Source organism: Hypanus sabinus, chromosome 21, assembly GCF_030144855.1.
Source record: "Hypanus sabinus isolate sHypSab1 chromosome 21, sHypSab1.hap1, whole genome shotgun sequence".
Taxonomy (NCBI): Eukaryota; Metazoa; Chordata; class Chondrichthyes; order Myliobatiformes; family Dasyatidae; genus Hypanus; species Hypanus sabinus.
Window position 1 is genome coordinate 15,622,534 of NC_082726.1, and position 71,609 is coordinate 15,694,142.

The 71,609-nt window shown below is 48.2% G+C and overlaps 1 protein-coding gene and 1 long non-coding RNA gene across 10 annotated transcripts; one reads left to right on the plus strand and one right to left on the minus strand.

Annotated features, from left to right (window-relative positions):
* The first annotated feature begins 4,352 nt into the window (after positions 1-4,352).
* Positions 4,353-46,384, plus strand: LOC132378817 (uncharacterized). 8 transcript variants are annotated; one of them, XR_009507198.1, is made up of 6 exons: positions 4,353-5,344; positions 11,706-11,817; positions 29,421-29,537; positions 30,805-36,860; positions 39,809-39,924; positions 45,011-46,384. It is a non-coding gene; the product is annotated as an uncharacterized LOC132378817 (long non-coding RNA). The 8 variants fall into 8 exon arrangements; XR_009507194.1 differs by lacking the exon at positions 45,011-46,384 and adding an exon at positions 11,104-11,242 and having other exon boundaries at positions 11,703-11,817; positions 39,809-41,343; XR_009507191.1 differs by lacking the exon at positions 45,011-46,384 and adding an exon at positions 11,104-11,242 and having other exon boundaries at positions 39,809-41,343.
* LOC132378816 (hydroxylysine kinase-like) lies at positions 17,423-29,217 on the minus strand. Of its 2 annotated transcripts, none has more exons than XM_059946040.1 (5): positions 28,946-29,217; positions 21,802-22,138; positions 21,487-21,626; positions 19,931-20,111; positions 17,423-19,006 (listed from the first exon to the last, which is right to left on the minus strand). In XM_059946040.1, exons 2-5 carry the CDS (start codon positions 22,136-22,138, stop codon positions 18,534-18,536), a joined length of 1,131 nt encoding a protein of 376 aa, XP_059802023.1. In that variant the 5' UTR covers positions 28,946-29,217; the 3' UTR covers positions 17,423-18,533. The 2 variants fall into 2 exon arrangements, with proteins under 2 accessions (XP_059802023.1, XP_059802024.1); XM_059946041.1 differs by lacking the exon at positions 28,946-29,217 and adding an exon at positions 28,485-28,864.
* Positions 46,385-71,609: the final 25,225 nt, after the last annotated feature.

The following is a 71,609-nucleotide window of genomic DNA, read 5'->3' on the forward strand; positions in this document are numbered from 1 at the left end:
GTCTGGATCAGGAGAGTCGGGATTTGAAGCAACGTAGCAGGATGTTGCTGAGCTCAGACCTGGGGGGCCACGCGCAGCCTCGATCTCCTCACCCACAGAAGCTTAGTCATTGGCTGCAGACATTGTACTGGGCTAGATGGAAAGGGCAGTGAAACATCAATAACCTGCTGTCTGAATAATTGGAAATCCTGAAGGTCTGGCATTTGACGTTTGCAGCTCTCCCTTCCCACTCACCCAGGGTATATAAAACAGAGAGGGGGCCAGTTAGGTAGATGGTCAGGGTCTGTTTCTCAGGGTGAAAATGTCAAATACGAGAGGATATAAGGTGTAAGGTCAATCATGGAAAACCCTGAACAGCACCATCCAGAGACGGAGAAGCAGCTTCAGCGGCAGGTTGCTGTCAATGCAATGCTCCTCAGACAGGATGAAGAGATCATTACTCCCCAACGCCATTCGGCTCTTCAATTCAACCACCAGGGGCAAGACATGTTAAAGTGCCGGGGTTAGGACTGAGCTTAAGTTACCACTCAATGCACTTTAGTAAACTATTTAAGAACTTTTTAAAAGCTATTTATTAATGCTTTTTGGGAGGGTGATTTTAGATGCATATCATATTTATACTGAGTTAAATACTGTATGTAATTAGTTTTGCTACAATAAGTGTATGGGACACTGGAAAAATGTTGAATTTCCCCTTGGGGATGAATAAAATATCTATCTATCTAAAGTGAGGGAGGCGAGTTCAAAATTATTATTAGTAATAATATTGGTTAATTATTGTCACATGTAGAAAGATACAGAGAAAAGCTTGTCCTGCGTACTGTTCCAACAGATCAAATCATTACACAGTGCATTGGGTTAGAGCAAGGTGAAACAATAACAATGCAGAATAAAGTGTAAAAGCATCCAAGAGTGCAGTGCAGATAAACAGTAAAGTGCAAGATTATAACACTGTGATTCAAGCATCTACAGGGAAACAGATGAGATTAGCTTTATTTGCCACATGTACAATGAAACAAGCGTTGAAACGTGTCATTTGCATCAACAGCCAACATGGTCCGAGGATGTGCCCACAAACGTTGCCGTGCTTCTGGTACCAACATAGCGTGCTTACAAACTCCGATCGAATGTCTTTGGAATATGGAAGGAAGCTGGAGAACCCAGAGGCAACTCACAGATCGTATACATTTCTCTGACGTTAAATGTAACTAGTGAAGCCCATGGAAACATAGTCATGGGAGAGCATGCAAACTCCTCACAGACAGCGGTGGGATTTGAACCCCAATGGCCTGTGCTGTAATAACTACTCGACCAGAAAACTATTCGGAAACAGACAAAGACTGAATAACTTCCAATGTGCAGAAGGAGAGAAACTGCAAGTGAACTTAATGCTGATTAGAAGTTCTCAATATTAAAGTAGGCTTATTTATTTATTGAGATGCAGTTTCAAGAGGCCCCTCCTGAGAGAGAATGGGCCACACAGCTCAGCAACCCATAATTTACCCCTAGCCTGATGGTGGGGCAATTTACAATGACCTGGTACATCTTTGGACTGTGGGAGGAAACCAGTGCACCCAGAGGAAACTCACGTTGTCATGGAGAGAACGTACAAACTCCTTACAGACAGCGGTGGGACTTGAACCTGTAAAGCATTGTGCTTACCACTACACTACCATGCAGTTGTTTCATAATGTGCCTGGAACATGCTGACTTGGAAGCAGATAGAATAACTTTGGCAGACAGATGAACAGGTAGGGAATAGAGGGATTTGGACTGTGTGCAGTTGAGGCTGGCATAATAGTTGATACAGACATAACTGGCTGAAGGGCCTAATCCCGTGCTACACTCTTCTGTCTTCACCGGGGACTCAGTTCCTACATTCCATTCCACCCATGTGGGTTGCAGTTCACACGCTCCCCTTAAATTTACCCAGTTCATGTGGAACATTGAAAGAACATGTAAGTGTAATGACATAATAATAGAAGTAAAATCCAATCTTCCAGCAAATCTAAACCCTGAGAGAGAGGGGTAGGGAGGGGAAGGAAGGAAGGAAGGGAGGAAGGGAAGGAGGGAGGAAGGAAGGGAGGGAGGAAGGAAGGGAGGGAGGGAGGAAGGGTAGGGAGGAAGGAAGGAAGGAAGGGAGGGAGGGAGGGAGGAAGGAAGGGAGGGAGGGAGGGAGGAAGGAAGGAAGGAAGGAAGGGAGGGAGGGAGGGAGGGAGGAAGAAAGGGAGGGAGGGAGGGAGGAAGGAAGGGAGGGAGGGAGGGAGGAAGGAAGGAAGGGAGGGAGGGAGGGAGGAAGGAAGGAAGGAAGGGAGGGAGGAAGGAAGGGAGGGAGGGAAGAAGGGAGGGAGGGAGCGAGGAAGGGAGGGAGGGAGGAAGGAAGGAAGGAAGGGAGGGAGGGAGGAAGGAAGGGAGGGAGGGAGGAAGAAAGGGAGGGAGGGAGGAAGAAAGGGAGGGAGGAAGGAAGGGAGGGAGGGAGGAAGGAAGGAAGGGAGGGAGGGAGGGAGGAAGGGACCCTTCAGGCCTGATGAGCTGCTCCACTCAGCAATGCACATATTTAACCTTTGCCTCATCACAGGACATTTTACAATGAGCAATTAACCTCCTAACTGGTACATCTCTAAACTGTGTGAGGAAAGCAGAGCACCTGGACACAGGGTGAACATGCGGACGGCGGTGGGAATTGAACTAGTGCTGTAAAGTGTTACAGTAACTAAGTGGCCAGCTCTTTCTCCCCTCTTCCTCTTACTGCTTTATTCTGGCTATCTCCCCTCTGTCATCCAGCCCAGGATCTTGATGTAAAATGGTGACTGTCCATTTCCCTCCATTGATGCAGCCTGACTCATTAAGTTCCTTCACAATCTTCTTTATATCTCAAAGCACTTTACATCCAATATTGTACCTGTGAGGTGTAGTTATGTACGTAGTATCGAGAAATATTTGTTGGGGAGGATGCACTACATTACGGTCGTAAAATGATAAGCTATATTGAAGGACAAAGACATTACAGCTACTGCGTATTTAATATTTCAGTAACATTTGAGAAATATTCTAAATATATTGTTGATTAATCAATCTTTGTTGTTTGAATAATTCTTCATGGACTATATGTAAAAGTAAGTGAATGGCATACGTCATCACGCCACCATATCATGTGCACATCTCATGAGAAGTAAATGCAATGCCCTGGATGAGATTTCTATTGCTCTGCTGTAGGTATTTCATTTTATCAGTTTTCTGCAAAAGCAATGTGTCCTGCAAGTAGAGTGTTTTGATTTGGGCTCAAGGTAAGAAGCTCTGCTGTTCAACTTAGGAAGGTGGTGTCAGCCAATCAGGATGGAGGGTTTGGAGAAAGTTCTAGAGGTAGCAGGGAAGGAGGGAGTTTGGTGATGGACTGTAGTCCCTTTTGGGGTCTTACGGCGGGACCTACTGAACAAGACAGAAGATGCCTTCGAATACCATGGGAAGGAGAGTCTCAGTCGCACAAAGTGCTTTGTGTAAATGAATGGATCCAAGGAGGAAGAGGAAGAGGAAGGGGAAGGGGAAGGGGAAGGGGAGGGGGGAGAGGGAGAGGGAGAGATTGCACAAGGTGGTCTGAGGGGAGTTTGAAAATGTGGTGGGTGTTTTCACATGTATGAGTAAGAGACACAGCCCGGATACTCGAGCATGAATTCCACAGGTTATGTGTGCATTGGATTGGTTTAACTGTAATGGGCCCTTTTCTCACACTGTAGTTTGATCCCAATGTTTGGGATCACGCACCCTCATGGAGCACGACAGCAACAGCCAAGGTTTGTGCTCACTGTCTGGAGAGTGGCCTGCGGTCTCGACCCTCTGACCTAGAGGTGAGAATTCTGAGCTCCAGCCCAGAGATTCATCATCACATCAGGCATAGCTGTCTCTAGCGATCAGACACCACACTGCCTCAGGGCTTTGGAAGTAACAAGTAGCTCTCTCAGTTGGATAACATCTTGCTTCATTTGTTCAATGGATTCCAGCAAGTGTTTTGAACCCTGATAGTCTGCCAGCAATGAATTCTCAGAATGGGAACTCAAACTGTTAAGTGTACAGCAATATAAAATCATTTAACTGTTAAAAAAAAATCAGTCATTGAGGTTTATGAGCATCGATGAGTTTATAATGTTTAACAGCGATGGATTTTCAGGTATTCTTCACTGAGATGAGAATTAACAGCATGATGGGACATATTCCCTAACGTGTCAGGCTGAAAGAAAGTTCAGATTTCAGCTTCCAATCAGAAGAACCCTTTATAAAGATCTTCTATCCCGATGTGCAAAGGACAGAGATTGAAGCCGTTCTCTCTTCTTGCGTCCACACAAGTACTCTATATTTTGTAGTGTCCACATTTTTCATAAAACTGAATCTATTCCCTCCTGACCTGCTGAGCTTCTCCAGCATTTTGTGTGTGTTGCATCTGCAGAACTGCTTGTGCCCCTGTCCTCACCTGGTTGGTTCAACATCATACCAGGAGCCTGGAACCAACCATCTCAGACTTCCCAGCAACACCCACATCCTGTGACTAAAAACAAACGAAGTTGCTCTTTGAATCTCAATGAGTAGATAGCAAAGTCCGTAAGAATTAGCAGACTGGGTTGGCACACATTTGATATGCACTGGATTTTCATTAATCTCGACTGTAATCAATAAGTGAAAGATGTGAAAAGTTTAGAGGTAATTTTAAACTAACTCACCCATCAGGAAAGGGATCGGAGCAAAGCACAAACAGCTGAAGGAACTCAGTGGTTGGGCTGCATCTGTGGAGTAAAATGGCCAGTCACCATTTTGGAAGTGGACTGGAAACTTGAGGGGAGATAGGCTGGAAAGTGGTAAGGGAAGAGCTGGGGCAGGAACTAGTGGGTGAGAGGTGGATGCAGGTGAGGGGTGATAGGCTGAAAAGAGGGAAAGGAAGGGGTGGGGCAAGAGCTAGTGGGTATTCGGTGGATCCAGGTGAATAGTGATAGGCTAGAAAGAGGAACAAGAAGGGGTGAGGGGTAGGACCTGCACAGATACAACAGGAGCGTTCTCGCACAGGTCTGCAGAGGTTGAAAAAGCAGCAAGTTTGTTGACTGGGTCGTTGATTGTGGAAACACATCCGGGGTGTTCCCGTGTAGGTCCGACGAGCAGCTTGAAAAAGCAGTAAGTTTGTTGATTGGAGTACTCTGCAGATGCAACGGGGCATTCCCGTGCAGGTCTGGCAAAGATTTTCGACAGGAAACCCGGTCTCTGTAAAAAAGAGGTGCCACCTGGCCGAGTGGTGATGGTGTCCGAGTCAGAGTAGGAAGGCTTTGGCTCATCGAGGCTTTGGCAAGAACAGGTGAACTCGGTAAGTTCATTCCTTATTTCTTATTCAACTTTAGACAGAATAGGGAGTATGTCGACAGAGCCAGTGTACTGCTCTGGGTGACAGATGTGCGATTTCCAGGAGACTCCCAGCCTCCCCGATTAGTCTGTGAGCCAGGACCCCAAATTTGGGCCATCGGTACTATCTGGGGGGAATAATTCTTACAGTGATTTTTGGCAAGGTATACACCCCAGTGCTAGAAAACATGTGATAGCATTGCAGCAGTGGTAGTTTCTTCAAATCATTCTCAGACCACGTGAACGACGTGGCCAGTGACTTGAACCAACAGATGTTGAATCTGCTGCAAAGTTCACTCTGAGCTGAGCTGATAATCCTGTGGACAGACTTTCTGGAACACTTCCGTCACAACAATGGAGAGTTATCCTCATTCTGGATACCATACAGTGACATGGTAGAGAACGTAGAACTTGGGCTTCTGCACGCCTCTTGTGAGGGGGAGTGGGAATTGCACCCCCATGCTATGAGAACCACGATCCCATGCTGCTTTGCCTATGATAAGATGAATTACACCAGGTACCTGTCCCCTTATTTTGCTCAGATGATGAACCTCCCAGGGAAGAATTCTTCTGTGTACGAGGCCTTCAAGACAGGCCAATTCTCAGTGCAGCTGTCAAGTAACAACCCCTTTGTGCAGATCCCTGTGGACCAGGCTACTGAAACCTGAATGCTGGAGTTATCGAGCATTACTACATAACAGCCGAGCACCGCAGTGCATTCCTGGGACAGTTAAGGGAGATGGTGTAAGGCAACAAATCGGAGTTTTGTCATGTGGAGCTACAGTGGCTAAGAATCCAGAAAGACAAGGAAGCAGTTTAGCAGTGGTTAACCTCATACGTGAATGGGTCAACCCATTTGCAGAGAAGCGGGACCTCATTAGCATCTCTACGGCAAAAGCAGCCCCCAAGGACATTGCCTCCGACCTGATGAAGGCATATGAGATTGGTGAGCAATGCAAAGCGACCTTCAAGGATGAGAGACTAGAGGAAGACCCACCAGCAAAGAACTTCCATGACCCAACGAAAACCAACAAGCTGAAAACATTCAGTGATATGTGTAAGAAGAGAGAAGTGAAATCAAATGGGAGGGCGATCATCTTGAAAGCAGACAGGTCTTTGTTTGGACGCATCATAGTGATGGCATAAGGGCGCAGTCTACGTATGGAGGATATCCTTTCTCATCCCCTTGGACCATTGCCCTGTCCACAACAGAAGGATTGCTGAGAAAGACAAGTAAAGCTACTTTAGCCACAACCTTGCAGAAAAATGTAGCAGTAGAAGAGCAACTCCCAGGAAACTCTGCTACAGTGGCTGATGGAAAGAACATGGCCCAAGAGTGAAAGGTGATCAAGTTACTTTCAGAGATGTTGCCACAATTCTGGGTATGGCTCTGAAGGAAGGCAGTCAGAGTAGCAGAACAGATGTTGTGTTCGACACAGACAAGGAGAACTATCAAGAACAGTGAAAGACCTCTACGGGGTGAAGAGACTGGTCACAAGTTGCAAGGTATCACAGGCACACAGATGGTGAGACAGTGGCGGAGCTTCCTGACCAAAGTCAGTACCAAAAATAGTCTCATTAGCTTCATAGTCCATGAATGGAGGAAGGCAGAGTACAGGGCAAAGCTCCAGGAGAAGATTCGATTCTGTATGCAACTGTGAATGACAAATGTTACAGAATCACATCTCAAGACAGTGAGGAGGTGTCAGCTCTTTAGTGTCAACAAGAAGCAGATGGTCACCTACTTCTCCATGCTGCCCATACCACAAGAGAGGGATACCAATCGGCTCAGTAGACACAGATGTCTGTATCATGTCTTTAGCATTTTGTGACAATTCTGAGCCCCCATTGTTCCAGAAGTGTGGCACCAGAACCCGTACAAGGCTTGTAGACACCAGGAAGGTTGCTGCCACCGTTGGCATAGAGGTTTGTAGGGCTCTCATTGGGTTGCATGCATATACAGGATGTGACACTGTAAGCGCTTTTGCAGGCAAAGGGAAGACAAGGGCCCCTAAAACTTCTGACCAGCAACAGGGAGACTCAGGACACATTCTTAGAGTTGGGTCAGGAACAGGACTCCCCAGAACTGATGGACAAACTGGAGGCATTTACATGTCCCCTGTATGTCCCAAAAACATCAACCACCAAGGTCAATGAGCTCAGGTATCAGCTTTTCTGTGCCCAAAAAGTGAAATCGAAAATCATCAACTCCCACCATGCAGGGACTGCTTAACGAAATATGCACAGCAAGCCAACTACCAGGCGGGTATGTGGAGAAGATGTTTGGAGAAGGACCCACAGGTGCCAAACCCTGTTGGCAGAGGATGGAAGATGGAAAGAGAAGAGGGAGCGGAACAGTTGGTGTTGCATTGGATGCAAGGCCAGCCAGCACCCGATTCCATCCTGGATCTACTGGCCTGTTTGTGTGTCGCAAATGGCCTCAGGTGTACTGACATGTATAGACTGGCAGACCATGAGAAAGACCTCAGAGAGTGTGGAAAGTTCAGATGAAGAAGTTATGAAAGTATGGAAAACAAAGTATGGAAAGCAGTCTTTGATTAAATCTATTCACTTTGCAACCAAATGGGGCCTAGATTATGGCCGTGTGAATTATTTTACTGTGATTCTATATGCTATGACAAAAGCTTAAGATTTTTTTTGATTTGATACAACAACATGGAAGATATCATGACATTGATAAAACTCCAGAAATCTCTCCAAATGAGGTTTTCTTTTACCTTTTTTTGGGGGGGGGGGGTAACATTTTCAGCTGTACTGATGTTAATATGGAATATATATAAAAAGTGATTACTTATTTGAATTCCTGAATAAATTCTCTACAAATCCATGTGATTATATGTGTCCTAGGGTTTTTATTGACTTTTCCAAAATAAACAACAGACAAAATATTTTTTCTAAAAATGAAGTGATTCTCTCTGCTGAAATTGGGCGCTGTACTGCGAGTGCCACCATTGACATAGTTTTCAATGTAGAATTTTATAACAACATTTGATGAAAAGTGCTTGAACTGAGCTATTAATGTGACAAATTTGAATGTGGAGGGATCACTGATGACAAAGTACCACTAGGTTGAATATATATGTTGTACTTTATATTGGCCACTTTTCAGAAAGGCTTATTTTAGGTGGTGCAATGCTATCACATATTTTCCAACTCTAGAGATGTACACTTTGCCAAAAATCACCATGAGCATTATTCCCCTCAGATGGTACCGACCAACCCGTCTGGCTCACGGATTAGTTGGCCACGTCTGCGCCAGGTGCATTGAGCTGCAGCTCCCTAGGAACCATGTTAGGGAACTGCATCTGCAGTTCAATGACCTTCGGCTTGTTAGAGAAAGTGAGGCAGCGATAGACAGGAGCTACAGGGAGGTAGTCACCCCAAGGCTCCAGGAGACGAATAAATGGGTGACTGTCAGGAAAGGGAAGGGGGAATGTCAGATAGTGGAGAGTACCCTCATGGCCATCCCCCACAACTCCATTTTGAGTACTGTTGAGGGGACAACCTAGCTGGGGAATCAACAGCAGCCATGCCTGTGGCCCTGTGGCTCAGAAGGGCAGCAAAATGAAGAGAATGGCAGCAGTAATAGGGGACTCAATAGTAATGGGGACAGATAGGCGATTCTGTGGGTGCAAAAAGGAAACACAGGTGGTAGCTTGCCAGGGTCCAAAATATTTCTGGACATCTCCATAATATCCTGAAAAGGGAGGGTGAGCAGCCATTAGTTGACAAAGGGAGGAGATCCTGAAAAAAGAATAGGGAGTTAGGAAGGAAGCTGAGAAGCAGGACTTCAGCTTCGGGATTGCTGTCTGTGCCGTGAGACCATGAGAATAGGAATAGAATGAGGTAGCAGATGAATGATTGGCTGAAGAATTGGAGGAGAGGGCAGGGATTCAGATTTCTGGATAATTGGTACCTCTTCTGGGGTGGGTGAGACCTGTACTAAAGGAGCAGGTTGCGCGTGAATCTGAGGGGGATCAATATTCCGGTGGGCAGCTTTACTGGAGCTGTTGGGAGTGGTTTAAACTCATATAGCAGGGGGATGGGAATCAGAATGATAGAGCTGACGTTGAGCCAGCAGGTTATAAGTAGACGATGGGTGTAACATAAATGTAAGGAAGGAAGGATTGGATACAAATGCAGACAGAGCAGAGAGTTAAATAGTTAAATTCAAAAGGATGAAGAATGAAGGACTGAAGGTCCTCTATTTAAATGCATGTAGCATTCTGAATAAAGTGAATGAACTTGTGGCCCAATTAGAGATTGGTCGGTATGACATCACTGAGTTGTGGCTGAAAGAAGACCATAGTTGGGAGCTAAACACCAAAGGATATACTTTGTATCGTAAGAACAAGCAGGAAGGCATGTAATAAGGCAATGGCACAATTGTAATGGGGGACTTCAATATGCAAGGGGATTGGGAAGGTCAGGTTGGTATCGGATCACAAGAGAGGGTATTTGTTGAATGCCTATGAGACGGCTTTTTAGAGCAGCTTGCGCTTGAGCCTACTCAGGGGAAGGTCATCTTAGATTGGGTGTTGTGTAATAACATAGATTTTATTAGGGAGCTTAATGTAAAGGAACAGTTAGGAAGCAGTGATCATATATGATTGCATTCGTACTGCAGTTTGAGAGGGAGAAGCACACGTCACATGTATCAGTATCGCAAGGAATAAAGGGAATTATAGAGACATGAGAGAGGAGCTTTCCCAGGTGGATTGGAGGAGGATACTGGCAGGGATGAAGGCAGAGCAAAGATGGTTGAAGTTTCTGGGAATAGTTCACGAGGCGCAATATAGATATGTCCCACAGAGGAAGTCGTTTTCAAATAGTAAATGTCAGCAAATGTGGCTGACAAAGTAAGTTCAGGACTGTGTAAGAACCAAGGAAAGGGCATATAAGGTAGCTAAAGTGAGTGGGAAGTTGGATGATTAGGAAGCTTTTAAAATCCAACAAAAGAAAACTGAGAAAGCTATAAGAAGGGAAAAGATGAAATATTAGGGCAAACTAGCCAACAATATAAAGAAGGATATTAGAAGTTTTTTTTCAGTTACTTAAAGAATAAGAGTTGATGTTGGACCACTGGAAAATGATTCATTCTGGTGAGGTAGTAATCAGGGACAAAGAAATTGTAGATGAACTTAACGGGTATTTTGCATCTGTCTTCACTGTGGAAGACACTAGCAGTGTGCCAGAGGTCTGTGAGTGTCAGGGAGCAGGAGTGAGTGACATAACTATTAGAAAGGAAAAAGTGCAAGGAAAACTCAAAGGTCTTAAGGTGGATAAGTCACCTGGACCAGATATATGTGGATCAACACCAGAAAATTGGACTAGCTCAGTTAGGCAACTTGGTGGGCATGGACAAGTTGGATAGAAGGACCTGTTTTCTGTGCCCTATAAATCTGTGACCTTATTGAACATGGAATAAGAACCATTACAGACGTTTACTACATTGTTCTGTCACTGACTCAATGGTAACTTTCTAAATGAACTGATACAGACTTTACAAAGAGAGAATTACAATGGAGAAAACAAAGGGGAACAGAATGATTTAGATCATTCTGTCCAAAAGCTGGTGTGGACATTCAGATCAAACAGCTTTGCAAAGGGTTCTATGCACCAACATTTAAACCATCCAACACGGATCAAAGCAACTTAAACAAAATCTCTTTATAATGAAAGAATTATTTTGAATTTATTTAGATCCTTGTATGATGTATGTGCCTTAAAGAAATGCCAAGCCCCTGAGAAACTTCTGAAGGGTGGCCATTGTTATAACAGTGAAAATCTGGCAGACAGAAACACCGCACAAACAGTAGTGAGATAGAAGACTCGACTGAAGGTAATGTTAGCAACTTTCAGACTGTACACCTTCCCTGAAGTATGACATCAGAATGTTTGAATGCTGTCACGTCAGGAGAATAGATGAGCAGGAGGGATGAAAGATTCAGTCAGCTCATTCACACTCTGGCAACGTTCTCTCACCTGATAAGGACTGATAAAGTATACATGGAAATATGTGAGGTGCCAGGTCAATCTGAGGGCCTGATGGGAACACAAACTTTGGAGGGTGGCGGTGTCCCAATCTTCGTTGAGCTTTAGCCTGAGTTACAGAGGCAAGGAGATATCAGATGTAACACCCTGGGAAAGGGTTCACTGCTAATGTTCTGATCTTTCTGTAGAAGCAATGTTTGGTATTTGGTTAGAGATAACGTGTGTCCTGGAATGCAAGCCACCCAATGAAGGGAGTGTGTTTTCATGCTGTGTGCCTGACACAGAGGTGATCTGGGTCTTTTGTTCAGCAGGAGACTGAAGGAGAAGATGCAGGAGAGGAGAGATCATAGAAGTGGACTTGGAGTGGGGCTGGGAGTTGACAAAGCCCAAGGAATTCAGTGGAGGATCAGCGGAGGAGAAACTGTGAGTTCCAACTTGTACACATTAGAGAGTTTCATTAAAATGGGCCTTTTTCTTTTTGCTTTTCCTTTACTAACCCTTTCGTCAAATTAAGAATTATAAAGCTAAATCATTTAATTGTATATGGTGTACTGTCTAGTATTTCATGGTACTGATTTGTAACAAATCACGCAGCATCCACCCAAACTAGGGGTCTCGGGTGAGATTATACCTCAATCTCACACATTTGGTAGGGAAAGAGATTGCCTTCCCTAGACTTATGCAGCCGACGGAACCTGAGGGCTACAATTATGGGGGCTCACCCGGGATTGATGATTGCCCTGAGCATTGAACAAGAGAGTTGTGTGTTTAAGTTTGTGCTAAACTATCATCTGGTAAAGTGATTATGGTACATGGTTATGGATGCTGCTGGGGTTGAGCAGTACTGCGAATCCCTGGGGTTATTGGTAGCGAATGCGTTCGTGTTGAATGGGGTAGATTTTCGAACTCCTGATGAATCATTAATTCAACTTTTAAGTACTGTTAAAGCTATAGGGAAAGTTACGATTGTGGGGTGGAGGTTTGATAAAATGGCAGTCACAGAGTTTGATTTAGTTCAGACTAGTGCTGATGTAACATCAGTGGAACTGTCTGATACTACTGGGGCCCCAAAAGAGGGAGAGCCGAGGACTGTCCATACTTTCCAGGAAAGGGAGAGTGTAGGGGAGCGGGCCAAATCGCAAGTTGAGTCTCCCGTAGCTGGGGGCAGAAACTTCAAGGACAGGGTTCTCTTGTTTCTGCTGAGGGGAAGGAGTGGTCTGATTTGGAATGGCTCATGAATCCCCATCCCCTCAGAGTTCTGAGTTAGTATCAGCCTTTACCTCTCCGGCGAATAAATAGTCCAGCGCACAGGTAGAGGGTCCTAGCTGAGAATGTTCTCTGGAGAGAAGCCCACCCCCGGAGGGGAAGAGGGGTATGAAGCTTGGGTGGAGCAGACCTCTCGGTTGTTAGAGGAGTGGCAGTGCTCTGATAACGTTAAGAGACAGCGAGTGGTTGAGAGCTGGAGGGGGCTGGTTGTTGACGTTGTGAGAGCCGTAGAGGTCACGGTACCCCCTTGCCACTTCCATGGGAGCACTGGAAAATGCGTTTGGCATGGCAGGAAGCCCAATGGAGCTTATTACAGGGTTTCTGAACATGCATCAGGAGAAGGCGGTGAAGCTTCCTGCATACATCTTTAGGCTAAAGAGGCAGCTAAATTGCTGGCGGCGCAGAGGGGCCTTTCAGGCAGCCGAGGCGAACCAGTTAAGAATGGACCAAATAGCCAAGTCCCAGGACCCAAACGCTGATGGTCTCCAACTGTCTCGTAAGATGCCCCCCCCCCCCCCCACCATTTGTTGAGCTGATCAGAGAAGTATGGGAGGTAGAGAAAGGGCTCTATCAGCAGGGTACAGGTTTTGGTAGTAGCTCCTTGTGTTGAAGTGATCACAGATAGCCCCACCCGGGGAGTGGCAGAGTTGAGAACTGAGATGTCCTGGCTGTTATCAGCAGGTGTGGCCCCTCCATGTAATGGAGCTGATAAGGAGAACAGACTATACAGAGGGCTGCTGGCTGCCAGTGTCATGCAAGAAGGGGAGTGGCCGGTATTGTGTGTTGTAACTGTAGTAAAGAGAGACACCTCAGGCGGAAGTGTGAACGACAGGAAACCCCTTGGAGAGTGTGCCCCCGGGTACTTAAGCCGAGACATCAGGAAACTTGGAGACTCAGTGATGGAACGGCCTGGTATCTTGGGGGGAGCACAATCCCAGCAATATCGCAAGGAACACTCGAAAGCAAAGAAACCCTATTGCCAAGGGTTCAGTGGGGCCAAGCTCCACGGATCTCTCCGGATGGAGGGTATTTATGCTAGAGCCATACTCGACACGGTGTCGCAGGTCACTTTGCCATACTGTTCGTTTCACAATCGGTATCTGACGTATTTACTTACCATTGATGCCATAATGCACAAAAGATCTGGGGTCTCAGTGTGGGTGATTACCTGCACGATGGTTATTTGTCACTGAAGATGGAGTTTTCGTAGGCAGATGTGGGAGTGGCTGAGGTCCTTGATACGTGAGTGCTTGTTTGTCCGGACCCTGTTGAGAAGGGCAGCGTTTCAATTCTTGTGGGGACCAACTCTCCTATTGTGAGGAGGCTCATGGGGGGCTGCAGGGAGAAAGCTGGGGAGAGCTTCCTGAGAATATTGTCTGTTCACCCGATGTTTCAAGTTGCTGTTGAGGAAGTCGTGGCTGCATTGGGCCGGATAACGAGTTTAGACGATGGACTGACTGGTTCACCCAGTCCAAGCAATCGTGTTATGGCCCGGGGAAGTGGAAGGAGTAATGGGACACCCCAAATTTCCCGGAGTGCCCGAGGGCAAGGCCCTCTTGGTGGACGCTCCAGAAGACCATGAAGAGGAGTCAGGCTTACCTGCTGGGGTACCGGTGAGGCCCGGGCTGCAGAAGCCCTCGGTTGTACAGGTGAACAGGATGACAGTGACTGTCAGGAAACTACGAAGAGGGAAGTCACGTTCAAGCGGGGATGCCTTGGCGCATCTCTCCCAGGTGACAGTACTGTCCAGCGTCCCTGTGAGACAAGCCGGGAAGAAACTACCTGCAAAGGGGGGAAAGTTGATCGCAGAGTCATTCAATTTTCGGGACCCCCCGGTACCTGTGGGTTGAAAGACGACGTTGATAGAGAAGATGTTGAAACTGGAAAGTGTCTTTTCCACTGACGAGTTTGATGTGGGTTGTTCCAAGAGGGTTGTCACACTATCCAGGTGACCAAGGTCACCCTGTTCAGACCAAATGTCGCGGCGACTGGCCCCTGCAAGGGTGCAGAGTGCAGAGTTTGACTGTTTCTCCTGTTTCATTGTTATTGGTTTATTATTGTCACATGGGCATTGAGAAACTTTGTTTGGCCTACCATTCCGGCAGTACAAGGTGAAACAGTAACAGAATGTACATATAATAAAGGATAACAGTTACAGAGGAAGCACAGTGCGGGCAGACTATCAGGTACAAAGCCACAACGAGGTAGATCATGTGGTCAGGAGTCCATCTTGTCACACTACGGGGCCACTCAGTAGTTTCATTTCTAGTTTCTAGACAACAAGCTGAACTGGAAGGGCAGTCGGCAGGTGGACCTAGTGGCCCTGTGTCCCAGTTTGACAGCAAGTTCAAATGAAATTGGGTAATTTGATACAACCAAAGCTTGCGGCTTTTTTGGTAACTCACTTCATCCTCAACTACATTGTGATTAGAGTGAACAGTTTTTAAAATAGTGTCAGTTTGTGTGTGTTTCTGCTCAAAAAGCAGTGATTTTTGACACTGATAGTTGGTGAGAAATAGGCAGTGAGAATTTGCTCACTGTGGTCTTAAGTATTCAGGCTTGGAGATACGACTCGGAGAGAAGATGAAATGATTTCACTTCTTCAACAAATGAGGACCTACGAAGAATTTGAAGATATTGTCAATCACCCTGAATGTTACAGTGAAATTTAAAATTTGGAGGATACTATCATCAAAAATATTATCTGAAGGCAGTCCATTATCTGCACTAATTTTGTTCATTTAAATTCAATCAAAAGAACACGACAGCATACACTGGATGAATTCTTCCATCGATGACCATGAGGAACTAATACACGTACATAGTACTGTCATATTATTGGCAGTGTTCTATTTATTCTGTATTCTATTTAAATACATAATGTGTTACTCAATTAGAATTAATTTGTCTTTTTTGTATCGCTATCTACTTCCATGAAACTTCTGCTTTGAGACAGCCGCTTAATTTGGACAAATGTACAGGTCCTGATGTGTCCCAACTAACCAGAATCCACTGTACTTCATTTAAAAGCATAATCCAAATTAAGGAAGGCCAACTCTAAGGAGGAACAGCCTGTGCCTGATTTGAAATTTATTATTCACCTGTGTTCTCTGTCTGTCTCTGGGCAAATATTCACCAGAGTGCATATGGGACAGCTTAAATCATCTGGATTCTAACTGCACATTAATGAGCCTGTCACATTTTACAAAGTTTTATGTCTATATACACTTTGGGTTTTAGTCAAGATACTGGGCCAGGGCTGATTGATATTCCATGATTCTGGCTGCAAGTCTGATGGAAATAGTTCTGTCCCTGCTCTATGTAGGTGAATTACTGGATTGGTCTGATTCATGTTTAAACTACAAAGCTGATTTGACTGAGCACTTTCAGAAAATTTCCTCAGGGAAGTTGTAATTAAGAACAACAAGCCATAATTTTTTAATGCGCAGCAAGATGGGGAGGCATATTTTTATGTCATTGGTAGATGGGATGTGGAAATTTATTTATGGGGGGGGTGGGATTACATTTTATGATCAGCGGCTTCTGAGAATCCAAACTGAAGAAGTTGGAAATCTGAATGCAAGGGAAAATGCTGGAAAGACTCAGCAGGAGGGGCAGCATCTGAAGGGAGAGAAGCGGAGTTAATGTTGCAGGTTACAGACTCGAAACCAGGTTTATTGCCACTGACATCGGCTGAGAAATTCGTTGTTTTGTGGCAGCAGTACAGTGCAGGCATAACACTTTTTTATAAGATACAATAAATAGTGCAAAAGATAAAAAGCGAGGTGGTGTTCATGGACCATTCAGAAATCTGTTAGCAGGGGGAAGACACACTGCCTATTGAAGATGTCCTATGGGGAGGCTTGTGCCTGTGACGGACTCTTCACCATTAGCAGTGAATCTTCACTGGGTAAGGAATTCAAGGGATATGAGGAAAGGCAAGCAAACAAGGGTGAAATGCAGGCCAGCCATAATTTAATGGCAGCCTCCTCCCCTCCTCCATATTTCACTGATTGTTCAGCTGAATCCCAAATCCATTAGCTGGTGGGGTAATGTATTGCAGTAAAACTTGGATAATGCGCTGTCTGATGATTTGGGAATCCTAGTGGTTTGGTATCTAGCTCTCCTGACGTTTGCAATTCCCACTCACTGGCCTGGTGTTCCCATCGTTCACCGGGAGCTCAGATCTTGTACCCTCTTTAATCTCATCTCTGTCTGCTACTGCATTCCCTTGAAATTTGCCGGGTTTACTGAAATGTAGATGTGCAACATCTTTAAAATGAAAAAATAAATCTGAATTAAAATGATGCACAGTAAGAGTATTAAAAACATACTGTCTCATTGTTTGGAAAACCAGATTTTAAAATTCTATCAGTTCTAGTGATTTGATACGAAAGATCGGATTGAGAAGAGAGTACGTTCTCTGGTTGTCATCTCCTCTTTGATTACAGAATCACAGAGTGGTTACTGAATGAGAACAGGGCATTCAGACCAGATGTCTCCACCAGCTCTATGGAACAGCAATTCACCCACCACACACCCTCCGTTGTTCCACATATCCACATGTTCCACAAATCTTCCCTTTCTCATTTTGCCTCCATTACAATCATTCCCTAGTAATACAATCACTCCATTTTTGTGCCTCTTCTGACAGTAACTGGGGCACGTTAGGGCAACTTTGAATAACAAGCACTTTCTTGGAATTCTTCCTTGCAGCAGCCACCATGTCCTAATCTCAAATGAAAGAAAAGACGACGTCCAATATTGCTGATCAGATGTATTAATAGTCATGGGTACAGATATTACAGCATAAAAGGTATACACAGCCGATGTTTTAATAGATTTAAAATTCCAAACCTTTCAGGGTTTTGTGTGGTGACAGCAGAGGTGCCATAGCACTCTCTGTCCATAATCGCACATACCCCCCACAGTGCCATTTCCACCACATCACTAGACAGTAGATATGCTAAATCTGCCCCATCACCATATCCACTGATCCTTCATATTATCTGCGCCAGGGTTACGTCGGCCCTCTTACCCTATCCACACCTGTGCCACATCCACAACCATCCGATCACCATATTGCTATAATTGAATGCTACAGAAAGAAAAACATTTTTGAAAAAAGCTGGAGATACCAGAGTGGAGATGGAAAACAAGTTAACGTTTCATGCTGGAACCGGGAAAAGTCGCGATGAAGTTTGAACTTGCCAAGTGGGCTGGATGGAAGGGGGCAGAGGTGACTGAGGAAATGGGGATGGGGCTTGGTGGAAGAGACTGGCAAAGGCTGAGAGCCAAGAGGTGCTAGGTGGAGCAGAAGCAGGAGATGAATGAAATCTGAAATTACCCGAGGAAGGAAAAACTGAGGGGAATGGACGATCAAGGAGCTGATTCTCCCCAACCTACGGCACAGAGTGAGCACCCTGTGCTGACAGTGACCATTTCACACCAGGTCCTCGGGTGACAGTTCAGCTACTGATAGTGGAAGTAGCTTGGCTCGAGATACCAGAAATCAGAGTGCAGAGGAATGTTGGTGGAATTTCAACAAACCCTAACCCACACCAAAACATCACCTATACTGTCATCAGCAATGGCACGTGGTTTGAAGATTAACCCATGAGCTTCTCTACACTATCTCTAGGACAATTGGACTCAGGATAGTGAGACTATTAACCAAGTCTCACGCCCCAGAGGGTTGATACACCATTTCATATCTGGTCAAGCATGATGGTTTAAAGATCTATTTAAACATGAATGGACCATTCAGTTGGTGGACATGCTTAATGATTGCAATTTAGTAATTTCTCCCTTAAATACATGGATATTTTATGAGAAGCTGTTGTGCCTGGGTCACCTCAGTTCCACTGGGGAGGTCATGGAGTGAGATAGGAGTCAGCTGTCTCAAACCAAACTTTCTGCACTGCTTCTTCACCCAGTTCCCAGAGCTGATGCAAAAGCATCCAACCAGTTCTTGATGTGGTCATAAGGTATTCCTCATTATCTGGGTAAAACTGGACTATGTATCTTCCCATAACCAGCGACTGAGCAAACCTGCCAAGAACCAGCAAATACAAGGCATCCCTCTCCTGGGGAGATAAAGATATCTCACTTTCAAAGCCGGCGAGAATGTGGCCCCCCACATGCATGGGATCGTTGTTGTCCAGCATCATGTACATTATGCATATGGCCAGGTCACACACACAGTAACCACAGTTCATGTCACTGAAGTCAAGAATGCCAGAGATGTCCAACTCCTGTTTCAGGTGACCTGGGTTGGAGCGATCAGCTGATGAATGACGAGGATGCACTAGAACGTTGGTGTGACTGAAGTCTCCATGATTGATGCCTGTTCGAGACACAAATGTTGTACAATTGTATCATCCGTCACTAAAGGCAACATACACTCCTGCGCGTGAGGGACAGTTGCAGTGAACGCATTTGTGAGGCTGCACTTGGAGAATTGTGCACAGTCATAGTCACCCTGTTATCAGAAGGTGAAAGAAATGCAAAGGTGATTTATGAGAATGTTGCCAGGATTCAAGGTCCTGAGTTGTTGAGGGAAGCTGGGCAGACCGGGGCTTTATTCCAGGTGGCTGAGTTGGACCAACAGAGGTGGATATAATCTTGAGGGGCATTGCCAAGGTGAATGTAGAGTATTCTGAGAGGGGAAGTATTTTAAAAGGGCAATTTCTTCACATAAAGGGAGGTGTGATTATGGAATGAGTGACCAGTGGAAGGGGTAAAGGTTAATAACATTTAATGGACATTTGGACTGATACGCAGATAGGAACGGTTCAGAGGGATAGGGGCAGAATGTGTGCAAATGGTTCTAGGTTAGATGGCATTTTCCTGGCATGGACGAGTTGGGCTGGAGGATTTGCTTCCCTGCTGTACAAGCCCATAAGATCGTAAGACAAAGGATCAGAATTAGAACATTTAGCCCATCGAGTCTACTGTTATTCCATCATGGCTGATTTACTTTCCCTCTCAATCCCATTCTCCTGCCTTCTCCCTGTAACCTTGATGTCCTTAATTAAATTTACCCAATGACTTGGCTTCCACTGCTGCCTGTGGCAATGAATTACACAGACTCACAGTCTGGGACTCTGGATGGGTTCTACTGGATGGATGTTTAAGCACCTATTTCATTTCATTGTTCAGTGGTCAGAAGGTGAAGTTGGTGTACTTGGCCCATTGACCCATTTTCACAACTGCTCAAATTGCCCCCCCCCCCCCCCGCAAACCTAATGACTGATAGAGAGGCACTTACTTTCATGAAAGTTGCTGATATTTGGAAGCACCTTCTCTAGAATTTGCTGAATAATTTGCTCCATAACTTTGCGATCACTGTCCTTCAGTATGTATAGGTACTCTTTCAGCTGGTGAATGTTCGTAAGTTTCCAGATGAAGGAATCTCTCTGTAGACTCTTCAGTTTGGGATGTTGGAATTCCTAATAATTAGACAAGTCCATTACACTCACCCACCACCAGCAAATTAACTTTCTTCAAGATAATTGCCACAAAATTCTGCTTTTCTACACAAATTTAGCACCAACATCCCAAAGTGGAGTACTAACAGCATTTATTATAGTTGTGGGAGACCGATCACTCACGTTAGTCAAAATGAACAGATCGCTGCACTTTAAGCAACTGGAACTGTGAGGTTAACTCATCCTACACAGCCAGAGGTTCAAAACAACCGTCCCAACTTCATCTTCTATTAGCTAGTCCTTTCTCCCAAAGGTAGCTTGTTCTCTAGAGTCACTCATTTAGGAAGCTTATAGTGGTCTTTAAAGGGTGACTGGTGGATTTCAAATTGCGGATTGGAATTAATTTGACATTTCTCTCCGAGAAAAAGAAAAAGAATTGAAATATCAAAAGCACTAAAAGTTTCAATCATTTGAAAAAATGGTAATCAGCTGGGAGTCATTGCAGCTTTCCCCTCTTCACTCTGGCTAATTTTCCCACTGCCTCAGGAAACAGAACATCCAACATTGCAGGGCGGGACAGATCCTTTGGTCCACGACGTCGTTCTGACCTCTTAACCTACCAAGATGAATCTAACCCTTCGCTCCTACATATCTCACTATTTTCATCCACGTGCCTATTAATTTCAGAGTCAATGTGGCCTAATGTGTCTGCCTCTTCCATCACCTCCAGCACTTGCACTTCCTTATCCAAATCATTTATGTATTTAAAAAAAATCACTAAGAACAGGGTCCTCCCAGCCTGGTCATTCTTTCTTCCCCTCTCTACATTTGGGTGGAAGATGCAAAATCCTGAAAGCATGTCCCAGCAGACTCCAGGACAGTTTCTCAGCCACTCTCCGTCTCTTGGACTGACCTGTAACTCGGTAAGGATTGATCTCTCAGTCGACCTTGCTGTGGCCCCAGCACTTTATTGTCTACCTGCCCTGTTCTTCCTGAGAGTGAAACGCTGTATTTTACATTCTGCTTTCTCCTTACACCTCAGTGTACTGGTCTGGCTGGATGACACACCAACCAAAAGCTTTTCACTCTATCTCGATAAATGACAAATATAAAGCAATAACTTTGTTTCTCTCTCCACACCTGCTGCCTGACCTGCTGACTGTTTCTACAATTTCATTTTGCTGCTTAATATTTGGCATCATATCTGTGATGCTGAGTGACCCAAAATAATAAAGATGACTTTTCAACAAATTGTTTTAAAATGCAATCATTTCAAGCTGGAGATTTAAAGTAAATCTGATTTGTTACCACAGGATGGCGCTTTGATCATACCTGTACTGATATTAAAGGCAAAACACAGCTTACTTAGATGTCTGGACAGAATACATGGACTTACTTTGAGAACCTTATTAATCTGAGCGAGAGTTTGCCCGACCTTGTACAAGGTCAGTGGGCCTGCAGGAATCTGCTGCAGTGGAATTCCCGGTAAATAGGTGAACAAGCGGACCATATGGGTCTTATATTCTTGACCAGATTCTGCAAAATATAGAGCATGGTCTTTGGTTAGATTAGTCTGACAAACCTCTGTTTCCAATGAGTTTCAGTGAATTATGAAAACATGGACAATTAGATAAATAAGGCAAATTTTAATCTAAGGGACAAATGATGAATAAACAGGCTCAATATACAAGAACCAATAATTGATACTCACTAATCGTCTCCAGCGACATAATCCTGCCATCAGTGGTTGGGATGGGTGTGGGGGTGGGAAAACCTTTCTGCTTCAAGAACATCAAGACTCGTGTTTGTACTTCCACCAAATCTACATCTTGGCTGTCGGTCGTGTTCAGGACTTTGAGGACGTAGCTCCTCCTGTGATTCCTGCTTACTTGGGTCTCAGCTACCTGGATGTGAAAGTTCTGGTCATCATAGCTGGGCAGTGGCTGGACCTCTGAGACCTTCAGACGATACAATTGTCCTACCAGCTCCACCACCTGGGTCTCGCTCAGTGAGGGCTTGATTAGAACGGCATTCTTCAACTCAGACATCTGAATTACAGGAAAACAATGAATTCCAACAACTGTAACATTCTTGATCTTTTATATATTTGTATCATATTTCCTTACAACATAAGAGAGACCATTCAGTCCATTGAGTCCTTGCTCACTGAACAAGCCCATCAGTTTCAGTCCCTTTGAGACATTTTCTCTCACACCCATTGGCATGCTGTAGTTCTCCAACTTTCCGCCTACACTGGACATGATTTATGGATGCAAGTCAGTTTTAATTACAGAGGGAAAGAACAGCAAATGTCACATCAGTAATAAAAGCAAGCAAACCTGTCTTGGAAGTATTGTTCACGTCCTTATCCCCAAAGCATAATACATACGCTGAGAGGCCAGTTTATTAGGTACACATGTACATCTACTTGTTAATTCAAATATCTAATCGGCCAATCATATGGCAGCAACTCAATGCATAAAAGTATGCAGACGTGGTCAAGAATTTCAATTGTTGTACAGACAAAACATCTGCATGTGGAAAAAATTTGATTTAATTGACTTTGACAGTGGAATGATAATTGGTGCCAGATTGGGTGCTTTGAGTAGCATCTTAGAAACTTAAGCTCCTGGGATTGTCACACACAGCAGTCTCTGGAGTTGACAGAGAATGAAGCAAAAAATCCACTATGAATTACAACAGTTGTGTGCAGAAGAGCATCTCTGAACTCACAACACACCAAACCTTGAAGTGGTTAGGCTACAGCAGCAGAAAACCACAAACCTACAGTCAGACGCCACTTCGTTAGGTGCAGGAGGCACCCAACAAAGCGCCTCTGAATGCATCCAGCTGCAGATCCTGGAAGACCGTGTTAGGGATATGGAGCAGCAGCTGGACGACCCTGTATGGGAGAGGGAGGAGATAATCGATCACAGTTAACGGAAGTAGTCACCCCAAAGTTGCAGGAGCTGGGTGACTGTCCGGAAAAATGGAAATGTGAATGTGCTGTTTGTGCAGTGGCCACCCCCCTCATTAATAAGTATACCGTCCTGGCTACTGTTGCAGGAGATAATGCCATGGAGTCTGGGTTACTGGCACTGAGCATGGGTCCATGGTGCAGGAGGGAAAGAGGGAGAAGATGGGAGCAGTAGTTATAGGGATCTCAATAGTCAGGGAAACAGACCGGAGATTCTGTGGACTTGAACAGGACACCCAAATGGTATGTTGCCTCCCAGGTGCCAGGGTCAGCAACGTCTTGGATTGTGTCCACGGTATTTTGGCGGGGAACTGAGAGCACCCAGATGTCCTGGTACATATTGATGCCACTGGCAAAGGAAGGAAAAGCAAAGAGTTCCTGAAAAGAGAATTTAGAGAGCTAGGTAGAAAGCTGAGTAGCAGGACCTTCTGAGTAGTAATTTCTGGATCACTGCCTGTGCCACACGCCAGAGAGGGTAGAAATAGGATGATTTGGCAGATTAATGAGCAGCCGAGAAGCTGGTGCGGGGGGAAGGGATTCAGATTCTTGGATCATTGGGATCTCTCCCGGGGGAGGTATGACCTGTTCAAAAATGATGGGTTGCACTTGAACTCGAGGGGAACCAATATTCTCACGGGCAGGTTTGTCAGAGCTGTTAGAGACTGTTTGGCAAGGGGGAGGGAACTGGAGTGAAGGGACTCAGGAAAGGACGGATGATAAAAAAGCAAAGATAGCGTGCAGTGTGTTAGAAAAGGCTGACAGATGATAGGGCATAATTGCAGCCAGCAGGGTGAATATCAATGTATTAGGAATGCAGAATCAAAAAGGATGGCCAATACCATACTCAAAGTGTTATATCTCAATGCGCGGAGTACAAGAAACAAAGTGGATGATCTTGTTACATGATTACAGATTGTCAGGTATGATGTTTTGGCCATCACTGAATCCTGGCTGACGGACGGTTGTAGCTGGGAGCTGAATGTTTGAAGTTACGCTTTGTATCAGAGGGATAGGAAGGTTGGCATAGGGGGACATAGGATTGGAAGACGTTGAACCCTTGTGACAACACAAGTGAATCTGCAGATGCTGGAAATAAACAAAAACACAAAATGCTGGCAGAACTCAGCAGGCCAGACAGCATCTATGGGAGGAGGTAGTGACGACGTTTCGGGCCGAAACCTCGTCACTACCTCCTCTCATAGATGCTGTCTGGCCTGCTGATTTCTGCCAGCATTTTGTGTTTTAATTTGAATCCTTGTGGGTTGAGTTAAGAAACTGCAAGGGCAAAAAGACCTTGATGGCAGTTGTATACAGGGCTTCCCTACAGTAGCTGGGATGTGGACAACTGATTACAATGGCAAATAGAAAAAAAGTGTCAAAAAGACAATATTATGATAGTCAAGGGAAATTTCAACATGCAGGTCGATTGGGAAAATTAGGTGGATCTCAAGAGAGTGAGTTTGTTGAATGTTCACGAGACGGCTTTTTAGAGCAGTTTGTCATTGAGCCTACTAGGCCTGGGGATCAGCTGTACTGGATTGGGTGTTATGTAATGAACCAGAGGTGATTAGGGAGCTTAAGGTAAAAGAACCCTTAGGAGACAGTGCCACAATATGATTGAGTTCAACTTGAAATTTGATAGGGAGAAAAGTAACGTCTGATGTAGCAGTATTTCAGTGGAGTAAAGGAAATTACAGTGCAATGAGACAGGAGTCGGCCAAAGTAAATTGGAGGGAAAAGCCAGCAAGGATGATAGTGGAGCAGCAATGGCTTGAGTTTCTGGGAAAAATGAGGAAGGTGCAGGTCATGTGTATTCCAAAAGCAAAGAAATACTCAAATGGCAAAATAGTACAACCGTGGCTGACATAGGAAGTCAAAGCTAACTTAAAAGCAAAAGGGAGGGCATACAACAATGCAAAAATTAGCAGGAAAACAGAGATTGGGAAGCTTTTAAAAACCTACAGTGAGCAACTAAAAGAATCATTAGGAGGGAAAAGATGAAATACAAAAGCAAGTTAACAAACAATATCACAGTGGACAGTAAAAGCTTTTTCAAATATTTAAAAACAAAAGAAAGATGAGAGTGGATATAGAACCGCAAGAAAATGAGGCAGGAGAAATAATAATGGGGGACAATGAGATGGCAGGTGTAATGAGTATTTTGCATCAGTCTTCACTGTGGAAGACACTAGCAGTATGCCTGATGTTGTAATGTGTGAAGGAAGAGAAGTGGGTGCAGTTACTGTTATAAGAGAAGGTGCTTAAAAAGCTGAAAGACCTGAAGATACACAAGTCACCCGGACCTGATGAACTGCACACTAGGGTTCAGAAAGAGGTAGTGGTAGAGGTTGTGGAGGCAATAGTAATGATCTTTCAAAAATTATCGGACTCTGGCATGGTGCCGGAAAATTGCAAATGTCATTCCACTCTAAGAAAGGAGGAAGGCAGCAGAAAGGAAATTATAGACCAGTTAACCTCACCTCTGTGGTTGGGAAGAAGTTAGTGTCAATTGTTAAGTATGAGATTATGGAATACTTGTTGACACTGGACAAGATAAGACATGTCAGCCTGGATTTCTTAAGGGAATATCTTACCTGACAAACCTGTTGGGATTCTTTGAGGAGATTACAAGTAGGATAGATAAAGGGGATGCAGTGGATGTTGTATATTTGGCCTTTGACAAGGGGCCACACATGAAGCTGCTTACTAGGATACAGAGCTGGAGAAGGGAAAGGATCATGGGACGGGAGGCCTAGGGAGAAAGAAAGGGGGAGGGAAGCACCAGAGGGAGATGGAAAACAGGCAAGGAGTGATTGTGAGAGGGGCAGAGAGAGAAAAAAGAGAAAAGGAGAGAGAAAGAAAAGGGGGGGAGAGGAGTAATTAACAAATAAATAAATAAGGGGTGGGGTAAGAAGGGGAGGAGGGGCATTAACAGAGATTAGAGAAGTCAATGTTCATGCATCAGGTTGGAGGCTACCCAGATGGAATATTCAGGTGTTGTCCCTCCAACCTGAGTGTGGCTTCATCTTGACAGTAGAGGAGGCCATGGATAGACATATCAGAATGGGAATTCCTTATTCCATCCCTTATCTAGTTATTTATTTATTATTTCCCCCCTTTTCTCTCTCTGCCCCTCTCACAATCACTCCTTTCTTCTTCTCCATCTCCCTCTGGTGCTTCCCCTCCCCCTTGCTTTCTCCTGAGGCCTCCCGTCCCATGATCCTTTCCCTTCTCCAGCTCTGTATCACTTTCGCCAATCACCTTTCCAGCTCTTAGCTTCATCCCACCCCCTCTGGTCTTTCTCTTATCATTTTGCATTTCCCCCTCCTCCCAATACTTTCATATCTCTTAACTATCTTTCCTTTCAGTTAGTCCTGACGAAGGGTCTCGGCCTGAAACGTCAACAGTGATTCTCCTTATAGATGCTGCCTGGCCTGCTGTGTTCCACCAGCATTTTGTGTGTGTTGCTTGAATTTCCAGCATCTGCAGATTTCCTCGAGCCCTAGTAACCTTGTCTTTTGTCTCCCTCAATAACTTGGAGTAAACCCCACCAGGCTCTGGGGACTTATCTATTTTAATACTCATTAGGAGGCCCAACACTTCCTCCTCCTTGGCCCCTAACATATTTATGCACATGACACTGACCTCCTGGTCCTCCATATCCTTCTCTTTGGTAAATACTGAAGTAAAATACTCATTTAAGGACATCACTCACATTCTCTGCAACCAAGTAAACGCACCCTCTTTATCCTTGAATGGCCCACCCTCTCCCTACTTATCCTCTTTGCTCTTGATGTATAGAATGTCTTGGGATTCACCTTAATCCCACTTGCTAAGGACTTTTTATAGCCTTTCCTGGTTTTCTCAATTCCCTTCTTGAGTTCTTGTTTGGTTTCTTTAGAATGCTCATGTACTTCATTTGATCATAACTTCTGAAGCTTTACATACTTTTCCTTTTTCTTCTTGACCAAATTCATCACTTCTCTGGACATCCAAGGTTCTCTTACTGTTCCATCTCCATAGTTCCTTCTAATAGGAACATACCTTTCCTCTCCTCTGTGAAATTCATCTTTTAAAATCAGTTTTCTGATGACTCTGCCATAGTTGGATGCATCAGCAAGGGAGATGAGGTGGATACAGGGCTACGGTGGGAAATTTTGCCACATGGTGCGAGCAGAATCATCTGCAGCTTAATGTGAAAAAGACTAAGTTGCTGGTGGTGGACCTGAGGAGGGCTAAGGCACCGGTGACCCCTGTTTCCATCCAAGGGGTCAGTGTGGACATAGTGGAGGATTACAAATACCTGGGGATATGAATTGACAATAAACTGGACTGGTCAAAGAACACTGAGGCTGTCTACAAGAAGGGTCAGAGTCGTCTCTACTTCCTGAGGAGACTGAGGTCCTTTAACATCTGCCGGACGATGCTGAGGATGTTCTACGAGGCTGTGATGGCCGGTGCTATCATGTTTGCTGTTGTGTGCTGGGGTAGCAGGCTGAGGGTAGCAGACACCAACAGAATCAACAAACTCATTCGTAAGGCCAGTGATGTTGTGGGGGTGGAACTGGACTCTCTGACGGTGGTGTCTGAAAAGAAGATGCTGTCCAAGTTGCATGCCATCATGGACAATGTCTCCCATCCACTCCATAATGTACTGGTTAGGCACAGGAGCACATTCAGCCAGAGACTCATTCCACCGAGATGTAACACTGAGCGTCATAGGAAGTCATTCCTACCTGTGGCCATCAAACTTTACAACTCCTCCCTCAGAGTGTCAGACACTCTGAGCCAATAGGCTGGTCCTGGACTTATTTCCACTTGGCATGATTAACTTATTATTATTTAATTATTTATGGTTTTATATTGCTATATTTCTTCACTATTCTTGGTTGGTGCGGCTGTAACTAAACCCAATTTCCCTCGGGATCAATAAAGTATGTCTGTCTGTCTGAAAATCCTCCTTATATTTGATGTGGACTTGCTAGAGAGAAGGTGTTCCCAAGTAAGTCTTCTTAGTTCCTGCCAAATGACCTTGTAATTTCCCATACTCCAACTTAACATTCTCCTGCAATTTAAAACTATCCTTATCTATAGTTCTTCTGAAAGCTAAGGAGTTTTGGTCTCTGTTCCCCAACTGTCACCTGGCCTCTACATTCTGGTCCGATCCTTGGCTTCCGGACCAGGGGCTCGGGTTCCCTGCCCCCTGCAAAACTTGTTTAAACCCTCGTGATCACCATTGGCAAACCTCCCAACCAGGATATTAGTTCCCCCTCCAGGTCACGTGCAGCCCGTCCCCCTTTGTACAAGTCATCCCTTCCCCGGAAATGGTTCCAAAGATCCAAGAATTTATAACACTGGTCCCAGCACTGTCTCCTCAGCCACTCACGTATTCATTCGTGCTATCATTCCATTCCTACCTGCACTGGCCTTTGGCACCGGGAGTATTCCGGAGGTTAGCTCCTGGAGGTCCTCTTGCCGAACTCTCCATACTCACTGCTTACGGCCTCCTCCTCTGCCAATGCCATCTGTGCACAGCAATCTCAGGCTGTTCACCCTTTCCCTTGAAAACATCCTGCATCCGCTCCGATGCCTCCCGAAACTTGCACCAGGGCGACAACACACCATCCTGGTGTCTCCTTTGCAGCCATTTACTGCTTTGGTTGGAGCAATCAAACTTTGAAGCGAACCGTAAGCCTTTAAACCCAACACACTCAGCAAAATTAGAACTCGTGTCTCATTAGCTATTTCATTTGCTTTCAAATACTGCTGAATTAGCTCAGTACCCAGACTGCAGTGTGATCTTTTGTGTCATCAAATGAGTCAATTTTTCCAGTATAACCAGCCATTTCCTATATGATTATTATGACCTGGTACTCACGCCTTATGAATCTTCCTTCTCTTTGCGAACCCGTGAATCCTTCAGTTTTCTGCCTTGTTTTAAAAACTCGATCGCGTCCTCCCTTCCGAACCAGAAGCCCGTGCTCACTTCCTTTTTGCTTCAAAAAATCTCGCCGTGCTTGAAAGGGTAGGTAGCCATCTCGGGTTCAATTTTAAAGAAATACCTTGTCACCAATATTACTTTTCGTAACTTCAAATCACTAAACTAATTCAAAGAAAGACACGGAAGTCCGGAGGGAGGGGGGGGGGGATCTAACTTCATGTTTAATTTAAAAGAGGCGTGGTATCGTGATGACGTGGAAATCCACGTTTTTACACGTACAACCTGGAATGGTTTACTTAAATTTACAAGAATGAATGGTCTGGAGGCTCAATGACCTGTGGAACGGTGAACAGCAATGGTGGAATTCTGTGCCGTGATCAAGTGCGAGGGACTCACTTTCCGTACCGTTCAGTCCACAGACCCACATCGTGCTCACCCAACGGACGCGACAAGGACCAGCTTGACCATTTGACGGCCAATGGCATTTGGACACGATCCTTTCAGGATGTAGGGGTGACAAGTGGAGCAGGTACAGGAAGTGATCTTCCATTTCGCGCAGATCTGCCCTCAACCCGACCTGCTGTCACCCCACCAGGGATAGGGTTCGTCTTGTTCTCATTTACAACCCCACCAGCCTCCGTGTCTGCACATAATCTCCGTAACTTCCGCCATCTCCAACGCGACCCACCACCAAGCACATCTTCCCCTCCCCCCCACCACTTCCCGCTTTCTCCAGGGATAGACAATAGCCAGGAGTAGGCCATTCGGCCCTTCTAGCCAGCACCGTCATTCACTGTGATCATGGCTGATCATACACCTTGTTCCTGCCCTCTCCCCATACTCCAGGTGGGGTCTCACCAGGGCCCTGTACAGCTGCAGAAGGACCTCTTTACTCCAATACTCAATTCCTCTTGTTATAAAGGCCAGCATGCCATTAGCTTTCTTCACTGTCTGCTGTACCTGCATGCTTGCTTTCATTGACTGATGTACAAGAACACCTAGTGTTCTTGATCATTCCCTTGGCCACTTATCTCTCCCCACAAGTGGAGCAAGTGCCTTACCTGCCCCTACACCTCCTCCCTCACTAGCATCCAGGGCCCCAAACAGGCTTTCCAGGTGAGGTGACACTTCACCTGTGAGTCTGTTGGGGTCGTCTACTGTATCCCATGTTGCCAGTGTGGCCTTCTGTATATCGCTGAGACCCAAAGTAGATTAGGAGAACATCTGGTCAAGCACCTGTGCTCCAGCCGCCAGAGAAAGCAGGATCTCCCAGTGGCCACACATTTTAATTCCACTTCCCATTCCCGTTCTGACATGTCTGTCCATGGCCTCCTCTACTGGCAAAATGAATCCAAACTCAGGTTGGAGGAACAACACCTTATATACCGGCTGGGTAGCCTCCAACCTGATGGCATGAACATCGAATCCTCAACCTTCAGGAGAAGGACCCCCTCCCCGTCTCTTTTGCCATTCCCCATTCCCTTTTACCTCTCTCACCTTATCTTCCCTGCCCATGACCTCCCTCTGGTGCTCCTCCCTCTTCCCTTTCTTCCATGGCTTTCTGTCCTCTCCTATCAGATTCCCTCTTCTCAAGCCCTTTTATTTCTTTCAAATCAACTATCAAGCTCTTTACTTCACCCTCGCGCCCCACCCCTCGGATTCACCTATAATCTACAAACTTGTATTTCTTCCTGCCCTCCCCTACTGTCGCACCGTCTTATTCTGACTGCTCATCTTTTCTCTTCGGTCCTGATGAAGAGTCTCAGCCAAAATGTTGACTGTTTACTCTTTTCCAGTGATGCTGCCTGGCCTGCTGAGTTCCTCCAGCATTTTGTGTGTGTTGCTTGGATTTCCAGCATCTGCAGGTTTTCTCTTGTTTGTGAAGGGAATAGATGGATGTGGACTGCGTGCAGTTTAATTGGCAGACGTAGTGGGCTGGAAGTCCTGCTCCTGTGCTACATGTTCCGTGGTCACCGGGGACTCAGTTCCAACACTCCATTCCCCTCAGCTTGAACTTCCAGCATCGGCAGGTTTTCTCCTGTTTGTGACAGGGAGTGATCACCACCTTGTCATAGCAGTGATGAAACTCAAGCTGAGAAGAAGCTCTGGGACCAGACCACAGGTACAATGTCATTTTGGCTTTGAGAAGCTCAAGGATATCAGTGTGAGATCTGCCTTCACTGTTTAGCTTCAGAACAAATACCAGGCCTGTAAGAACTCGACGAGGATGTGTCAGCAGACACAATGTGGGAATGGATTGTCTCAGTCTTCAAGAATAGCAGCAAGGATTGTCTAGGATACAGAGCTGGAAAGAACAAGATATGGATACAGCAGGAAAATGGACAGCCTTAGAAGAAACTTTTAGATGAAATGTCAACATGAATTCAAGTGAAACTTCAATGAGCATACACAAACAAAAAGTGAAATGACTTGTAAGAAAGGATAAGAATGTATATCGTAAACCTTTCGGAAGACGCTGAAGTAGCAGCCAGTCGAGGTGATCGGGAAAGTATCAACAAGGTTTCAAATCTGGTATGCAGAAATTTCCAGGCCAGATCCAGTGGTCCCATGAGAGATAAGAATGGTCTGATTTTGACAACTGAAAAAGAGCAAGAAGCATGACAGAGTATTTCAGCAAACTACTGAATACACCACCACCAAATGAAAAACCTGATATACAGGAGTCAGCAGAGGACCTTGACATCGACACAGATCCACCCAAGAAAGAAGAGATTGTTGCTGCAATTAAATCATTAAAGACCAATAAAGCTCCAGGACATGACAATTTGAATGCCGAACTGTTCAATCTGAATCGAAAGTTTTAGTAGCCATCCTGCAATCACTGTTTACTATAATCTGAGAACGGGGACAAGTACCAAAGAACTGGACAAAGGGAATCACTGTAAGGATCCCCAAGAAAGGAGCGCCAGATGATTGCAACAACTGGTGTGGCATCACACTTCTGTCAGTGACCAGCAAGATTCTCGCCAAAGTCCAAAGGATTGCAAATGTTGTCCATATGTGTTTGGGGAAAGACCAAGCTGGCTTCAGGAAGAACAAAGGCTGTGTTGACCAGATCTTCATGCTGTGTAACATCATAGAGATAATAATAATAACATAACATAATCATAACATCAAGCAGAGTGACAGGGGCAACTGTGTGTGAATTTAGTGGACTCTCCACAGGGAGAGCCTCTGGTAAATTCTCAGATCATGTTGTATCCTTTCCAAAATTCTCCAGTTTATCCAGAGTTTCTATGCTAATTTCACCCGCACAGCTGAGCTGCAATTTGAGTTTTGAAGTCAAGACAGGAGTTAGGCAATGCTGTGTGATGTCAGCAATATTATTTAACCTGGTGACTGACTGGGTTATGAGGCAAACAATGAATGATAAGCAGAGAGGCATTAAGTGGATGATCTCGCATTACTATCACGTACATACCAGCACATGCAAGGGAAAACTCCGTGCTTGTGTACCTTTAGTGGACGCTGGATGGAGTCAGCTAGAGAAAGACTGAGACCATAACCCTCAGAGTCTCCTCTTCCCATCAAGGCATATGGCATTGACTTGCCCAGCACCGGCAGATTCACCTATCCAGGCAGCATCATTCAGCAGAATGGTGGGAACAAGGATGACATGAAGTGCAGACTCTTTCAGATCAATGAGCAACGTATGGGGATTAACCAAGTATAGCATCCACGCCAAGGTGAAGCTGTACCAGATCGGTGTTCTGTCCACAGACTTGTACACATCAGAAATCTGGCACATGACAGAGAATGACTTTGCCAAGCTGTCATCATTCCACACCATGAGCCTCCAGAAGATCCATTGTATTTTCTGGCCAAGAAAGATCTTCAACCATGCCCTACTCCTTCAGTGTCACCAAGAGGTCATGGCCACAATCATCATGAGGAAACATTGGACATGGATTGGGTACATGATGAGAAGAGAGGCCAACTCCGTCAGCACGATGACACTTCGTTGGACCCCTGAAGGGTGGAGGAAATGTGAGAGACCAAAGACAACTTGCAGAAACGAGGATCCTGAACCACACAATATGGCCAAGGACAGACAGATAGAGGACCTTCAAAGAGCCAGTGGTGTAATCCAGGCAGCATCTATGAAAAAGAGTATAGTCAATGTTTCATGCCAAGACCCTTCATCAGGACTGGAGAAAAAAGGATGAGGAGTCACAATTAGAAGGTGGAAGGAAGGGAGGGAGAAACACAAGGTGATAGGTGAAACTGGGAAGGCAGGGGTGAAGTAAAGAGCCGGGAAGTTGATTGGTGAAAGAGACACAGGGCTGGAGAAGGGGCAATCTAATAAGAGAGGATAGAAGGCCTTACAAGAAAGAAAAAGGGGGAGGAGCACCAGAGGGAGGTGATAGGCAGGCAAGAAGATATGGTGAAAGAGGAAAAATGGAATGGGGAATAGAGAAGTGGGGGGGGGGAGGGCATTACCAGAAGTTCTAGAAAGCAATGTTTATGCCATCAGGTTGGAGGCTACCCAGATGGAATATAAGGTGTTGCTCTTCTAACCTGAGTGTGGCCCCATTGTGACAGGCCTTGGCTGGACATGTTGGAATGGGAAGTGGAATTAAATTGGGTGGCCACTGGGAGATCCTGCTTTTTCTGATGGATTTAGAGTTGGTACTCAGCAAAGCGGTCTCCCAGTCTACATTGAGAATTACCGATATACAAGAAGCCACACCAGGAGCACCGGTACAGTAGATGACCCCAACAGGCTCGCAGGTGAAGTGTCACCTCATCTAGAAGAACTGTTTGAGCCCTGAATGGTAGTGAGGGAGGAAGTCTAGGGACAAGTGTAGCACTTGTTCTGCTTACAAGGATAAGTGCCAGGAGGGAGATGAGTGGGGAGGAATGAATGGACAAGAGGGTCGCGTAGGGAGAGATCCCTGTGGAACGCAAAAGGTGGGGGGAGGTATGCTTGGTGGCTGAATCCCATTGGAGATAGCAGAAGTTATGGAGAATTATGTGCTGGAGGTGGAGGCTGGTGGGGTGGTAGATGAGGACTAGAGGAACCCTCTCCCTGGTGGGGTGGTGGGACAATGGGGTAAGAGCAGAGTTGTGTGAAATGGAAGAGATGTGGTTGAGGAAGGGAAGCCCTTTTCTTTGGAGAAGGAAGACATATCCTTCGTTCTGGAATGAAAAACCCTCATCCTGTTGGCAGATGCGGCGCTGGCGGAGGAATTGCGGGAAAGGGAAGACATTTTTACAAGTAACAGGGCGGAAAGAGGTATAATCCAAGTAGCTGTGAGAGTCATTGGGTTTTTAATAGACATTAGGAGATAAGCTGACTCCAGAGATAGGAACAGAGAGATCGGGAAAGGGGAGGGTGACGCCGGAAAAGGTCAGCGGTGCCGATGGAGAGTCCTCGCCTAAGAAGTAGGCACGGAGACCGAGGTGGCGGAAGAACAGCTCAGCGCCACGGTGGGCACGGAACTCGCTGAGGTGTGGGCGCAGGGAGATAAAGGTGAGGCCCTTACTGAGGACAGAACGTCCTACCCCTTCGAGGGGAAGGTCAGAGGAATGGTGAAAACCGGCACGGATGAGAGCTGCGATCGGAGGGAGGGGGAAGAGGTTTGGTAGTATTAGAGGAGAGGGGGAGAGTTGGGGAGTCCAGGGAAGGAGAGGAAGATGGAGTCTCCGAGCGATGGGACCGGCGAGACACGGGATTACGGAGTGGTGGGGGTGCAGGGAGGAGCGGAAGACGGGAGACGGGCTCCGGCGGCAACCGGGAGGCGTTCTCGGTCAATGCTGGAGTCGGCAGTAGCAGGGGTCGCGGTCTGGAGTCGCCCGTGCCTGCCGGTGTTGGGGACAGCGGGTCCTGAGGTCTGTAGACCAGCGTTCTACCGATCCTTGCAGGACGTGAGAATGTCGGCGATTGAAAGCGTGGACCCCGCGCAGGATAAAGTAGCGGGCAGGTCAACTGCAGGCGGCGGAGAGAGAGAGAATCCCGGAGTTGTGGAAGCGACTGGGAAAGGGACCTTTGTATATGCTTCTTTTACACCCTCTCCAAAGCCTGCACGTGAAGTGACCAGAACACTCCGAGTGTCACTTGACCAAGGTCCTGCAGAAGCCCTGACGCGGCTGCTGGGTGGAGAATGTGCAAGAGGTCTTGCTCCCGGCTTCTGGCTTCATCACTGCCGAGACCCGTGGAGCACACACACCGAGTGCTGAGAACGGAGGAGGGACAAGGACGTAGAACTAGACAGATCTTTGATGTACTGGCCCTGGTTCCCAGACCCATTGAGTCTGCTGCCACAGGAAGTTGCAGGGACACACGTCAACTGAGGGATAGAAAGGTCTTGAGGCAAACAAAGTCCTTGCCAGAACCTCTACTCACAGTTTCGCAATCTCATCTCGGAGACAGAGACAAGCCAGAGGTGCTGTCATGGTGAATAGTTCAAGGAAGGAGACAAATCCATTCGTATTGACCTTACCGTCTACCAGAAGGAAAATCATTACCCGGATCTTTCTCTGCTGCCTGTCCCAATGCCAAAGAGCAGCTCCCTGAATTGCAGTTCGGATCCCATCTGGTGAAAGACATGATATTCACTCTACAATAGCGCTGAATAAAATGCACAGTTCTGAATGAAATGTCTTCTTTTTAAAGCACATTGGTCACTGACTGTAGATAAACAAAGACGACAAGCAATCACTTTATTAGGTACAACTGTTCACCCGCCCTTTAATGCCAATATCTATGGTCAAGAGGTTCCGTTGTCGTTCAAGTGTTTCTGTTTCCGTTCCAAAGTTTCAAATCGTAGGCTGGACAGTCTTCTGAAGATTGGACAACGTCTGTTGAGGCTGCAGGGCTTGGGCTTGTGTATCCAGTTTTTATAGCCCCCTACCCATGTTGGTGTTGAAAGAAATGAGGTGGCAGACATTCTAGCCAGTAATCACTTCAAAATAAGGGTATAAATGTGGGGGTGCCTTTGCATACGGGGAGGTGAAAGCCGTGATTTAAAAAAGTCTATTCGAACACCGTGACAATGAAGTTGGGACAAGCTGAAGAAAGGACAGCATTTATATGTAATTCAGAGGATGGTGGGAACTTAGCTGGAAGATGGGTATAAAAGTGGGAAGAAGTTATACTTACTCATTTACATTTTGGACATAGTAGGTTCAATAATTTCTTATGCAGAATTTATCAGTATGACAACGGGCACTTGTGAAGAAATGATGCAGCATACAGTGTATTGATGAATGCAGTTCCTACGAGGTGCAAAGGAAACATCTTTGAGACAGACACAGTTTAACATAGAATGTTTGTTGGGATGTCACTGCCATGGCAATGCATACAAGTGCGCGTTTGACTTAATGAAAAACGTTAGGCTTTTTGATATTGGGGAGGAATTTAGTGAGCATACTTGCTCTCTCTTTGCTCCACACTCCCACTTGTAAGGTGCATCACTGACCCCTAATGCCAAGCATCCTTCTCCCTTGCCACCAAAGGAAAAAGTAATTTAAGTGGGTGGAGTAGACGGCGTCTGTGAACATTGTATTTGGTAGATCTGGACACTTTACTGATGACACCCGACTAAAACTGCCAATGGCAAGTCATCAGTTTATCATAAAACTCCACCGGGATTCATATGTCCTTTCATATGGTGAGGGAGGCTTGCTGTGTGTAACCTACATGTTTAGCTGCTGATATTAGCCCTTCAATATTTGATTGACCCTAGGCTGGAGGCGGAGTTCTGACGGCTTTCGGTGTAGTACATTAAACACTCCTCATTTCCAGAGAGTGTTTACTCTTTTCCGTAGACGCTGCTTGGCCTGCTAAGTTCCTCCAGCATCATCATCACAGGCAGAGCTGACCATGCACGTATGTACATATATCACTGTATATTCGTAAGCATATCACCCCTTTCCCCAAGGTGCTGCCGCATTCTCCGACTCTTCATGCTGTCTCTCAGTTATTCCCTCATTGTTACCTCAGCATTTCTTCCTGCTCCACTTGCACTACCATCTGCGGACCAATTATACTGGGAATCCTTGATGAGGATGGTTTGGACCCAAATGCTGGAGTGTCCGAGGCTAGGGTCGAGAACTGAGCACAAAACAAAACGCTAGACGGTATCTCTGGTTCGGGTTTACGATTGAACACTGAAGCTCCGCCCAGGTCCTCTCTAAATACTCAATTCTTGGCGCCCCTGAGCATGACTGCCGTTTAGCGGGACCGTCCTGAGCCCTTACGCCCGAGAGGTAGAGCGTCTTACCTCGGAAGGCGTAACAGGAGCCCTTCCCCTTCGGCCAACTCCTGACGGCCCTGGCTGCTCGGAGACGTGGTGATAGTGGCCCCCAGCAGCTCTCCTCGGAACCGAATCCCTCCTAGTCCACGAGATATCGCCGAACAGTTCGTGAGTCCAAAAGCCTTCTCACCATCTATAAGCCTGGGTGCCGGCGGGGCTAAGGGCTAGTGCTGACAGTTTTTAATTTAAAGATTTGCAAGGTGGCGATTGATCTTTCGGGTCTTGTGGAGCTGCAAGGTGTAAGCCACCGGGTTTACTCCTCTCAGGACTTTGAATGGTCCAATGAACTTAGGGGCCAGCTTTCTGGACTCCAGCGGAGAGGCAAATCAGGAGTGGACAGTCAAGACCTGTTGCCCAGGCCGCAAAGCGGGTCCCCGTCTTCCCCTTCGGTTCTCCTGGGTCTCCGCCTTCTGGGTATAGAGGCCAGCAAAATCTCTTACCCTGATCCAATTCAGCCTGTAGTGTTGGACGAGATCTTCGGCCGCAGCAACTCCAGTCTCTGCCTCCCGTTCCAGATAGACTGGCGGAGGTTAAACAAACTGGGGCTGGAACGGTGACATCCCCCGCGACGGATGCTGGGCGAGCTCTGCCGGGATCAAATGGTCGCTTCGCTCCTTTGGTCCTTCTGAAGCCAGGCGTCTTGGGGTTCGTTCCAAATCTTGGTTGTCCACTCCCTCTGGCCGTTGGACTACCCAGAGGAACGGCTTGATGTTACCCCAATCAGAAAGCCACGCCCGAGGAGTGCATGCCACCTGGGCCACATAAAGGAGGGTGATGAGAGGAAGACCCCATTCAATACACTGCTGGGGCACCGAGTACCTGGCCGTGCCTTTCGGTCTTGTGAATGCTCCAGCAGTCTTTCCGGCCTTTATTAACGACGTACTCCGGGATGCTCTCCACAAGTACTCCTTCATCTGCTTGAATAATATCCTAATCTTCCCGGAATCCATGGACGGGCATGTCGCCCCCGTCAGGGACATTTTAAAGATGCACCTGGACCATGAACTTTTTGTCAAGCTGGAGAAGTCCCAATTTCACGCGACAACCGTTTTATCACCTGCACTGCTCCTTCGCCTGGATTACCGAAGCGGAGGCTGCTTCTGCAGAGTTTAAACAGCGGTTCACACCAGCTCCCATCTTGGTTTCTCCTGACCCGGACTTTCTCTTCATCGTGCAGGCGGACGCCTCAGACATCGGTGTTGTCTCAATGGTCTCCTCCGGGCAGTAACCTGCACCCGTGCGCGGTCTTCTCCAGGTGGCCATCCACAGCAGACAGAAACGATGACATGGGAATCGGGAGCTTCCTGCGGTTAAGGCAGCTTTGGAGGGTTAGGGTTCGGGGAGAAGGGGCCAAGAACCCTTTTGTCGATTGGACAGACCACAAGAACCTGGCTTATATTCAGGAGGCCAACAGACTAAATTCCAGACGGGCCAGGTAGTCTTTGTTCCCTAACCACCTCAATTTCATTGACCTATCGACCGGAGTTAAAAAAAAAACAGAAACCAGATGCCTTGTCTTGTCAGTTTGTCGCACACCCGGAGAGTCTCCTGGGGTCAGATTCTGTGCCCCGTACAAGTGCTACACCCGCTACTACATCTCCTCCCTCACTACCATTCAGGACCCCAAACGGTCCTTCCAGGTGAGTCTGTTGGAGTCGTATACTGTGTCCGGTTCTCCAGTGTGGCCTCCTGCATATCGACCCGACGTCGACTGGGAGACCGCCTTGCAGAGCACCTATGCTCCGTCCGCCAGAGGAAGCGAACCTCCCAGTGGCCACGCATTTTAATCCCACTTCCCATTCCCATTCCCATTCCCATTCCAATATGTCAATCCATGGTCTCCCCTGCTGTCGCGATGAGGCCACCCTCAGGCTGGAAGAATAACACCTCATATTCCGTCTGGGTGGCCTCAAACTTGATGGCATCAGCATCAACTTCTCGAACTTTCAGTAATGCCCACTCTCCCCTCCTTCAGCATTCTCACACCTTCTTTCATGGCCTTGTGTTGTATGTTCGCCGGGGACTCAGTTCCAACATTTCCGCTCCCCCTCAGCCGGGTCCCAGTTCACACGCTCCCCTTCAATTTACTCCGTTCACGTAGAACATGGAAAGAAAACAAAAGTGTAATAAAAATAAAATCCAATCTTCCTGAATATCATCTACTCCAGCAAAACCTAAACCCCCAGAGTACTGGAGTTTCGGAGTTTCACTGCGCCTCCATTTGTACCCCCTTGTCCACAGTCAGTAGGAATGTCCCAGACAAACTCTCAGGCATTGAAATACTTCTGTAATGCAAGGAAACCTGTAGCCCAAAACTAGATAATGCTGTTTGAATTAATTGTACTGATGTTCCATTTAATCCAGATAAGAACTTGTCATATGTACACAAATATACCTGAATCTTATTTCTAGGATGAAACCCTTGACAAATCCTGCCAGCTCTTTGAAAAGCCTGGGTTAGTCCCACTCCTTTGCATTTTCTCTAACTAGCAGAGTGACCTGTAATATTGTTCTGCACTAGAGAGACAGACTTGTATACACGCTGACCTAGTGAGAGGCTCAGACATCCATGTTCCACCTTCCTCTCCTATCAGATTCCATCAACTGCAGCCCATTGTTGAATTGAAATGGTCACAGGTGAGTTGAAAATTTTGTCTTGCGTTCTGTTATAGAACATAGAGATCTACAGAACATTACAGGCCCTTTGGCCCACAATCCAGGCAATGTCCTTGTAGATATCCTCTGCACTCTCTCTATAGTATCCACATCCTTCCTGTAGCGAGGTGACCAGAACTGAGCACAGTACTCCAAGTGGGGTCTATATAGCTGAGATTTGTTCATACAGATCAAATCATTACACAGTGCATTGAAATAGTATGAGGTAAAACTATAACAGAGTGCAGAATGAAGAGTGACAGGCTCAGAGAAAATGTGGTGCAGAAAACAATGAAGCGCAAGATCATAATGAGGTGGACAGTGAGTTCGAGAGACTATCTTATAGGAAACCAGCAGGTCCGGCAGCATCTATGACAATGAATAAACAGTCAACATTTTCAGCCAACATCCTTCATCAGGACTGGAAAGCAAGGTGGGAGATACCAGAATAAAAAGGTGGGGGAGAGGAAGGAGGACAAGCTAGAAGGGGATAGGTGAACCAGATGCTGGGAAATGAGAAGGGCTGGAGAAGAAGAAATCTGAACCATAGGAGAAAAGGAAGAAGGAGGAGCACCGGGGGGTGGGGGGGGGGGGGTGGTGGTGATAGGCAAGTGAGGAGAAGTGGTAAGAGGACCATTTGCCATACCAAACCATTATCCATCCAGTAGAATGCCTTCTATACTGAATCTACAAATGTTGGTAAGGGTTGAAGAGGGCATTCCAAATTTCTTTAGCCTCCTGAGGAATGTGAGCTTTGTTAGCTGCGGTGTTTTTGTGGTCAGATCAAGACAGCTTATCGGCTGTCTTATATCACTCCTAGAAAATTGAAGCTCTCAACCTTCTCATCCTCAACACTGTTGAGGCAGGGGCATGTGCATTGCCTCCCCCGCATACCACCACCCCCCAGCTGAAGATAACGACCAGCTCTTTTGTTTTGCTGACATCGAGGGAAAAGTTGTTGTCATGAAATCATGTTACAAAGCACTCAATCTCCTTCCTATACTCCAACTCATTACTATTTGAGATATGGCCCCAGATGGTGGCATCATCTGCAAACCTGTGGAAGGACTGGGAGCAGAATTTGCCCTCACAGTCACCAGTGTACAGGGAGTAGAGTAAGGGGGCAAGGACACAACCCTGTAGGACACCAGTGTTGGGAATAATTGTGGTGGAGATGTTGCCTAGAGGCATCTGAGGGTCAGGAAGTCAGGATCCAGTTGCAGAGGGGAGCACTGATTCCTAGGATCTGGAGTTTGGTGGTGAGTTTGTTTGGAATTTTAGTACTGAATGCAGAGTGGTAGTCAATAAATAACAAGTCCCACCCATCACCACCCAGTCTCTGTCATGATTTTCATTCTGTCCTTCTTCATCGGGGGGGGGGGGGGGGGGACCCAGGGCAAATCTGACAGCCTCAATGTACAAAAATTTGTAGCACCTGTACAAAAGTATAGCATTTTAAAATATTTACATTTTTGCCCATTTTGGATCACTTTAGGAAAAGTCATCAAATTTCGGCTAAAAAAATGGCATTTAGGGTGTTTTTACTGCTGTCAAATGTCAAAATGGGTCAAATTTGGCCTGAACAGTAGGTAAGTGTTAAACTACTAACCAGTACATCTCTGAGTTGTAGGAGGAAAGCAGAGCACCTGGAGGAAACACATGCTCATCGGGGAACGTGCAGACTAACAGCGATGGGAATTGAACCTGGTTCACTCGTGCTGTAAAGTGTTACAGTAACTAAGTGGCTGGCTCTTTCTCCCCTCTTCCTCTTACTGCTTTATTCTGGCTATCTCCCCTCTGTCATCCAGCCCAGGATCTTGATGTAAAATAGTGACAGTCCATCTCCCTCCATAGATGTAGCCTGACGCATTAAGTTCCTTCACAATCTTCTTTATATCTCAAAGCACTTTACCGCCAATAATGTACCTGTGAGGTGTAGTTATGTATGTAGTATTGAGGAATATTTGTTGGGGAGGATGCACTACATTATGGTCATAAAATTATAAGCTAAATTGAAGGACAAATACATTACAGATATATATTTAATATTTCAGTAATATTTGAGTAATATTGGAAGTATATTGTTGATAAATCATTCTTTGTTGTTTAATTCATTATGGGCTATATATAAGAGTAAGTGAATGGTCTACGTCATCATACCATGTTTGCATTTCTCATGAAAAGTAAATGTAATGCCCTGGATAAAATATCTACTGCTATGCTGTAGGTTTTATCAGTTTTCTGCAAAAGCAATGTGTCCTGCTGGTAGAATGTTTTGGTTTGGGCTAAAAATAAGAAGCCCTGCTGTTCAACTTAAAAATGTGGTGTCAGCCAAACAGGATGGTGGGGTCTGGAGAAAGTTCTAGAGAAAGCAGGATGGAGGGAGTTTTCTGACAGACAGTAGTCCGTTCTGGGATCTTTCATTGGGACCTGCGGAGTGGGACAAAAGGAAGATGCCACTGGATGCTGTTAGAACGAGAGTTCCCATTGTAAGAAGTACTTTGTGCTGATGAATGGTTCCAAGGAGGGAGGACAATATCCCTGAGAGGGAGAGCCAGTTTGCTCAAGATGGTTTTTGAGGGGAGTTGGAAAATATGGTGGGTGTCTTCACACAGACTGAGGGTCCAGCAATAAGAGAAACACCCCGGAATACTCCAGTATGAGCTCCAATGGTTATATGAACATTTGGCTGGTTTAACTGTAACGGGCCCTTTTCTTTTCTTTTTCCTATTAACTGTTAGATAAAACTGTAATTAGTAAGTATATTTTCTTTATAGTATTATGCAGTGTACAAACTGTTATTCCTTGCTGACTGATAATTGTGCGTGGACAGTGATTACACAGCATTTGCTCAAATCGCGGTTCCTTTAATCGGAACACCTATTTGGTTGAACCCAAATCATATCGACTCTAGACATCTATTGTTTATGAAAGGTCACCTTCTCACCGCTGAGTCACATGACTGTTGGCAGAGTTAGTCAACAAGCCAAGTCTGTACATGAGCCATGGTGAGGGGGTTGCATAAAGAGCAAAGTTTATTCCTGGCTCCGTGTTTCTCTTTCGAATAGTTTTATGTTTTGGAGTTACAAAACATAAAAAGAGGCTGGTAAGTAGCATGGAGATCATTTATATAACATGACTCACACAGATCCCCAGCATACAACAAAGGACACACTATTCACAGAATAGCGACTGGAGATAATACATTTGCAGTTCATTTATGCACAGTAAGGAGTCACCAAGGAATCCCTTCGTGATGAAGAAATAATCTGTCTTGGGCTAATTACTGATGAGGCTCTCCTGTTCTTTAGAATAACTCTGTCAGATGCTCTAACCTCCACCCAGCAGGTCCAATCTGCTCTCAGTCTGTTGTTTGATCCCAACGCCTGACATCACGCACCCTCATGGAGCACAACAACAACAGCCAAGGTTTGTGCTCACTATCTGGAGAGTGGCCTGCGCTCTCGACCCTCTGACCTAGAGGTGAGAATTCTGAGCTCCAGCCCAGAGATTCATCATCACATCAGGCATAGCCATCTCTAGCGATCAGACACCACACTGCCTCAGGGCTTTGGAAGTAACAAGTAGCTCTCTCAGTTGGATAACATCTTGCTTCATTTGTTCAATGGATTCCAACAAGTGTTTTGAACCCTGATAGTCTGCCAGCAATGAATTCTCAGAATGGGAACTCAAACTGTTAAGTGTACAGCCATATAAAATCATTTAACTGTTAAAAAAAATCAGTCATTGAGGTTTATGAGCATCGATGAGTTTATAATGTTTAACAGCGATGGATTTTCAGGTATTCTTCACTGAGATGAGAATTAACAGCATGATGGGACGTATTCCCTAATGTGTCAGGCTGAAAGAAAGTTCAGATTTCAGCTTCCAATTGAAGAACCCTTTCTAAAGATCTTCTATCCCGATGTGCAAAGCCTTTCCATCATCTACAGGACAGGAGAGTGGAGACATACTCTGTACTTGTGTAACACACACAAAAGTCTGGAGGAGCTCAGTAGATCAGGCAGCATCTATGGATGGAAATGAACTGTTCACATTTTGGGCTGAGATCTTTCATAAAACTGAATCTATTCCCTCCCGACCTGCTGAGCTTCTCCAGCATTTTGTGTGTGTTGCATCTGCAGAACTGCTTGTGCCCCTGTCCTCACCTGGTTGGTTCAACATCATACCAGGAGCCTGGAACCAACCATCTCAGACTTCCCAGCAACACCCACATCCTGTGACTAAAAACAAACGAAGTTGCTCTTTGAATCTCAATGAATAGATAGCAAAGTTCGTAAGAATTAGCAGACTGGGTTGGCACACATTTGATATGCACTGGATTTTCATTAATCCCGACTGTAATCAGTAAGTGAAAGATGTGAAAAGTTTAGAGGTAATTTTAAACTAACCCATCCATCAGGAAAGCACAAACGGCTGAAGGAACTCAGTGGTTGGGCTGCATCTGTGGAAGGAAATGGCCAGTCACCATTTTGGAGGTGGACTGGAAACTTGAGGGGTGATAGGCTGGAAAGAGGGAAGGGAAGGGCTGGGGCAGGAACTAGTGGGTGAGAGGTAGGTCCAGGTGAGGGGTGATAGGCTGGAAAGAGGTAAGGGAAGGGCTGGGGCAGGAATTAGTGAGTGAGAGGTAGATCCAGGTGAGGGGTGATAGGCTGGAAAGCGGGAAGGGGTGGGACAGGAGGTAGTGGGATATAGGTGGATCCAGGTGTGGGGAGATAGGCTGGTGGTGGAGGGAAGGGTGAAGGTAGAGACAGGGTTTTGAAGTTAGTAGGTGGAAGCAAGAAAGTGCTGCATATGATGGAATCTGTAGAACCAGATAAGGGAGATGGTGTGATTAACTGGAGGGAGAGGGCCCAGTGGAAGGAGTGTGTGATGAGGGACCGTTAGAAAGAAAAGACTGTGTGGAAGGACCTTGGTGTTTCAGAAGAAGAGAGAAGCTGACACAGACGGAGCAGATTGAGAAGGGACAGGGTCTAATGTCCCACTAGATATGTAGAACAATATTGGGTTTAAACTAACAGTTAGCTCAATCCATTTATCTGCACAGGCATCCTATGGACTTCGAAACAGACAGCACATCCCTCCATTGAGGCATCTTGAAAGGGTGGTGCCTCAAGAAAGCATCACCGACCATTAAGGAACCTCACCACCCAGGACATGCCCTCTCTGCGTAATTACCATCAGGGAGGAGGTACAGGAGCCTGAAGACACACACAATGTTTTAGGATTGGCTTCTTCCCCTTGGCCATCTTTGAACCCTTGAACACTACCTTATGATTCTTTTTTTGCACTATTTATTTATTCATCAATTAATTAATTTCTCTGTTTAATTTTTGAAGCTTCTAGTAATATTAACATCTTGCCCTGTGCTGCTGCACAACAATTTGCACGACATTTGTAAGTGATAATAAACCTGATTCTGACTCTGAATAACAAGCTATTGATTTCAGAGCCACTTACTCCCAGACAGCTTCACATCATTTTCTGGACAGTGAGAGAGGGAGGGGATATTGGGCTGGGGCGCTGTGAAATGGCACGGTGGCGAACCCGGACCAGGGTCGTGTGGAGTGGCATGATGTGGCATGGCATGGTTGAGAAATCTGTTGTTCTGTGTCAGCAGTACAGTGCAGGTGTAACACATTTCTGTAAGTTACAATAAATCATAGTGCAAAAGATAGATAGTGAGATGGTGTTTCTGGGTTCATGGACCATTCAGAAATCTGATAGCGAGGAAGACACACCGCCTGTTGAAGATGTCCTCCATGGTGGGGAGGCTTGTGCCTGTGACGGACTCTTCACCATTAGCAGTGAATCCTCACTGAGTAAGGAATTCAAGGGATATGAGGAAAGGCAAGTAAACAAGGGTGAAATACCGGCCAGCCATATTTAACGGGAGCCTCCTCCTCTCCTTCATAATTCACTGATTGTTCAGCACAGCATCATTCCAAAATCTAGCTCCAGCCGCTGGGATGAGGTGAGGTGCTTCCTGTGAGCCTTTAGCTTTTTGTTACAACGATAACTATGAACAGAGCGGTACAGCTCAGTACAGGCCCTTCGACCCATTATGTTGTGCTGGACCTTTAACTTACTCCAAGATCAATTTAACTCCTCCTTCTCATCTGACCTGATAATTACACCCTCTGGTATTGTCCATTTCTGCCCTGAAAGAACGCACTGGCTGCCCACTCTATCACAGCACCTTGAACAAATCACCTCTCATCCTCCTTCTCGCCAGAGGGAAAAACCCTACTTTGCTCAATCTATCCTCATAAGACATGCTCTCCAATCCAGGCAGCATCCTCTCAGCAGTCCCTCTTTGTGATGGTTAAAGTCACAGAGAATAAGGTGACTGGAAAACTTAAGTCACCATAAATTATGGACTTTAGCAAGGCCTTTGATAAGATCCTGCATTGAAGGCTGATCTGGAGGGTTCAGTCCTATAGGTTTTCACAAATAAAATGTAGTGAAGCGTTTTATGTTAAATGAAACCTGTAACACATTTTATTCAACTCTGAAACCTAAAGAAAAGCCTGCTGTAAATCTTTACAACCTCATCACATCAGACCAACCTCTGAAAGTGAAACTGCAACTCAGTGTCGATGGTTGAGAATTATGTACGTTTTTCCTAATTTCATTACCCTACACAGCCTCCCCCCAGAATTCACTAAAACCGGCACCGTGAGCCTGTTGGGACCCTGTACACGGGTGGGGGGACTGCGGGGGCATTGATACACTGATGGTCATGTTGTGACACCAAGAACATGACAGCAGGATACTCCAAACCTTGGCTGGCCAGTTTAAGGCAATCTAATGAAATGTATTCAGGTTCACCCCTCTTATCTATGACAAAAATCTTTTCACCCTATTCCAAAACATGGAACGACCCATCAGAAGGGGGCCTAAGGGGATGTTGGTGTGCGTCGTGGTGGATGAAAACAAACGAGGTGGAATGCAGGCCAACAGGAACCCCAAGAGGGCTGTACGCCGTGATGGGAGGTAGGGATAGGTGAATTCACTGAGGGGGGAGGAACGCTATTGAGAGGCCGACCAGGTGCTTGTAGCATCAGGAATTAAGTCAACTAACATTTGTAGTGTCTGTCCGTACACCGACTCTGTCAAGGATGACTGCAGGTTCTCCTTTGGAGTGATTCTGAGCCCCAGCAGGACCCATGGGAGATGATCATCCCAAACCTCATCGATCAGGGAAGCCCTCAGAGCAGTCTTTAAGGAGCAGTGAAATCACCCGCCTAGGCCATTGGACTGCGGGAGATACGCCATGGTGTGATGTATCCTAACGTGGAGGTCCTGGGCCGTCACACCCCAGAGGTCTGATATGAATTGGGGGCAGCGGTCAGAGGAAATCGAGTAACTCAGGTGCTGATGAACTCCCAAGCCACATCTGTGGCTGTCGTTGATGCTAGTTTGATACACCATGGTATGAAGGTGCGTGAAACCATGGGATAGGGGAAGAGGACCAACAAGGTCCACAATGACATGGTCAAACTGTTGTTCAGGGACCTCAAAAGGTGCCAGTGGTGCCTGAACATGATGGTTAATTTTTGCCCTCTGGCATTCCACACAGGCTGCAGTCCAATCACGCACGTCCTTTCTAAGGCCGTGCCAAACAAACTTTAGTGCAACCAGTTTCTGTGAGGCCTTTTGGCCCGGATGTGAGAGGCTATGTATGGAGTCAGAAACGGTTCACCTCCAGTCTGCAGGCACCATGGGGCAATGGTGACCGGTTGAGACATCGCACAGGACAGAAAACCCAGCTTCCCTGAACTTAATGTCAGCCAACTGCAGGCCTGTGACTGAGCCTCAGCTTGTACAAATGAAGTGATGGCATTTTACTCCCAAAACTCCGGCACCTTCAAAGCATCTGCATTGGCCAACATGTTCAATAGCTCCCCAATCGTCCTAGAGTACCGAGGTCACCAATGCAGGTTTCGCAAATAAAACTAAACAAGGTGTTTTATCTTTAATGAAACCCCTAACACATCGTCTTGAACTCCAAAACCCACATGCTAAAAATCCTCACATAACATCATCACGTCAGATCAGCCTCTTAAGGTGAAACTGCAACTCAGTGTCAATGGATGTGAATTATGTTCATTTCTCCCAATTATGATAGACTACAGTCCCATGGGGTCCATTGCGAGCTGGCCAAAACCAGCCTGGTTGCATGAGGCAGAGTGATCTTTCAGGGTTGTGTTTCAGAGAGGTGGACCTGTGACCTGCGGTGTTCCACAGGAGTCAGTGCTGGGTCTCCTCTTCTTTGTCATCTGTACTAATAACTTGGATGAGAATGTAGTCGGTATGTTTAATAAGTTTGCAGCTGACACCAAATCGGTGATGGAGTGTACAGTGAAGACTGTCGTCTACATTTACAATTGTGACGAGAGATCTAGGCGAGGATGGTTGGATCACGTGCTGGAGTAGCTGAGGCTGGAATCAAGACACAATGTGAGACTTAACGAGAACGGAGAACTAACTAGACCCTAGTCGACAATCCAAGGAGAGTTGACGATTCAGCACTGAACCTATGTACAGGTGCTCCTTACATATTGAAATCCTGACATTAAATTACTGGGTGGGGGGGAGCCTGAATCCATAAAGTGACTCCGTATTCTGGAAGAGTCAGAGCGTCTAAACCCCAGAAGCTGGTGTGGTTGGGTGCGTGTCGTAACAGGACCCCCTCCCGGTTGAACCGTGTGGAACACCTCAAGTTACAGGTCCACCCCACGGAAGCACACCTGTCCAATATCACTCTGCCTCATACAACCAAGCCAGTTAAGGCCAGCTCCCGACAGCCCTGGCTGATCAGAGAAACAGTGATGAGAGCCGAACCCAAGATGTCCCTTTCAGGAACCCAGCACCGTTCCTCAGGTCCGAATCCTTCCCGGTCCATGAGGAACTGCCAGACACCCTGAACAGTTCGTGTATCCAATATTCTTCTCATGGTGAAGACCTGTTCCCCATTGACAAACCTGGGTGGTAGTGGGACTGAAGGTGGTAGGGCAAAAGGACTGGAGTTCACAGGTTTTAATTTGGAAATGTGGAAAGTGGGATTGATCTTGAAGGTCCTGAGGAGCTGCAGGGTGTAAGCCACTGGGTTTACTTCCTTCAGAACCTTGAAGGGTCCAATGAACTTGGGCCCCAATCGACAGCCAGACCTGTTGCCCAGGTTGCAAAACTGGTCCCTGTCTTCTCTTGCAGTTGGACTTTATCTTAGCCTTCCAGGTAGCCAACAAAACCTCCCTTGCACTAGTTCATTTCTCCTTGCAGGCTGAACTTGATCTTCAGCCCCAGGAACCCCAGTCTCTGCCTCTTGCTTAGGGAAAAGTGGCAGAGAATACCCAAACTGGCATTCAAACAGAGACATCCCATGTGCCTGTTGAGGGTGACCACTGTCCACATCAAATGGTCGCACCATTCATCTGATCTTTCTGAGGCCAGGCATCTTAGGGTTCGTTCCAAATCTTGGTTCACCTGCTCCGTCTGGCCATCGGACTGCAGGTGAAACCCAGAGGAAAGTCTTGCTGTTGCCCCTGTCAGTTTACAGATCACCCTTCAAAAACGTGACACAAATTGCGGACTGTCATCTGACACACTGTCCGCTAGAAAACTGTGGATCCTGCAGACTTGCTGAAGGACAATTTCAAGTGTCTCTGCCACAGATGTTAGTCTGTCCAAGGTGATGAATCTGCAGGCCTTTGAAAAATGATCAACAGTTACCACGATGTTGGTCTTCCACTTGGAAGGAGGAAGACCCGTGACGAAGTCCATGGAGATGTGCACCCATGGTCTTTCTGGAACAGGTAGAACAGGGGTCACCAACCTTTTTTGCACCATGGACCGGTTTAATATTGACAATATTCATGTGGACTGGCCGACGGGGTGGGGTGGGGTGGGGGGGGGGGGGTTGGTGCCGGTGTGGTTAATCAAGACCGGAATGCAACAATGCTCAAAGGGGGTTCCTTATGTCCAATCTATTCCACAATTTTGGCTCTCAGCACTTAGCTTCTGTCCCACTCGCTCACGTTTTTTCCGCTCAAAAAACTCAACGGGTTCGTCTTTAAGTGCCGGTGCTTGGACTCAAAGTGCCGAAGCAGTTTTGAGGGCTTCATTGCCTCATTAGACAGCCTCCTGGCCTGAACTGCAGCCTCCCTCCCGCCCTCTGCCAGACGCCTTGGCCAAGTGGGTGGGGTGAGAGGACAAGGTCAGGGCCGGAGGTCTCCGTGCCGGGGCCGCGGAGGTCGCAGTCTGGAGAGTGCGGGCGACTGAGTGAGGGAGGAATGTGACAGGGCGCCCACCCCCCCTTGTAGGTAGATAGGATCTATCGGCTTGAGGGATGACTTTCAGTAGATCACAGCGAGGTAGCTGCTCTGCTACTTACGAAACCCTGAGCCCGAATTAGGTCGTCCGCGAATATTTCAGCACCAGGTTCCCCGCGGACATTCAGTGTGCTAAACAGGTTTAGAGGTGGCGCCCATCTGTCCGCAATCCAGGCCAGTAGCAATTCACTTCTCGCCGGCCGTGCGAGGCGCCAGTTACCCGAGACCAACCAGTGATCCCTGGCGCTGGCGTATCACTGCGTTTAGGCGACTGATGACCTCATGGGCGTTCAAGTTCAAAAGTGGGCATGACAGGAAATGAGGAAAGGTGCAGCTGACTCATATCACCAAATCATATCTGTTTCCTCGTGGCCCAGTAGCACATAGTTTGCGGCCCAGTTCCGGTCCGCGGCCCGGTGGATGGTGACCACTGAAGTAGAGGGTGAAGGAGCCCTTGAGGTTGGGTGTGGGGCTCCTTGTTCTGGGTGCACACATCGCAGGCCTGTACATACTGTCAAGCCTCCCTCGCCATTCCAGGCCACTAGTATCTTCTCTTGATGAACTCGAGGGTGCTGGCAACCCTTGGCTAAGCGGCCATTATCGATACATGTTCCCATTGTACCTGAGACTGGATGGGACTTGGGACGAACAGCCGACCCCGAGGTCCTTGCTATTCAACCCTATTTAGAAAGCTTTTGAAATGATTTTCTTCTGATGTTCTGATGTTACCTGTCACCTTCAAATTGTTTCCACGATGAGTCATTCTATTTGTGTCGGCTAAGTGCCAGAGATGTGAGATCTACTTGCTCAACCTATTCACCTGTAAGTGTGAGGTTATCAATAGCTTCTTCATTACTTCTAAAGTTTCTCGAGGCCAATGAGAAAGCTGATGGAAAAGTTGTGAATGATCTTAAAAACCTTTGACAGAAGCATTGAGTATAAGAATTGGGAAGTCACGTTAGAGCTGTACAAGATGTTGGTGAGACCACATATGGAGTGTTGTGTGCAGATCTATTCATCTCATAAGAAGGATGTAATTAAGCTGGAAAGATAATATAAAAGCTTCAGAAAGATACTCCAGGATTGGAAGGCTTGAGTTATAAGGAGAGACTGGATAGGCTGTAGCTTTCTTCTTTCATATGTAGGAGGCTGAGTAGTGACCTTATAGAGGATCATAAAGAATAAATAAGATGAATGGCCACTGTCTTTATTTCCCAGCATAGGGGAATCTTAAACTATTGAGCTCAAATTTAGAGAGAATGGGGGAAGATTTAAAGGGGACCTGAGGGGAAAGTTTTTCACTCAGAGGAAGGTTAATATATGGAAAAGGTGCCAGAGGAAGTGATAGAAGTGGGGACTATTTCAACGTTTAATAGACATTTAGACAGGTACAGATTGGGCCTCGTCAGCCACGGTTGGCAGCTCATCGAGGAGAAGGAAAACTCTGATCTCAAACCTCCGCTGCCTTGTGGCTATACCCACTCACGGGGAAGGCTTCGGGAGTAAACCCTGAGAGAAAAATCCAGAGTTAGAGTCCCTGAGGTGGTTTTGCACTGTTCAATGCAGACTGGCAACTTCTGTGAAGCTGCCGGTACCAAACTGTATCTGACTCTGCATTTCCTTTGGGTTCATCTGATGTGTGGAGAAGGGGAGCTTGCTACGTGGGCAACAGCTTGCTCTCCATATCGTACTGCCCAGGCTTGTGTATCTAGACAGCTAGGACACAATACCCATGACCAATGGAGGTGTTAGAGACATGAATAGGAAAGGTTTAGAAGGATATGGTCCAAGTGCAGGCGAATGGGACTAGCTCAGATTGGCCACTTGGTCAGCATGGACAAGTTGGGTTGAAGGATCTGTTTCCACTCTCTGATTATGACCCGAGTTCCACAAAGGCTGCGTTCAGACTTCCTGCAAAGGCCCATCTCCTTCTTGCCCAGTACATTTGGATTCTAAGTAAAGGGTCATTAGAAGCATTCGTCAACATCTCAGAGGATCAATCCTGGGCCCAGTACATTGATGCAATCATGAAGGAGGCATGCCACCAGCTATACAGTAATTCATTAGGAATTCGAGGAGATCATCGAAGACCTCAGCAAATTTCTACCGATGTATGGTGGAGAGCATTCTGATTAATTGCTTCACCACGGGGTATGGAGACTCCAATGGACTGGATTGAGAAAAAGCTGCAGAGAGTTGTGTACTCAGCCCTCTCCATCATGAGCACAACCGTGTCCAACATCAAGGACTTCTTCAAAAGGCAGTTCCTCAAGTAGGGTGCATCATATCAGTAGAGTGTATCATTAAAGACCCTCACCACCCAGGACATGCCTTCTTCTCATTGCTACCGTCAGGGAGGAGGTACAGGAGCCTGAAGACCCACACTCAATGTTTTAGGGACAGCTTCTTCCTCTCCACCATCAGATTTCTGAATAATTCATTGAAAATTATTTCATTATTTCTCTTCTGCATAGTTTATTTATTTTATTCTTTTATTGTAACATAGAAGTTTTTTTGATGTCTTGCACTTTACTGCTGCCACAAGTGAACAAATTTCACAATATATATATCACCCGACTCTGATTCACCTAAATGGCTAAGCTCAAATCACTGGTAAACTGCAGGCAGGCTGGCAAAAACCGAGACTGAGTGTAGTCTAAGGTTAAAAGAGTGTGTGTGTGTGTGTGTGTGTGTGTGTGTGTGTGTGTGTGTGTGTGTGTGTGTGTGTGTGTGTGTGTGTGTGTGTGTGCTGTCACTAACGCAAAACTGGCTGCAGAGAGGAGAGTCGGAGACTTTCAGCCGCTATCTGATAGTGCAGGCATCACTCAACAGCGATGTGCCTCTCCTGGCACTGGTCAGATTTCTGGTTCTTTACCAACGAGGATTCTAAACCCTGATGCTCAATCAAATTGGATGAGTCAAAAGCTTTTGAAATCATTCATAATGTCCCCATCAGTTCTGCACTTGGCCTAGAAAAAACCCTGGAATTGGTGAAGTTTTTGTTAGCCTCACGTTCCCAGGTGAATAGGTCAAACAAATGGACCTTACACCTGATGCGCAGCTAACGGGAATAGATGTCTGATCATCTTTGAAGGTGGCCGATGACATCAAAAGACTTGGGAAATCCATTCAAGGTCTCAAAAGCTTTTTCAATAAGGTAGAATTGCAAGGAACTAAACCTGAACACCTAAATTAAACTTTAAAACTTATAAAACTAAAACTTTACAAATGTCTGCTTAGCCCTCTGCTGGAGATTGGTCCATTTCTGCTCGCCACATGTTGGACAGGTTCCTGGAGAACGCACCACACGATTCCATGCCTTCCCATTGAAGTAGCTACCTATTTCACTTGTTTCTAAACCCACAGAAAAAAATGGATGGATGTGAATGTTTTAATACCCTTATGAATTTTCTCCTAAATGCCCCAGAAATTAACTGTTGGCCATTAACTCTTTACCCAACTCCTGTAGCCAATTCCAGGACACGGTTAAAAATTACCCGCAACGTTGTGGGACCAGTCGTGTATATTATGTGTTCTGTCCAGAGCCAAACGTCATTACTACTGTGCCTATGCAGTCAGAATAACACACAGGCCTTGTTCGATGCCTACGCTGTCTCCACTCAGTCATCGTGAAAGTAGGAGAAAAAGACCATAATCCTACTGGTTCTTCAGTTTTGGCTTGCAGGCTAAATAATCAAAGCCTCCACCCACCGTGGAGTCCTCCCTTCACCCTCATTGCATCAGACAGTAGATACAAAAGACTGAAAGCACACACCACCAGGCTCAAAAACAGCTTCTATCTGACTCTTGAATACACCTCTTGTTCTGCACTGTTACTGTTTTTCCCTTGTCCTGCCTCAATGTGGTGAAATCACCTGTACGGATGCCATGCAAAACGAAAACTTTCACTGAACCTCAGTATGTGACAGCAATAAACCAATTGACAGCCACAGAAAGATCACAACAACCACGGGATATAATGGATGTCACATACCATTGAAGCTCTTTAAAATATTGTTACGTACTCGTGACATGACAGTAGTACCCTTGTCACGTGACTGGGGTTGAAGCTATACTGGACTTGAGGTAATGGTCTTGTGATGGTGGACTGATGTCATTTTCCCGCCAGTAGAGATCATGTGACAGGGTTTTTTTACAGGTTATAAAAGTAAGACCCCACCCTGTGAGGAGGGGCAGTTCGTGGCTGGATTTGCCATGTTGACTTCATGCTGCTGTGTGATTTAATGTGATGACGCAGTTTAGTTGAAAGATGAAGTTTTATCTAATGCCTAAAGTTTATAAGATCATTGCCAGCAGTTTCTTTACAATACTGCTAGTTGAGAATCAGTGGAGAGTGAAGATCGGAGTTCAGGAGTTAAAGATCGAGGAGAATCGAGTTCCGACGGTGAAACGGGTTCGTCCTTGTTTAATCCTTATTCGGAAGGAATTCATTGACTGTTCTCATGTTAATCTCTGTGGGACAGCAGAAGTTTGAGGACAGTGTGATAAAGGAAAGGTCAGTGCCTTTAAGCCGTTTCATTTCGTTTCGTAAATCCTTCGTGGGAAAGGTTCGAAGTCAGGGACTGAAGCAAGATGACATGAAAGAGAATTTAAATCGTCTTAAAAAGTCTCTCCTTTAAATGGACTGTGTGCATTTTTACCTTTTGGCAATACCACTTCAAAGAACTGTTTTTGCGACATTGCTTTAAGAACTGTTCAAGCTGCCACACAGCAGCTGATTTCCAGTTACATTAGTGTTTGTTTACTTTTGGGGGGTTTGTTTTCAGTGTTTAATAAACGTGTTGTTTGTTATAAAAACCCTTGCCAAACTCATATATTTATTGTTGCCTGAATACGTAACAATATGTTGCCAGCAATATTTGAACCTAAACATCAACTTTTCTACTTGTGAGGCCTTTCTGTTAGAAAATCTTCTCTACATTTTTCACAATACAAGAGCTCCTACATTTCACAGGCACTTCAGTAGAGTAAAACACTTTGAGGTATCCTGCAGATGAGAAAGGAACCAAGAAAGATGCAAGGTTCCTGTCCTTTATTATCACATCCCGACACCCTTCAACCCCCAAAAACAACTGAAATGCTGGAAATATTCAGTAACTCAGACATCATCTGGGGGAAGAGAAACAACATCTGGGGGAAGGGAGAGTGTCCTAGACCACCTTCGGCTGTACCTCGCTCTCCTCCACAGGAGATCCTGTAGGGAACGTGTCCTAGACGACTTTCGGCTGTACCTCGCTCATCTCCACAGGAGTTAATGTAAGGTGAGTGTCCTAGACCACCTTCGGCTGTACCTCGCTCACCTCCACAGGGTTCCTGTTGGGAGAGTGTCCAAGACCACGTTCGGCTGCACCTCGCTCACCTCCACAGGAGTTAATGTAGGGAGAGTGTCCTAGACCACCTTCGGCTGTACTTCTCTCACCTGCACAGGATTTCCTGTAGGGAGAGTGTCCTAGACCACCTTCGGCTGTACCTCGCCCAGATGAACAGGAGTTCCTGTAGGGAGAGTGTCCTAGACCACCTTCGGCTGTACTTCTCTCACCTGCACAGGATTTCCTGTAGGGAGAGTGTCCTAGAACACCTTCGGCTGTACCTCACTCACCTCCACAGGAGTTCCTGTAGGGAGAGTGACTTAGACCACCTTCGGCTGTACCTCGCTCACCACCACAGGGGTTCCTGTAGGGAGAGTGTCCTAGACCACCTTCGGCTGTACCTCACTCACCTCCACAGGAGTTCCTGTTGGGAGAGTGTCCTAGACCACCTTCGGCTGTACCACACTCACCTCCACAGGAGTTCCTGTAGGGAGAGTGACCTAGACCACCTTCGGCTGTACCTCGCTCTCCTTCACAGGAGTTACTGTTGGGCGAGTGTCCCAGACCACCTTCGGCTGTACCTCGCTCACCTGAACAGGAGTTCCTGCAGGGAGAGTATCCGAAACCACCTTTGGCTGTAACTCTCTCACCTACACAGGAGATTCTGTAGGGAGAGTGTCCTAGACCACCTTCGGCTGTACCTCACTCAGCTCCACAGGAGTTACTGTTGGGCGAGTGTCCCAGACCACCTTCGGCTGTACCTCGCTCTCCTGAACAGGAGTTCCTGTAGGGAGAGTGTCCGGGACCTACTTCGGCTGTACCTCGCTCACATCTACAGGAGTTCCTGCAGGGAGAGTGTCCTAGACCACCTTCGGCTGTACCTCGCTCACCTCCACAGGGGTTCCTGTAGGGAGAGTGCCCTAGACCACCGTCGGTTGTTCCTCGCTCACCTCCACAGGGGTTCCTGTTGGGAGAGTGTCCTAGACCACTTTCGGCTGTACCTCGCTCACATCTACAGGAGTTCCTGCAGGGCGAGTGTCCTAGACCTCCTTCGCCTGTACCTCACTCTCCTCCACAGGAGTTCCTGTAGGGAGAGTGTCCTAGACCACCTTCGGCTGTACCTCACTCACCTGCACAGGATTTCCTGCAGGGAGACTCTCCCAGACCACGTTCGGCTGTACCTCACTCACCTTCACAGGAGATCCTGTAGGGAACATGTTCTAGACGACTTTCGGCTGTACCTCGCTCACCTGCACAGGGTTTCCTGTAGGGAGAGTGTCCTAGACCACCTTCGGCTGTACCTCGCTCACCTCCACAGGAGATCCTGTAGGGAACTTGTCCTAGATGACTATCGGCTGTACCTCCCTCACCTCCACAGGAGTTCCTGTAGGGAGAGTGTCCTAGACCACCTTCGGCTGTACCTCGCTCACCTCCACAGGAGATCCTGTAGGGAACGTGTCCTAGACGACTTTCGGCTGTACCTCGCTCACCTCCACAGGAGTTCCTGTAGGGAGAGTGTCCTAGACCACCTTCGGCTGTACCTCGCTCACCTGCACAGGGTTTCCTGTAGGGAGAGTGTCCTAGAACACCTTCGGCTGTACCTCGCTCACCTCCACAGGAGTTCCTGTAGGGAGAGTTTCCTCAACCACCTTCGGCTGTACGTCGCTCACCGGCACAGGATTTCCTGTAGGGAGAGTGTCCTAGACCACCTTCGGCTGTACCTCGCTCACCTGCACAGGATTTCCTGTAGGGAGAGTGTCCTAGACCACCTTCGGCTGTACCTCGCTCCCCTCCACAGGAGTTCCTGTAGGGAGAATGTCCTAGAACACATTCGGCTGTACCTCGCTCACCTTCACAGGAGTTACTGTCGGGAGAGTGTCCTAGACCACCTTTGGCTGTACCTCGCTCCCCTCCACAGGTGTTCCTGTAGGGAGAATGTTCTAGAACACATTCGGCTGTACCTCGCTCACCTGCACAGGAGTTCCTGTAGGGAGAGTTTCTCAGACCACCTTCGGCTGTACCTCGCTCACCTGTACATGAGTTCCTGTAGTGAGAGTGTCCGAGACCACCCTCAGCTGTACCTCGCTCACCTCCACAGGAGTTCCTGTAGGGAGAGTTTCTCAGACCACCTTCGGCTGTACCTCGCTCCCCTCCACAGGAGTTCCTGTAGGGGGTGTGTCCTAGACCTCCTTCGCCTGTACCTCACTCTCCTCCACAGTAGTTCCTGTAGGGAGAGTGTCCTAGACCTCTTTCGGCTATACCTCGCTCACCTACACAGGAGATCCTGTAGGGAACTTGTCCTAGACGACTATCGGCTGTACCTCACTCACCTGCACAGGAGATCCTGTAGGGAGAGTGTCCTAGACCACTTTCGGCTATACCTCGCTCACCTCCACAGGAGATCCTGTAGGGAACTTGTCCTAGACGACTTTCGGCTGTACCTCGCTCACCTCCACTGGAGTTCCTGTAGGGAGAGTGTCCTAGACCACCTTCGGCTGTACGTCGTTCACCAGCACAGGAGTTAATGTAAGGTGAGTGTCCTAGTCCACCTTCGGCTGTACCTCGCTCACCTGCACAGGATTTCCTGTAGGGAGAGTGTCCTAGACCACCTTCGGCTGTACCTCGCTCCCCTCCACAGGTGTTCCTGTAGGGAGAATGTTCTAGAACACATTCGGCTGTACCTCGCTCACCTGCACAGGAGTTCCGGTAGGGAGAGTTTCTCAGACCACCTTCGGCTGTACCTCGCTCACCTGTACATGAGTTCCTGTAGTGAGAGTGTCCGAGACCACCCTCAGCTGTACCTCGCTCACCTCCACAGGAGTTCCTGTAGGGAGAGTTTCTCAGACCACCTTCGGCTGTACCTCGCTCCCCTCCACAGGAGTTCCTGTAGGGAGAGTGTCCTAGACCTCTTTCGGCTGTACCTCACTCACCTGCACAGGAGATCCTGTAGGGAGAGTGTCCTAGACCACTTTCGGCTGTACCTCGCTCGCCTCCACAGGAGATCCTGTAGGGAGAGTGTCCTAGACCACTTTCGGCTATACCTCGCTCACCTCCACAGGAGATCCTGTAGGGAACTTGTCCTAGACGACTTTCGGCTGTACCTCGCTCACCTCCACTGGAGTTCCTGTAGGGAGAGTGTCCTAGACCACCTTCGGCTGTACCTCGTTCACCGGCACAGGAGTTAATGTAAGGTGAGTGTCCTAGACCACGTTCGGCTGTACCTCGCTCACCTCCACAGGAGTTCCTGTTGGGAGAGTGTCCTAGAACACCTTCGGCTGTACTTCACTCACCTCCGCAGGAGTTCCTGTAGGGAGAGTGACCTAGACCACCTTCGGCTGTACCTCGCCCAGATGAACAGGAGTTCCTGTAGGGAGAGTGTCCGAGACCACCTTTGGCTGTAACTCGCTCACCACCACAGGGGTTCCTGTAGGGAACGTGTCCTAGACGACTTTCGGCTGTACCTCGCTCACCTCCACAGGAGTTCCTGTAGGGAGTGTGTCCTACACCACCCTCAGCTGTACCTCGCTCACCTACACAGGTTTTCCTGTAGGGAGAGTATCCTAGACCATATTCGGCTTTACCTCGCTCACCTCCACAGGTATTCCTGTAGGGAGAGTGTCCCAGACCACCTTCGGCTGTACCTCGCTCAACTCCACAGGTATTCCTGTAGGGAGAGTGTCCCAGACCACTTTCGGCTGTACCTCGCTCTCCTCCACAGGTGTTCCTGTAGGGAGAGTGACTTAGACCACCTTCGGCTGTACCTCGCTCACCACCACAGGGGTTCCTGTAGGGAGAGTGTCCTAGACCACCTTCGGCTGTACCTCACTCACCTCCACAGGAGTTCCTGTTGGGAGAGTGTCCTAGACCACCTTCGGCTGTACCTCACTCACCTTCACAGGAGTTACTGTTGGGCGAGTGTCCCAGACCACCTTCGGCTGTACCTCGCTCACCTGAACAGGAGTTCCTGCAGGGAGAGTATCCGAAACCACCTTTGGCTGTAACTCTCTCACCTACACAGGAGATTCTGTAGGGAGAGTGTCCTAGACCACCTTCGGCTGTACCTCACTCAGCTCCACAGGAGTTACTGTTGGGCGAGTGTCCCAGACCACCTTCGGCTGTACCTCGCTCTCCTGAACAGGAGTTCCTGTAGGGAGAGTGTCCGGGACCTACTTCGGCTGTACCTCGCTCACATCTACAGGAGTTCCTGCAGGGAGAGTGTCCTAGACCACCTTCGGCTGTACCTCGCTCACCTCCACAGGGGTTCCTGTAGGGAGAGTGCCCTAGACCACCGTCGGTTGTTCCTCGCTCACCTCCACAGGGGTTCCTGTTGGGAGAGTGTCCTAGACCACTTTCGGCTGTACCTCGCTCACATCTACAGGAGTTCCTGCAGGGCGAGTGTCCTAGACCTCCTTCGCCTGTACCTCACTCTCCTCCACAGGAGTTCCTGTAGGGAGAGTGTCCTAGACCACCTTCGGCTGTACCTCACTCACCTGCACAGGATTTCCTGCAGGGAGACTCTCCCAGACCACGTTCGGCTGTACCTCACTCACCTTCACAGGAGATCCTGTAGGGAACATGTTCTAGACGACTTTCGGCTGTACCTCGCTCACCTGCACAGGGTTTCCTGTAGGGAGAGTGTCCTAGACCACCTTCGGCTGTACGTCGCTCACCGCCACAGGATTTCCTGTAGGGAGAGTGTCCTAGACCACCTTCGGCTGTACGTCGCTCACCTCCACAGGAGTTCCTGTAGGGAGTGTGTCCTAGACCACCTTCGGCTGTACCTCGCTCACCTCCACAGGAGATCCTGTAGGGAACTTGTCCTAGATGACTATCGGCTGTACCTCCCTCACCTCCACAGGAGTTCCTGTAGGGAGAGTGTCCTAGACCACCTTCGGCTGTACCTCGCTCACCTCCACAGGAGATCCTGTAGGGAACGTGTCCTAGACGACTTTCGGCTGTACCTCGCTCACCTCCACAGGAGTTCCTGTAGGGAGAGTGTCCTAGACCACCTTCGGCTGTACCTCGCTCACCTGCACAGGGTTTCCTGTAGGGAGAGTGTCCTAGAACACCTTCGGCTGTACCTCGCTCACCTCCACAGGAGTTCCTGTAGGGAGAGTTTCCTCAACCACCTTCGGCTGTACGTCGCTCACCGGCACAGGATTTCCTGTAGGGAGAGTGTCCTAGACCACCTTCGGCTGTACCTCGCTCACCTGCACAGGATTTCCTGTAGGGAGAGTGTCCTAGACCACCTTCGGCTGTACCTCGCTCCCCTCCACAGGAGTTCCTGTAGGGAGAATGTCCTAGAACACATTCGGCTGTACCTCGCTCACCTTCACAGGAGTTACTGTCGGGAGAGTGTCCTAGACCACCTTTGGCTGTACCTCGCTCCCCTCCACAGGTGTTCCTGTAGGGAGAATGTTCTAGAACACATTCGGCTGTACCTCGCTCACCTGCACAGGAGTTCCTGTAGGGAGAGTTTCTCAGACCACCTTCGGCTGTACCTCGCTCACCTGTACATGAGTTCCTGTAGTGAGAGTGTCCGAGACCACCCTCAGCTGTACCTCGCTCACCTCCACAGGAGTTCCTGTAGGGAGAGTTTCTCAGACCACCTTCGGCTGTACCTCGCTCCCCTCCACAGGAGTTCCTGTAGGGGGTGTGTCCTAGACCTCCTTCGCCTGTACCTCACTCTCCTCCACAGTAGTTCCTGTAGGGAGAGTGTCCTAGACCTCTTTCGGCTGTACCTCACTCACCTGCACAGGAGATCCTGTAGGGAGAGTGTCCTAGACCACTTTCGGCTATACCTCGCTCACCTCCACAGGAGATCCTGTAGGGAACTTGTCCTAGACGACTTTCGGCTGTACCTCGCTCACCTCCACTGGAGTTCCTGTAGGGAGAGTGTCCTAGACCACCTTCGGCTGTACGTCGTTCACCAGCACAGGAGTTAATGTAAGGTGAGTGTCCTAGTCCACCTTCGGCTGTACCTCGCTCACCTGCACAGGATTTCCTGTAGGGAGAGTGTCCTAGACCACCTTCGGCTGTACCTCGCTCCCCTCCACAGGTGTTCCTGTAGGGAGAATGTTCTAGAACACATTCGGCTGTACCTCGCTCACCTGCACAGGAGTTCCGGTAGGGAGAGTTTCTCAGACCACCTTCGGCTGTACCTCGCTCACCTGTACATGAGTTCCTGTAGTGAGAGTGTCCGAGACCACCCTCAGCTGTACCTCGCTCACCTCCACAGGAGTTCCTGTAGGGAGAGTTTCTCAGACCACCTTCGGCTGTACCTCGCTCCCCTCCACAGGAGTTCCTGTAGGGAGAGTGTCCTAGACCTCTTTCGGCTGTACCTCACTCACCTGCACAGGAGATCCTGTAGGGAGAGTGTCCTAGACCACTTTCGGCTGTACCTCGCTCGCCTCCACAGGAGATCCTGTAGGGAGAGTGTCCTAGACCACTTTCGGCTATACCTCGCTCACCTCCACAGGAGATCCTGTAGGGAACTTGTCCTAGACGACTTTCGGCTGTACCTCGCTCACCTCCACTGGAGTTCCTGTAGGGAGAGTGTCCTAGACCACCTTCGGCTGTACCTCGTTCACCGGCACAGGAGTTAATGTAAGGTGAGTGTCCTAGACCACGTTCGGCTGTACCTCGCTCACCTCCACAGGAGTTCCTGTTGGGAGAGTGTCCTAGAACACCTTCGGCTGTACTTCACTCACCTCCGCAGGAGTTCCTGTAGGGAGAGTGACCTAGACCACCTTCGGCTGTACCTCGCCCAGATGAACAGGAGTTCCTGTAGGGAGAGTGTCCGAGACCACCTTTGGCTGTAACTCGCTCACCACCACAGGGGTTCCTGTAGGGAACGTGTCCTAGACGACTTTCGGCTGTACCTCGCTCACCTCCACAGGAGTTCCTGTAGGGAGTGTGTCCTACACCACCCTCAGCTGTACCTCGCTCACCTACACAGGTTTTCCTGTAGGGAGAGTATCCTAGACCATATTCGGCTTTACCTCGCTCACCTCCACAGGTATTCCTGTAGGGAGAGTGTCCCAGACCACCTTCGGCTGTACCTCGCTCAACTCCACAGGTATTCCTGTAGGGAGAGTGTCCCAGACCACTTTCGGCTGTACCTCGCTCTCCTCCACAGGTGTTCCTGTAGGGAGAGTGACTTAGACCACCTTCGGCTGTACCTCGCTCACCACCACAGGGGTTCCTGTAGGGAGAGTGTCCTAGACCACCTTCGGCTGTACCTCACTCACCTCCACAGGAGTTCCTGTTGGGAGAGTGTCCTAGACCACCTTCGGCTGTACCTCACTCACCTTCACAGGAGTTACTGTTGGGCGAGTGTCCCAGACCACCTTCGGCTGTACCTCGCTCACCTGAACAGGAGTTCCTGCAGGGAGAGTATCCGAAACCACCTTTGGCTGTAACTCTCTCACCTACACAGGAGATTCTGTAGGGAGAGTGTCCTAGACCACCTTCGGCTGTACCTCACTCAGCTCCACAGGAGTTACTGTTGGGCGAGTGTCCCAGACCACCTTCGGCTGTACCTCGCTCTCCTGAACAGGAGTTCCTGTAGGGAGAGTGTCCGGGACCTACTTCGGCTGTACCTCGCTCACATCTACAGGAGTTCCTGCAGGGAGAGTGTCCTAGACCACCTTCGGCTGTACCTCGCTCACCTCCACAGGGGTTCCTGTAGGGAGAGTGCCCTAGACCACCGTCGGTTGTTCCTCGCTCACCTCCACAGGGGTTCCTGTTGGGAGAGTGTCCTAGACCACTTTCGGCTGTACCTCGCTCACATCTACAGGAGTTCCTGCAGGGCGAGTGTCCTAGACCTCCTTCGCCTGTACCTCACTCTCCTCCACAGGAGTTCCTGTAGGGAGAGTGTCCTAGACCACCTTCGGCTGTACCTCACTCACCTGCACAGGATTTCCTGCAGGGAGACTCTCCCAGACCACGTTCGGCTGTACCTCACTCACCTTCACAGGAGATCCTGTAGGGAACATGTTCTAGACGACTTTCGGCTGTACCTCGCTCACCTGCACAGGGTTTCCTGTAGGGAGAGTGTCCTAGACCACCTTCGGCTGTACGTCGCTCACCGCCACAGGATTTCCTGTAGGGAGAGTGTCCTAGACCACCTTCGGCTGTACGTCGCTCACCTCCACAGGAGTTCCTGTAGGGAGTGTGTCCTAGACCACCTTCGGCTGTACCTCGCTCACCTCCACAGGAGATCCTGTAGGGAACTTGTCCTAGATGACTATCGGCTGTACCTCCCTCACCTCCACAGGAGTTCCTGTAGGGAGAGTGTCCTAGACCACCTTCGGCTGTACCTCGCTCACCTCCACAGGAGATCCTGTAGGGAACGTGTCCTAGACGACTTTCGGCTGTACCTCGCTCACCTCCACAGGAGTTCCTGTAGGGAGAGTGTCCTAGACCACCTTCGGCTGTACCTCGCTCACCTGCACAGGGTTTCCTGTAGGGAGAGTGTCCTAGAACACCTTCGGCTGTACCTCGCTCACCTCCACAGGAGTTCCTGTAGGGAGAGTTTCCTCAACCACCTTCGGCTGTACGTCGCTCACCGGCACAGGATTTCCTGTAGGGAGAGTGTCCTAGACCACCTTCGGCTGTACCTCGCTCACCTGCACAGGATTTCCTGTAGGGAGAGTGTCCTAGACCACCTTCGGCTGTACCTCGCTCCCGTCCACAGGAGTTCCTGTAGGGAGAATGTCCTAGAACACATTCGGCTGTACCTCGCTCACCTTCACAGGAGTTACTGTCGGGAGAGTGTCCTAGACCACCTTTGGCTGTACCTCGCTCCCCTCCACAGGTGTTCCTGTAGGGAGAATGTTCTAGAACACATTCGGCTGTACCTCGCTCACCTGCACAGGAGTTCCTGTAGGGAGAGTTTCTCAGACCACCTTCGGCTGTACCTCGCTCACCTGTACATGAGTTCCTGTAGTGAGAGTGTCCGAGACCACCCTCAGCTGTACCTCGCTCACCTCCACAGGAGTTCCTGTAGGGAGAGTTTCTCAGACCACCTTCGGCTGTACCTCGCTCCCCTCCACAGGAGTTCCTGTAGGGGGTGTGTCCTAGACCTCCTTCGCCTGTACCTCACTCTCCTCCACAGTAGTTCCTGTAGGGAGAGTGTCCTAGACCTCTTTCGGCTGTACCTCACTCACCTGCACAGGAGATCCTGTAGGGAGAGTGTCCTAGACCACTTTCGGCTATACCTCGCTCACCTCCACAGGAGATCCTGTAGGGAACTTGTCCTAGACGACTTTCGGCTGTACCTCGCTCACCTCCACTGGAGTTCCTGTAGGGAGAGTGTCCTAGACCACCTTCGGCTGTACGTCGTTCACCAGCACAGGAGTTAATGTAAGGTGAGTGTCCTAGTCCACCTTCGGCTGTACCTCGCTCACCTGCACAGGATTTCCTGTAGGGAGAGTGTCCTAGACCACCTTCGGCTGTACCTCGCTCCCCTCCACAGGTGTTCCTGTAGGGAGAATGTTCTAGAACACATTCGGCTGTACCTCGCTCACCTGCACAGGAGTTCCGGTAGGGAGAGTTTCTCAGACCACCTTCGGCTGTACCTCGCTCACCTGTACATGAGTTCCTGTAGTGAGAGTGTCCGAGACCACCCTCAGCTGTACCTCGCTCACCTCCACAGGAGTTCCTGTAGGGAGAGTTTCTCAGACCACCTTCGGCTGTACCTCGCTCCCCTCCACAGGAGTTCCTGTAGGGAGAGTGTCCTAGACCTCTTTCGGCTGTACCTCACTCACCTGCACAGGAGATCCTGTAGGGAGAGTGTCCTAGACCACTTTCGGCTATACCTCGCTCACCTCCACAGGAGATCCTGTAGGGAACTTGTCCTAGACGACTTTCGGCTGTACCTCGCTCACCTCCACTGGAGTTCCTGTAGGGAGAGTGTCCTAGACCACCTTCGGCTGTACGTCGTTCACCGGCACAGGAGTTAATGTAAGGTGAGTGTCCTAGACCACGTTCGGCTGTACCTCGCTCACCTCCACAGGAGTTCCTGTTGGGAGAGTGTCCTAGAACACCTTCGGCTGTACTTCACTCACCTCCGCAGGAGTTCCTGTAGGGAGAGTGACCTAGACCACCTTCGGCTGTACCTCGCCCAGATGAACAGGAGTTCCTGTAGGGAGAGTGTCCGAGACCACCTTTGGCTGTAACTCGCTCACCACCACAGGGGTTCCTGTAGGGAACGTGTCCTAGACGACTTTCGGCTGTACCTCGCTCACCTCCACAGGAGTTCCTGTAGGGAGTGTGTCCTACACCACCCTCAGCTGTACCTCGCTCACCTACACAGGTTTTCCTGTAGGGAGAGTATCCTAGACCATATTCGGCTTTACCTCGCTCACCTCCACAGGTATTCCTGTAGGGAGAGTGTCCCAGACCACCTTCGGCTGTACCTCGCTCAACTCCACAGGTATTCCTGTAGGGAGAGTGTCCTAGACCACTTTCGGCTATACCTCGCTCACCTCCACAGGAGATCCTGTAGGGAACTTGTCCTAGACGACTTTCGGCTGTACCTCGCTCACCTCCACTGGAGTTCCTGTAGGGAGAGTGTCCTAGACCACCTTCGGCTGTACGTCGTTCACCGGCACAGGAGTTAATGTAAGGTGAGTGTCCTAGTCCACCTTCGGCTGTACCTCGCTCACCTGCACAGGATTTCCTGTAGGGAGAGTGTCCTAGACCACCTTCGGCTGTACCTCGCTCCCCTCCACAGGTGTTCCTGTAGGGAGAATGTTCTAGAACACATTCGGCTGTACCTCGCTCACCTGCACAGGAGTTCCTGTAGGGAGAGTTTCTCAGACCACCTTCGGCTGTACCTCGCTCACCTGTACATGAGTTCCTGTAGTGAGAGTGTCCGAGACCACCCTCAGCTGTACCTCGCTCACCTCCACAGGAGTTCCTGTAGGGAGAGTTTCTCAGACCACCTTCGGCTGTACCTCGCTCCCCTCCACAGGAGTTCCTGTAGGGGGTGTGGCCTAGACCTCCTTCGCCTGTACCTCACTCTCCTCCACAGTAGTTCCTGTAGGGAGAGTGTCCTAGACCTCTTTCGGCTGTACCTCACTCACCTGCACAGGAGATCCTGTAGGGAGAGTGTCCTAGACCACTTTCAGCTATACCTCGCTCACCTCCACAGGAGATCCTGTAGGGAACTTGTCCTAGACGACTTTCGGCTGTACCTCGCTCACCTCCACTGGAGTTCCTGTAGGGAGAGTGTCCTAGACCACCTTCGGCTGTACGTCGTTCACCGGCACAGGAGTTAATGTAAGGTGAGTGTCCTAGACCACGTTCGGCTGTACCTCGCTCACCTCCACAGGAGTTCCTGTTGGGAGAGTGTCCTAGAACACCTTCGGCTGTACTTCACTCACCTCCGCAGGAGTTCCTGTAGGGAGAGTGACCTAGACCACCTTCGGCTGTACCTCGCCCAGATGAACAGGAGTTCCTGTAGGGAGAGTGTCCGAGACCAACTTTGGCTGTAACTCGCTCACCACCACAGGGGTTCCTGTAGGGAACGTGTCCTAGACGACTTTCGGCTGTACCTCGCTCACCTCCACAGGAGTTCCTGTAGGGAGTGTGTCCTACACCACCCTCAGCTGTACCTCGCTCACCTACACAGGTTTTCCTGTAGGGAGAGTATCCTAGACCATATTCGGCTTTACCTCGCTCACCTCCACAGGTATTCCTGTAGGGAGAGTGTCCCAGACCACCTTCGGCTGTACCTCGCTCAACTCCACAGGTATTCCTGTAGGGAGAGTGTCCCAGACCACTTTCGGCTGTACCTCGCTCTCCTCCACAGGTGTTCCTGTAGGGAGAGTGTCCTAGACCACCTTCGGCTGTACCTCGCTCTCCTCCACAGGAGATCCTGTAGGGAACGTGTCCTAGACGACTTTCGGCTGTACCTCGCTCACCTCCACAGGAGTTCCTGTAGGGGGAGTGTTCTAGACCACCTTCGGCTGTACTTCGCTCACCTCCACAGGAGTTCCTGTAGGGAGAGTGACCGAGACCACCTTCGGCTGTACCTCGCCCAGATGAACAGGAGTTCCTGTAGGGAGAGTGTCCGAGACCACCTTTGGCTGTAACTCTCTCTCCTGAACAGGAGTTCCTGTAGGGAGTGTGTCCTAGACCACCTTCGGCTGTACCTCACTCACCTCCACAGGAGTTCCTGTAGGGAGAGTGTCCTAGACCACCTTCGGCTGTACCTCACTCACCTCCAAAGGAGTTCCTGTTGGGAGTGTGTCCTAGACCACCTTCGGCTGTACCTCGCTCACCTGAAAAGGAGTACCTGCAGGGAGAGTCTCCGAAACCACCTTTGGCTGTAACTCTCTCACCTACACAGGAGATTCTGTAGGGAGAGTGTCCTAGACCACCTTCGGCTGTACCTCACTCACCTCCACAGGAGTTACTGTTGGGCGAGTGTCCCAGACCACCTTCGGCTGTACCTCGCTCTCCTGAACAGGAGTTCCTGTAGGGAGAGTGTCCAGGACCAACTTCTGCTGTACCTCGCTCACATCTACAGGAGTTCCTGCAGGGAGAGTGTCCTAGACCACCTTCGGCTGTACCTCGATCACCTCCACAGGTGTTCCTGTAGGGAGAGTGTCCTAGACCACCGTCGGTTGTTCCTCGCTCACCTCCACAGGGGTTCCTGCAGGGAGAGTGTCCTAGACCACTTTCGGTTGTACCTCGCTCACATCTACAGGAGTTCCTGCAGGGCGAGTGTCCTAGACCTCCTTCGCCTGTACCTCACTCTCCTCCACAGGAGTTCCTGTAGGGAGAGTGTCCTAGACCACCTTCGGCTGTACCTCTCTCACCTGCACAGGATTTCCTGCAGGGAGACTCTCCCAGACCACGTTCGGCTGTACCTCACTCACCTTCACAGGAGATCCTGTAGGGAACATGTTCTAGACGACTTTCGGCTGTACCTCCCTCACCTCCACAGGAGTTCCTGTAGGGAGAGTGTCCTAGACCACCTTCGGCTGTACCTCACTCACCTCCTCAGGAGATCCTGTAGGGAGAGTGTCCTAGACCACCTTCGGCTGTACCTCACTCACCTCCACAGGAGATCCTGTAGGGAGAGTGTCCTAGACCACCTTCGGCTGTACCTCGCTCACCTCCTCAGGAGATCCTGTAGGGAACGTATCTTAGACCACTTTCGGCTTTACCTCGCTCACCGCCACAGGAGTTCCTGTAGGGAGAGTGTCCTAGACCACCTTCGGCTGTACGTCGCTCACCTCCACAGGAGTTCCTGTAGGGAGAGTGTCCTAGACGACTTTCGGCTGTAACTCGCTCACCACCACAGGGGTTCCTGTAGGGAGAGTGTCCTAGACCATATTCGGCTTTACCTCGCTCACCTACACCGGATATCCTGTTGGGATAGTGTCCTAGACCACCTTCGGCTGTACCTCACGCACCTCCACAGGAGATCCTGTAGGGAGAGTGTCCTAGACCACCTTCGGCTGTACCTCGCTCACCTCCACAGGAGTTCCTGTAGGGAGAGTGTCCTAGACCACCTTCGGCTGTACCTCGCTCACCTCCACAGGAGATCCTGTAGGGAGAGTGTCCTAGATGACTTTCGGCTGTACCTCCCTCACCTCCACAGGAGTTCCTGTAGGGAACGTGTCCTAGACGACTTTCGGCTGTACCTCGCTCACCTCCACAGGAGTTCCTGTAGGGAGAGTGTCCTAGACCCCCTTCGGCTGTATGTCGCTCACCTGCACAGGGTTTCCTGTAGGGAGAGTGTCCTATAACACCTTCGGCTGTACCTCGCTCACCTCCACAGGAGTTCCTGTAGGGAGAGTTTCCTAGACCACCTTCGGCTGTACCTCGCTCACCTCCACAGGAGTTCCTGTAGGGAGAGTGTCCTAGACCACCTTCGGCTGTACCTCTCTCACCTGCACAGGATTTCCTGCAGGGAGACTCTCCCAGACCACGTTCGGCTGTACCTCACTCACCTTCACAGGAGATCCTGTAGGGAACATATCTTAGACGGCTTTCGGCTGTACCTCGCTCACCTGCACAGGAGATCCTGTAGGGAACGTATCTTAGACGGCTTTCGGCTGTACCTCCCTCACCTCCACAGGAGTTCCTGTAGGGAGAGTGTCCTAGACCACCTTCGGCTGTACCTCACTCACCAACACAAGAGTTCCTGTAGGGAGAGTGTCCTAGACCATATTCGGCTTTACCTCGCTCACCTACACCGGATATCCTGTTGGGATAGTGTCCTAGACCACCTTCGGCTGTACCTCGCTCACCTCCAGAGGAGATCCTGTAGGGAACGTGTCCTAGATGACTTTCGGCTGTACCTCCCTCACCTCCACAGGAGATCCTGTAGGGAGAGTGTCCTAGACCACCTTCGGCTGTACCTCGCTCACCTCCACAGTAGATCCTGTAGGGAACGTGTCCTAGACGACTTTCGGCTGTACCTCGCTCACCTCCACAGGAGTTCCTGTAGGGAGACTCTCCCAGACCACGTTCGGCTGTACCTCACTCACCTTCACAGGAGATCCTGTAGGGAACATGTTCTAGACAACTTTCGGCTGTACCTCGCTCACCTGCACGGGGTTTCCTGTAGGGAACATATCCTAGACGGCTTTCGGCTGTACCTCCCTCACCTCCACAGGAGTTCCTGTAGGGAGAGTGTCCTAGAACACCTTCGGCTGTACCTCACTCACCTCCACAGGAGTTCCTGTAGGAAGAGTGTCCTAGACCACCTTCGGCTGTACCTCGCTCACCTCCACAGGTGTTCCTGTAGGGAGAGTGACCTAGACCACCTTCGGCTGCACCTCACTCACCTGCACAGCAGTTAATGTAGGGATTGTGTCCTAGTCCACCTTCGGCTGTACCTCGCTCACTTCCAGAGGAGTTCCTGTAGGGAGAGTGTCCTAGACCACCTTCGGCTGTACCTCCCTCTCCTCCACTGGAGTTCCTGTAGGGAGAGTGTCCTAGACCACCTTCGGCTGTACCTCGCTCACCTCCACAGGAGTTCCTGTAGGGAGAGTGTCCTAGACCACCTTCGGCTGTACCTCCCTCTCCTCCACTGGAGTTCCTGTAGGGAGAGTGTCCTAGACCACCTTCGGCTGTATGTCGCTCACCGGCACAGGAGTTAATGTAAGGTGAGTGTCCTAGACCACCTTCGGCTGTACCTCGCTCACCTCCACAGGAGTTCCTGTAGGGAGACTCTCCCAGACCACGTTCGGCTGTACCTCACTCACCTTCACAGGATTTCCTGTAGGGAACGTGTCCCAGATGACTTTCGGCTGTACCTCGCTCACCTCCACAGGAGTTAATGTAAGGTGAGTGTCCTAGACCACCTTCGGCTGTACCTCGCTCACCTCCACAGGAGTTCCTGTAGGGAGAGTTTCATAGACCACCTTCGGCTGTACCTCTCTCACTTGCACAGGATTTCCTGTAGGGAGACTCTCCCAGACCACGTTCGGCTGTACCTCACTCACCTTCACAGGAGATCCTATAGGGAACATGTTCTAGACAACTTTCGGCTGTACCTCGCTCACCTGCACAGGGGTTCCTGTAGGGAGAGTGTCCTAGAACACCTTCGGCTGTACCTCACTCACCTCCACAGGAGATCCTGTAGGGAACATATCCTAGACGGCTTTCGGCTGTACCTCCCTCACCTCCACAGGAGTTCCTGTAGGGAGAGTGTCCTAGACCACCTTCGGCTGTACCTCGCTCACCTCCTCAGGAGATCCTGTAGGGAGAGTGTCCTAGACGACTTTCGGCTTTACCTCGCTCACCTCCACAGGAGTTCCTGTAGGGAGAGTGTCCTAGACCACCTTCGGCTGTACGTCGCTCACCGGCACAGGAGTTAATGTAAGGTGAGTGTCCTAGACCACGTTCGGCTGTACCTCGCTCACCTCCACAGGAGTTCCTGTTGGGAGTGTGTCCTAGTCCACCTTCGGCTGTACCTCGCTCACCTCCACAGGAGTTCCTGTTGGGAGTGTGTCCT

Excerpts from the sequence above, each read along its gene's own strand:
- LOC132378816 (XM_059946040.1), bottom strand. The coding sequence starts at position 22,138 with ATGTCTGAGTTGAAGAATGCCGTTCTAATCAAGCCCTCACTGAGCGAG. Across the intron at positions 20,112-21,486 it reads AGATTAATAAGGTTCTCAAA|GAATTCCAACATCCCAAACT; the intron begins GTAAGTCCATGT and ends TCTAATTATTAG. Across the intron at positions 19,007-19,930 it reads TATCAGCAACTTTCATGAAA|GCATCAATCATGGAGACTTC; the intron begins GTAAGTGCCTCT and ends TGTCTCGAACAG.